The sequence below is a fragment of the Vigna unguiculata genome, chromosome 2, assembly GCF_037176805.1.
Source record: "Vigna unguiculata cultivar grain cowpea cultivar isolate G323 ecotype 2 chromosome 2, ASM3717680v1, whole genome shotgun sequence".
In the NCBI taxonomy this organism is placed as follows: domain Eukaryota; kingdom Viridiplantae; phylum Streptophyta; class Magnoliopsida; order Fabales; family Fabaceae; genus Vigna; species Vigna unguiculata.
The window spans coordinates 1357416-1416814 of record NC_140793.1 but is presented as its reverse complement, the minus strand read 5'-3'; the positions used below and the strand labels follow the sequence as shown (position 1 = coordinate 1416814).

The window sequence follows — 59399 nt, the reverse complement described above, 5'->3', positions numbered from 1 at the left end:
TTTTTAGTTTTGAAATGGTGAGTTTAGCCAAGAAGGGAGGATTGAATTGGCTTTATAAAATTTTTTCGAAAGCTTAAACCTCTTTTCAATTGAATCTAATGGGCTGGAAAGTTTGGATGTAAATGCAACATACCAGTATACTTTCAGTCGATTAAAATATAAAAACAGCAAACTAAATTGTTCTTGATGCTATGAAACAGTCGATTAAAAAGACAAATCAGTCGGCTAAAATACTGGAGAATTATGCAGAATGCAGAATTCGCGAATTCAACTCAAACAACAATCTTTTACATACAAGACTTGTTCCAATCAATATTTATAGCAAGTATAAAACCTTAGATTACACAAGAACGCATTAAATCACACCAAAGATCAAATTACTTGGTTTTCTTGAGTTTTTAAAGAGTTTCAAAAAGAGTGAGATGAGGTAAAGAAGAATGCACAACTGTTTTTATACTGGTTCACTCAATCACAGAGCTACATCTAGTTTACCAGGACAACTTGAGTCTGGTTTCCACTATATTCAAAAGTTTTACAAATCACACACCAAGATTACACCTTTGGACAACAAAACTCACAAGATTTTTGACTCACATAAAAATCTAGACACACACCTTACAAGAATCACACTTGCAGACCTGAAATCACATCAGGAAAACCAGCTAGAGGCATAAGAACATCCAAGCCTGATGGTGGTTGTCCCTAGCCAACCATACATGTGTTCTTCAAGCTACTCACAAGCCAAAATGCCTCCAAGATCAACCAAGATCTTAAAAACACGAGTTGCAGCTATGTATTGCAGAGAGAGAGAGAGAGTTTTCCAGAGAAGAATGACAAAATTTCGTGCTCAAAAACTCATATTCGCACCTTTGCTCGCGAAAACACGGCTTATATAGTCTGATTTAAGTGAAAACAGTCAATTGAATTTTCCGTACAATTAGTTGATTTCACCTAACTTAAGTGAAATCAGTCAATTGAAAAATAATTCAACTGACTGAATGCATTCATACCAGAAACTATATACAATAAGTCTTTTAACCTGTTAAAACCCATTTTAGCATATTAAAAGAGACACACTAAGACACACAAGACATCTAACCTATGTCATATAGCCTATCAACAATGTATAACACTAAAACATTACATTTAACTTGTTATTTTCAGATTCAACACACTAAAAACATAATCTTCAAATGGATCTTCATCAATCTTCATCAAACACTTAAGATCTTCATGCACATGGCTTTATCAATTCTTTGCTTCAAGCTTGCTTGTGCCAACAAAAATGTTAATCATGTCTCATAGTTCCTTGAGAAAGATTTCTTTGTTGTTGCTTTAGTCGAACTTGTTTAAGATATGGCACACCTTGTCATCTATGGTGTTTGTCTCACTAATTCTTGACCGGGAGTGAGAAACGAAAATGAAAATTTTTCCTTAGGTCTCGCGTTAGGGTTTGCTTGTTGGAAGTATTTTGTCCTTTCACTAAGTGGAATGACCCACGACTACTGCTTTGCTGCTTTGAGGCAATACGATGTTTGAAAACTTGGTTGCCATTGAAGATGTAAAAGGGAGGTTGAAGAATTTGTTGTTGACTTCATTGTTGTGTCATGACATGGAAAGTCACTCTTATGATTTGGAAACCCTCCTTTTCAAGGACGACCTTGAAGCATGTGTCTGTTATGGAGAAAAGCACGTGATTCTCTAGGCCCGTGAAAAAAAGTGTCAGATTGTTGTTTCTACAACATTTTGGGACCACTTCCCTTAAGGTAAAAATTCCATCTAAAAGGACATTAGAATATAAAGAATATTTCGATCAATATCAAGCAAAACTTGTCCATTTGGAGCCATTTGGCACCATGTCATCTATATGAGACTTTTTTTCCCAAAAAGCACCATTCACCACTTTTTTTACTTAAATAGCATATTGTACTTTAAATTGACATGGATGGCAAAATTTTCATTTTTAGTTGAGAATTCGGCCCTCTAGCAGCCGAATTCCTACTTGTGATGTTTTATTTTTTCTTTCAATTCCAAGTCAGAATTCGGTCCCCAGGGATCCGAATTCTAAACTTGGTTTTTTTTTAATAAATTAGAATTCATATTTTTAAATTTTTTTAATAAAATATATATAGTCGTTATTTTTTGTTTTCTTTTTTTAAAAAATGTTACATTAAAGGTTAAATTTTTTTAAAAAATAGATGTAGTATTGTGTTTTTAGTTATTTTAAGTATTATTTGAAAGAAAAAAAATAATATTTTTTTTTTGAATTTGTTGATTTAAAAATAGATTTTGTATTGTGTAGTAAGTTTTTTATGTGTAATTTGAAAATATAAACGCCAATTTAATTTAATTTTTTTTATAACTTGTGTAGTATTAATTTTTTAAATAGATGTTTATAAATATTGAAATTACAGTTATCTTTTAATTTTTGATAATTTTAAAAAATTGTATATTATAAACTTTGAAATTTGTAAAAAATATTTTAAAAATGATGGAAATAAGTAAAATAATTTGAAAGCATTTTATTGTATTTTAAATAATTTTGTTATTTGTTTTAGTTTATGTAAAATAAGTAACAATAAAAGATAATAAGAAAAGATGTACCACTGAATTGAATCCAATACAAATTTATTGAACACAATTGAAAGTACAACATAAACTAAGTGGTTTGATGTGGATCATCTAAGTGCAGGGCTATTAGGACAATGATTTCTTGTGTGTCCTTCAGTTCTACAATAGCAACACTTTTTTTACTGTCTTCCTTCCTTAATATCCATCTCAGTCCTAATTCTACTTGATTTAGGATGACCCCTCTCACTCCTTTTTCTGGCAGGATGAGGCCAAACCTATGGCCCTTGGTATGGTGGCCAATATTCTTCATGTCTTAACTCACCAAATAAATTGTCATATACTTTCATGATGACATCCAGCGTATAATGGGGACTTATGTACATGCTGAAGTCGTGATGTGCATGCTTGCAAGCTACAATAACATGTGAACATGGTAGATGTATTTTTTGAAACTTTCCACAATCGCACCACCTTTCATCTAATCTAACTACAAATTTTCCTGCAGGACGTACTTCTCTAGGATTGACTATCTCCTCCACTCTGAATCTTGTGGTATTTCTATCAAATTCAAGGACGTGGTGTGTGTTTGACTTGGAGTCCGCATCTTGTAGGAAGTTGGTCGCATATTCAGAGTACACATGACCATCACTGACCATTGCAATTATTTGCCTACTTCTTTTTGTGAAGTATGTGTTGCACCTGGTGTACGTGGCCAATACTATGGATGAAATTGGCAAATTCTTTGTCTTCTTCAGGACAAAATTTATTTCTTCAGCCAGATTCGTTGTTACGTGACCCCACCTTCTTCCTTGATCATATGCAAGACACTACTGCTCCCTTGGAATTTGGTCTACCCAAGCTGCTGCTTCTGGGTTGTCTTCTCTAATGATGTTGTAGTAGTAGTTACAACGTGGCTACATCAATGCGTATGCTATAAATATAATTATAATAAGAATTTATTTTCTAATAATGAGTGTGAAAATTAACAGCCAAAAAAATGAAAAAAACAAATTTACATGTAATAACTTACCCGTGTTGACGAGGTCCTTTTTCAAAGTTGTATTCTTGAATCTTTTTGTAAAATTTTGTGCAATGTGTCGAATACAAAACACCTGCACGCAATTCCCTTCAGTCCAGCCACTACTGAGTCTGTTGAATATTGCACTGATTGAATTGTGGTGGTCTGACATTAAGCATAAATTTTGTTGAGGCGTAACGTGTGTCCTTAGGTTTTTAAGGAAAAAAAACCAAGCTTCGGCGGTTTCACCCTCTACTATAGCAAATGCAATGGGGAAAATGTTATTTCTCCCATCTTGTGCAACAACTACTAGAAGGGTGCCCTTATACCTTTCGTAAAGGAAGGTTCCGTCCACTTGCACTATTGGTTTGCAAAATGGGAAGCTATCAATGCACGGTTTGAATGTCCAGAACACTCTTTGAAAGTTTTGTTGGTTTTCCAGGACCTCCTCCCCATTTGTAATTGGACTAGTTTTCAACTTGTATACAAACCCAGACAAATAAGTTTGCATGGCTTGTAGTAGGCATGACAATCGGTTGTAAGACTGTTCCCAGTTTCCATACACATCTTCAATTGCTTGCTATTTCGCCAACCATGCCTTTTTGTAGGTTGTGTTATATCCCATAGAGGTCTGGATGGAAGAAATTATTGTTGTAATTGGTATGGATAGGTCTGACTCCACCATTTGTCTTACATGTTGAGATATTATTCTTAAGCCCAGGTGTCTGTGGCCTTGTGTTATGAGTTGTGTGGCACATCTGTGCACACCTTCAACCTTTCTAATTTCCCACACTTGGTCCCTTGTACGTAATATTGCTTGACATTTCCAAGGACACACATGTTGCACACATTGCACCCTCAACCTTGTTGTGTTTGAGTGTGTGGTTTTGTAGGTGCAATGGTTTGTTATGTGGTACCTATTTAAAGCATTTAGAAGTTGTTCCTTTGTTTGGAACCTCATTCCTTGGGTCAGTGTAGCAACATCGTGCTCAAAGTTGTCATGCAACATTGTCTGGTGGTCATATACATTTGAGAATTCCTGGTTGTGGTTGAACTTGACTTTCGATGATTTTTCAGAGTGAAGAGAAATTGCAAGATTAAGATTGAATTTCGAAAGTGATGGTAGTCTTTTATACTAAAATCAAAGTTATCATGTCACTTTCTATTATGTGAACATGTGACTTGCACGATAGTTAATGTTATCATGTGAGTGGCACGAGATTTTGAGTACTCGTGTGATTGACACTTTTTCTTATGTACCCATGTGAGTGGCATGAATTATTATGCAGCCATGTGATTGGCACGAATTATTATGCAGCCATGTGACTGGCACAACCTCTAATGTTAGCATGTGACTTGACTACATTTTATAAGAGATTACCATTTCACCACCCCCCTCCCCATTTTGTAAGTTCAAATTCATTGAAATTAAAAGTTGCATAAACATTTAATTAAGAAGAAGGTCATAAATAAAAATACATACTTTAAATAAGAAAATATAAACCTCAATCTAAGTTGAGGGACATGTTGAAGTTATTAGAAAAATCAAAATAAATTTCGTCAGGGATTGCGTTGTTATGCCTTGCTGTAATAAATGCCATTATCTCAACTGGAAGATGACATGCTTTCGTCGTTCCCATGTAAAAAATGGACTCAACATCGTCATCTCCACACATCGTACAAGATCGGTAGTGTGTAATGTTGCCCGATATGAAGATCGGTAACCTGTAACGTAAGTCTACTTCATAGTCGTCCAATGTTGCACCATTGAATTCCTTGAGGATTGCCTGCTTAAGTTGGGATAACGTCATAGTATTTGTTATGGTCAGCCATGACGTGTTGGAGCTAATGAATTTATCGGAATAGTTATCTTCAACATAGATGCTGCCATTGAAGTACACCAACACAGTGAATGTTGTAGATGTCATTGAGGGGTAGGAGTTCGCACTAACTTGATTAGCTTGATGAATGAATTGATGAAGGGCATTATTTATAGCCTGGATGACTCAGTGTGGGTTATAGCAATGACAATTTTTGTTTGTTTATGTTAACGGTTTAGATTCAAAGTAGAGTAATCGAACGCACACGATTTAGATTCACTTTGCAGAACAACCTTGGATTTTTTGATAGTGGTTTGTGATGTTGTGATTTTTCATATGTGTTGCGGCTTTAATTATTTGGCATGTGATATGTCAGGTTAAAAATAAAAGCATTGCACCTGATGAGTGGTAGGCTTTAGTCAATGTCATCACATGATACCAACATCATTGACACAGTTGATATACACACTGCACGATGAATGCATTCAGGTTTTATCCCACTTTACTTTGTCATGTGAACCCACTTTAATGCAGGGTTCAAGATTTTTTTTTACTATTAAGTAACCAATCCGCTTATAAATTATTAGGTCGTTCAGTTCACAACCATAGCTACTTATTACCAAAACAAGGATGGTGATCCATCACGAGAATAACATTCATAATAGTTTTTTTTGTTGCTGTTAACTACGAAGGTCGTATTAATTGTGCTTTTTATGTGTCGACTACTATGAATTTACAAATGTTGAAAGAAGAAATTGCAAGCTATCGTTGTTGTAGTCAGGGAAGAAGAGTCAAAGATGTATGGTTTCACAAGCCCGTGTTAGGATGATAGGACCATTATGAAACAATTAAGCTCCTCACAGATGATGATGTTCGCGACATAGTTGCCTTCTTCCCTCCACTCCCACATGATCTCCCAATGAAGATTTCAGTGACCTTACATCCTCCTAAAGGTGACAACTTAGATGCAACAAACTCAGCTGCAGCCAATAATGTCGATGACTAAACCTTAGTTCTTTATGTGTTTGTGGAAGTCTGAATAGTGTGTTTAGTAATATTTATGATAAGTAGTTAATTTGCATTAATGACTTTAGTGTGTGCAATGTAACAAAGTATTTGTGTTTATGAAAATGATATTCAAACAAATTTCTTTGACTTGTTTTTTACAATACGGACGTCAGATAACGAAAATTGTATGATGGAAAATTTGTTTAAGAGACTGAATTGTGTGATCACAATACCATATTTAATTCTTTTTTAAATATGCACGTGCAGTCCAGAATTTACAACAGTACTTCTCACATATTAATTCTTTACTACCCACTTACGGATGAGTTGAAGATTTTGACAATTTTGAAGCACTAGAAACATGTTTGATGGTGAATATTCAGTGTTTAGGTTATGGAAACTGTATGAAGGAAAATGTGTCAATCCCTGCATTGTGTGATGACAATACAATATTTGAATTTTTTAAAAAGATGTAGCTCAGAATCTACAACACTACTCCCCACATATTAATGCTTGACTCCCCATGTATGGATGAATTGAGGATTTTGACAATTGTTAAGTACGACAAGAACCCTTGTTAGTGAATGAAAACTGTAGGATGAAAAATTTACGTAATTGACTGAATTGTGTGATCGTAATACCATTTTTATTTATTTTTAAAAATCTGCAACCTCAGAACATAATTTCGAACTTTAATCCCCACATATTAATGGTTGACTCCCCACTTACGGATAACTTGCAAATTTTGATAATTTTAAAGAGCCACAAAGACCCACGATGGTCAATATTCATTGTTTTGGTCATGAAATTTTGAACATATTAAATTTGAGTAATTGACTACATTGTGTGATCACAAGACGATTATTGACTTTTTTAAAAATTTGCAACCTCAGAACATAATTTTCAACTTCACTCCCCACATATTAATGGTTGACTCCCCACTTACGGATGACTTGCGGATTTTGATAATTTGAAAAAGCCACAAACACCCACAATGATGAATATTCAGTGTTTATGTAATGGACATTGTATGATGCAATATTTGTGTAACTGATTGCATTCTATTATCATTCTCCAACCCTTGTAATCTATCCTAGCACCGAAAAATGTAACCTTTGGGTTAAATAAAATTTATCTTCACATGAATAAAATTTATTGGTATTCACGATATTTTTGATCTTTGAGCCCGAATTCTAAAAAGGTGTGTGCACCGTGTAGTCACCTTCATACAAGCTTTAGTCGTCATCATGTTGTGCAAATAACATGTAAGATTAAGTCTGAAAAGGTCTTTGCACATGACAGATTGTCAGATTCACATTAATGACCATTGACATGACAATGCACCAACCTCAATCTAAGGGATGTCATTCGTTTGAGTAATCCAACGACTATGTTTTCCCTCATGAAATTTTGCATTGTCTATAAATGTTTAATGTTATTATTTTTAATTCTTGCTATCGACAAAAACCTACAAAGAGTGAAAAAAATGTTGCTATGGAGACAACAAGAGCATAGGGCTGCATACATTTCTTCTCGGGTATGTCAACTTCATTTCTAATTAACACACCTAAGTTTGTATGTAATCACATATTTTACTTCTTTGTTTAGGACACGGAAGGGAGCATTGTGTCGTCTTACTGTCACTTCATGCCTGAACCTCATCCAAGTATTGTGCCTATAATACAAGAAGCAAGGTTTAGCGGTGTGGCTAAATTGCGACATCTAAAATTTGACCATAGTTTAGTGACTGCTTTGGTAGAAAGGTGGAGGCCTGAAACACACACATTTCATTTTCCAACTGGAGAATGCACCATAACCTTGCAAGATGTCTCACTTCAATTGGGGCTTCCTGTCGATGGACCCCCTATCATTGGTCCAACTATGTTGGATTGGGACGAGATGTGTGAAACCTTATTAGGTATAATACCGGTTAATGGAGAATCGATTGTCGGTTCTATGATCAAACTAAAATGGTTAGGGGATAATTTGTTTCCTATAGATGAAAATTCCAGTATTGAGGTCATTCATGCACATGCTAGAGCTTATATATTAGGACTTATTGGAGGGGTTTTAATGCCCGATAAGACCAGGAATAAAATACATTTAATGTACTTGAATTATTTGACTAATTTTCAAAGAACCAGGAGATCTAGTTGGGGTTCAGCGTGTTTGGCTGTGTTGTATAGGGAGATGTGCAGAGCAACGGATTGACGTGCGAGGACTATGGATGGATGTGCTTCGTTGTTACAATCATGTGCATGGTTTCAGATGCCCTTTATTGCACCAATTTCAAGAGTTCCACCAACTTTCCCCGCTAGTTTGCCAATGGAGCGGCGGTCGAGTACTGAACTATAGAAATGTCCCCCACAATGATTTAGTTGGATACCGGGCAAGGATAGATCACATGCAACAAAATCAGGTAACATTTACCATTTCTATATTGATAAATGGTTGTAAATGAATTACTAACATTTTCAATTTTTGTTGTAGTTTATTTGGGTTCCTTATGAGGGTTTTGGCTCTATTATTGATGTTGAAGCATATCGGGACCAAGCAATATGGACGTCATGCACAACTTTAATTTGTTTTGCCATTGTGGAGTGGCACCAGTCAGACATGGTGAAGTTACAATTTCGGCTATCACAAGAGATCCATGAAGAACCCAACAACCTTGATCATCTACATAAATTAGACATGAGGGTAAGACAAGATAAGAACTGAGTTACTAGACATGCGCAATGGATAGAGGTTTGGAATAACCGGCATGACCTAACATTGAATGGATTACCGATGTTTGGGCCACTTCAACACACAATTGAGTACATGTCATGGTACATTTCAAACTCATTTTTGTATTTGTCTGTTCCACAAATGTTAAATGATCCTAAAATGCATCGTGCATCGACATCAGCAAATGTCCCTCCACCACAACAAACTAGGCATGACTTCAACACTCCAGCTCCACCATTAGGTATGGAGGGAAGAAGGAATTCAATTTCTTCAAACTCAGAACTAGGCATACGAAGTATGTTTGCAACTTATGATGAAACACCACCTTCTGCGCAACCGTGGTTGCGTACATATCCTCAAAGTCCAAATTTCTTAGAAGGATTGGATCAGCCTCAAGAAGACTCAGTTTACTACGTCCACAATCCATATGCAGAAGCATCATCATCTGTTGCGCATGATGATCATGAACCTCAAGAGGAACATGAACCACAACCTTCACACGTAGAAGAACCTAGACCTGAATTGCGTAGGAGGAACCCCACTAGAAACAGGCATCAACCACGATGTGGAACTGGACACCACTATGGTGATTAAAAGGACAAAGATGTAGTTTAAATTTTATTACATATGAAATAGGTCGTGTTTATGTGTTTGTAAGAGTTTACCGTGTTTAACACAATTTCAAAAATCAGCAATGGAAAAACTTAATAATTGCAAATGCTTCATTGCTAAATAGCGAACAATAATTTCTTTAGATAAACTCAACAAGTTCAATGATCTTAAAGACCAATGTTACAACATACAAAAAAAAAACTAAATAGGTACAAAGTTGTCACACTTCTCAACTTTCATGAAGTTGACATAAAAATATATTGTCACCGTAGGGACCATCATTGAGTGCCACTGAATGGCATGTTGAAGATCTTCGTCATTCCTTACAAAAAGGAACTCATCAATGCCTTCCGCAACAAATTCAGGAGGGACATGGTACTACAAATGGCTTAGTGGGGGCTCAGATGGTCCCATCAAATGACTTCTTATGATGATGCGCATATGGTTAAGAGTAACCCCATTTGGAAGTCTACATAGGGAGAACCTTCCATCTTCAAAATCAATAACAACATTAAAGGAATTATATACATTCAACTCCTCAAATAAAACCGTTTTTACTTATTATACTAGAGCACTCCACAACTTTCAAACTAAGGAACCATAACCTTAAATAGAACTGACTATCTTCACCTAGATAGCGTGCCAAGAAAGATATTTACTCTCACCACTATAAAAGCTGGTGCATCTTTGAAATAAAGGGCCTCAGTTGCACCTTCTAATTATGACAAGACCTATCAACTTTATTGGGAGGTGCCAAAGCTGATTTATTATATTACTCTTCTAAAAGGTAATAGATACTTCAATTGGGATAACGTGCCAACTCAGAAATTTACTTTGACCACTGTAAAAGCTGACGCATATTTCAAATAATTGGCCTCACTTGCACCTTCTAATTATGACAAGACTTATCAACTTTATTGGGAGGTGCCAAAGCTGATTTATTATATTACTTTTCTAAAAGGTAATAGATACTTCAATTGGGATAACGTGCCAATTCAGAAATTTACTTTGATCACTGTAAAAGCTGACGCATATTTCAAATAATTGGTCTCACTTGCACCTTCTAATTATGACAAGACTTGTCAACTTTATTGGGAGGTGCCAAAGATGATTTATTATATCACTTTTGTAAAAGGTGAAAGATACTCCAATTGGGATAACGTGCCCATTCAGAAATTTACTTTCACCACTGTAAAAGCTAACGCATATTTGAAATAAATGGCCTCACTTGCACCTTCTAATTAAGACAACACTTGTCAACTTTATTGGGAGGTGCCAAGGCTGATATTTAATTCAAAAATTTACTCTTACCTTGCAATTTGGACAAGACTTGCCAACGTTATTGGGATAGTGTGCGAATAAAGATACATAATTTTACCACTTCATAAAGATACATAATTCAGAAATTTACTCTCACCCTGCAATTTAGCCGTACACATTAGACCAAAATATTCATCACCACTCCCCATTATTCTACTTTATACTCACCACTTATGGAATGATGCATGCATGGTACATTATGTACTTAAAAAATTTAGTAATATGACAACATTCACTACTGGGTTATGTGGACGGTGGACCTTTTTGAAATTGTGCTAATACTAATATTGTTTGTAAGTGGAGAGTACAGAGGTAGTAAGTGGGGAGTTGTGATGACTATTTTGGTCTTCATTATCCAATTTTTATATAAAAATCAAATTTCATTGTGAACATAATATTCTCATACTAACCTTAACATAGTACAAATTCATTTCCATGACCATGACATTAAATGTTGGGTAATGTGGCCACAAGGGGTTTTTTAGAATTTTCGAGTCACACTATCTTCGAAATTGAGGAGTGAAGAACAATTAAGTGGAAAATTATGTTGGATATTTTGGTCATTAGTACCAGTTTTTGTTTCATATTTTCAGTTACTACAACCGATAATAAAAAAATTTACAATAACTCCCCATTTAATCCAACACGGCTCCCCACATACCATTTACGTTACTTATGGGACAATTTGTAATGTTCACCATCCAAATAAGCTACTATTCAATTTGGTCGTCATGGAAATAATTTACTTTTGTTGTTCATAACTCAAGATCAAAATGTCCATCGTAACTCCCCACTTAATCCATCATTAGTCCCTACCTACCTCATTCATTAGTTATGAGACCTTTTTCCATTATCCCCATCTAATTAACATTTAGTAGTCTTAGAAATATTATTGTGCTATCATATGATTACAATGAACATTTTTCTCTTGACTCTCAAGTTTTATATTTTCCATTTTTATACTTTCCATTAAATCAACAAATTCAAAAAAAAAATTATTTCAAATAATACCTAAAATAACTAAAAACACAATACTACATCTATTTTAAAAAAATATATATTTAACCTTTAATGTAACATTTTTTACAAAAAGAAAACAAAAAATAACTCTTATATATATTTTATTAAAAAAATTTAAAAATATTAATTCTAATTTATTTAAAAAAAAAACCAAGTTCAAAATTCCAATCTTGGGGACCGAATTCTGACTTGAAATTGAAAAAAAATAATAAAACATTAACTATTGGAATTCGGCTCCCGGAGGACCGAATTCCCAACTACAAAAAAAACAATGCTATCCATGTAAATTTAAGGCACAGTGTGCTATGCTGGTAAATAAAGGAGTCAATGCTCCTTTGGAAAAAAAATACATCTATATGAAGGACACCCTATCATCCATGATCATACACCTCTCAACAAGGGCATGCCTCATGCAAATAGCATGGGCCTCAAGATTGCTCTCTTCGTTGAGGGAACAAGGCTCGAAATATGTGATGATGTCAATACAAAATTGGATGTCCTTTCCTAGTCACTCCTTGTCGAAGTTCTTTCAGGAGAAGCCTGAATAACCGTGTTATGAAATCCGAAAAATGATTTCTTTGTGTCCGTCCTAAGATAGCTAAACATAATTTCGACAATCGTGTAAAAAGGGTGTTGATGGTGAAAAATTTTACAAAAAAAGATCGTGAGGTGGTAATTGTGAGCTGAAACATAATCCTCACCTGAGTTGATAACCTCGATGACCTTGTTGTCAGATATCTTATTGGTTAGGATGTAGGCCTTCCATTGGTCACAGTCAAAGCGTACCCCGCTAAACAACATGGGCAACATGTAATGGAAGAAAGGTTACATGTAATGCTGTAGAAATCATGGTAAATTTGTTCTTTAAGAGAATTGTTCTTTCTCAACTTTGTTAAACTTTTGATATAATCTTGGAGCTCCAAGTGATGTCGAGTTCAAAACAAGTCTAAGTAAGTGCCGGTGATATTGAACTGAGAATTGTTGATTATGTTGGATGATCATTTCTACATAGTTCTTAATAATATTAATGATCACCTCGCAAGATAAATATATTAAAGAGATTTTGTACTTTATATATTAAAAATATTAAAAATATTAGATAATCAATTATCATAATATAATGAAAATATTAAACAATAAACTATATATTATAATATTTTAAAAATATTCTATTAAAATATGATAATAAATTATTATATATCACGATAAATATTTTTGAAATATTTTATAATATTTAGAAATATGGAGAAGATTTAATACAAAACTATATTTCTAAAACTCAAAATAAATAATATAAATATATAAAATAAAAACTCAAAATCACGTATCCAATAATTAAAAAACACCCGAAACTAAAATTTAAGATAAGAAAAAAAGTTTCTTGCTTCCCGTTAATTAATTCCATGAGCATAAATTGATTGAGAAAGGAAAGGGACTAACCAGAAAGAAAGAGAGAGAATATGTGTTCAAAGTGTTGAACACATAAATTAATAAAATCAAAGTGTTGGGTCAGCACTTACAAACCTGTTCGATCTATTAATCGTTTGTTTCAATTAGGGCTTCCCAAACCCTGCCCCAGACAGAATTCAATCGCAGATTCAAAATCAGTAAAATCAAACCAATCAATCAGCAAAATCGAAGGAACCGATTCCTGATCGGAGCATGGCGGAGCACCTGGCATCAATCTTCGGGACGGAGAAGGATCGCGTCAATTGTCCGTTCTACTTCAAGATTGGAGCGTGCCGGCACGGCGACCGGTGCTCGCGGCTGCACAACCGGCCGAGCATCTCGCCAACGCTGCTGCTGTCCAACATGTACCAGCGTCCCGACATGATCACGCCTGGCGTGGATCCGCAGGGTCAGCCGTTGGACCCGCGCAAGATCCAGCAGCACTTCGAGGACTTCTACGAGGACATCTTCACGGAGCTCGCAAAGTTTGGCGAGATCGAGAGCCTCAATGTCTGCGACAATCTCGCCGACCACATGATCGGCAACGTCTACGTCCAGTTCCGCGAGGAGGACCAGGCTGCCAAGGCCCTCCAATCGCTCCACGGACGGTTCTACAACGCCCGCCCCATTATCGCCGACTTCTCCCCTGTCACTGACTTCCGCGAGGCCACGTGTCGGCAGTTTGAGGAGAACAGCTGCAACCGCGGCGGATATTGCAACTTCATGCACGTCAAGCTCATCGGAAGGGACCTCCGCCGGAGGCTCTTCGGCCGCCACCACCACCGCGGCGGGGGACGCTACCACAACACCAGCCGGAGCCGCAGTCGCAGCCGCAGCAGGAGTCCAAGGCACCGCCGGGAGGGACGGGAGAGGGACTCCCGCAGCGGCGGGAGGCGGGAGTATAGAGAGAGGGACGGCGGTGGACGACGGAGACACGCCGAGAGTCCCGCCAGAGAGGGGAGCGAGGAACGCCGCGCGAGGATCGAGCAATGGAATCGGGAGAGGGAGGAGAAGGAGTGACTTTGTCGATGCTGGTTTTCGAGAATAGAACATCAATTTCGTTCTCAGAGTATTTACCCTGTCTCCTGAGTAGTTCCTATAGTAATGAAATTATTTAAGTGATCCCTGAAGTATTGAATATCTAATGCCTTAATGTGTGTTTGGATAGATGCTTGAAAAGTACTTTTGAGTGTTAAACATACTTTTGTTTCTTTTAGTTTGAAAGTACTTCTAAAATGGGACCAGTGGTAATCTAAACATGCTTTGCTATTATTTGAATTTAAATTAAAAGATTTTCTAACATTTGAAGGATTGTTTGTCTTGATTTCTGGTACTTTAATAGTTTTTATTATATTTTAGGGACTCTTTAGGAAAAATGGTAATGCTATAAGGATGAAATTGATGGTTTACTTGCATGTGAATGTGTGCTGTGGCGCCGGGGCGAATAATGAGCCCTCTCAGTGCTGTGTTGTACTTACGATAATTGATTTGTCTTTCTCTTGTGGTGTTTTGGTCGTCAGAGATTGGAATGGAGCATTTTAGTTTTCTGAGAGTGTAGGATTTGATTAATTTGGGGCTGTGACGTACTGTATTTATTGTGCTGTTTCAGCTTTTGAATATACTTTAATTAAATTGAATACGCTAGCTTGTGAGTGTTTCTGGTGAATAATATTGATATGGCTTTGGTTTAACGTTTATGATAGTTATTTTTGGTGAAGGGGAAGGGAACGGGCTTAATGGTTTGAAGAATAACGTTCCTTTTATTTATTGTGCCATAGATTGTCATTTTCAGTCACAAATGCGAGTGGTTAGTTCTTTTCTGGTGTGGTGGTGATCTCGTACTTCTCTGCATGGGACAATTTTTTTTTTTTTAAATCATAAAATGTTTTGATTGTATAAGTAATTGAAGGTATCCTGGTAGAGTCAAGTCTGTTGATTGGTTAAGTAATTTTGATAATATAGATCTAAGTTAGAGCTTTTGTTAGAGGCCTCTATGGATTGTTTTTACTAGTTTTGTTTTGTCTATTTCTGCTTGAGTTATGAATCGAAGGGTTTCAATTCTTCTGATTGATAAATTTTGAGTAGAGTTGTGACCCTGCCAACATTGTCTTTTGCTTTTGTTGTTGCCCTTGTTGTGGTGGATGCAAGCTAAGTACGATGGAAGGTATCCATGTGTTTTGATGGCAAGTTAAGGCAAGCTTTGCGGCTGTGGGCTATGGGCTATTGGGCAATCATAATTGTAATAAATAGTTGTATCACTTCCACGATATGATAGTAAATTAGGACATCCTATAGACTTGAATTTAAGTTTGTAGTTGGTTTGCTTTTATGCAGTCATAACATTTGGCCATTTTGAAGTGTGGCCGTGATTGTGACTTTGGGGCTGCGGTGGTATTGTTTGTTGTCTGTTTGCCCTTTCTGTTTTTCAACAAGTACATGTTGATTATTCTTCCATATCTCAACTTTCTACTGCATATATCCTAGTGAACAAGAAATATCAATGATTGATTTTTCTACTTTGTTAATGCGTCTTCTTCCTTGGTTGGTAATTCTTCCAGGTTGTTTGTAGATTCAAATTTCAATTGTTTATCTCTTTTCATGCTTAAAAGGAGTTAAAATCAAGTGCTCAAAACCAAAACATTCTCATTATACTTTGATGGCGTGATTTGTGATGCTCTGTTCTCTTTCTGACTCTACATTGATTCTTCTCCTCTTCCTCCCCAGTTCCCAGGTTTTCTCTTTCCTGTTTCTTTAACAATATTTTTATTGTTTTTTTTGTCCATTTTATAATACGATTTTTTTTATTTTATTTTTATTTCGAACAGTATTTTCTATAACCCTGGAAGCCACCAATGAGTTGCAACCCAGTGTGCTAGTGGCACTGGCAGCTATATGTTAAATGTTTTGTGTTAACATATGGTCAATGATTGTTGTTAAGACATCGAAATATGCAAACATTAAGTGAAAAAAGTAAGCATGTAATATGTTTGGAACTTAAAAGAAAACACTACCATTAATTTAGTTTTTCATTCTTTATTCTTAAAAATTGTCTTTGGTGCTTTTTAGCCAAACATGTCTTTAATACTTATTGTGTGTGTTTTCGTTATTGTCGGAATTTTATCTCTCTGTTTGGCTTGAAGGATATTGAGTGTTTACAAGCATGTTTTTCGCCATGTAGGCTAGGTGCAATAGGGGGATTGGTTGTGCAGCGGATGTTCTTGAGATGTAGGAATTGCTTTTCAAAGACTAACGAAGTTGGGGTTTGAATTGCCTCTTGTAAGACTGCACGTTTCTATTATCAGTATTTTTTGTTTAAACTTTTGCATGTGAGATTGGAATCCTTTTCTTCACATGCCATTTCTAGCTGGTCCTCCTGCGAATTTATAACGTGCTTTCTTTCTTGTCTTTACAGCACTATAGGTATATAAAAGCATGTTTCGGAGAAATGTTTTTGATGAATCCAAGTGCTAAATACTGTACAAAAATGAGACAACTAAGATGGGCAACTTCTGCTTTGTTATCCTGGGATTTTTGCCACTTGGGCTTTGGTGGTATTTGAGCTCTCCAAACCTAGGTTGACATCAAGGCTTAGTGGATGTTTGGGTTTATAACTTATTTAGGAGAAATGATCGGTCATTTCTTTTGGCTTCTTGAGAGAGAGTTTGCTAAATAAGCTAATATTTCTCTAAATTTAAGTTGAGCCAAGCCATTAGTTTGTGCTCACTCCAATTGCTTTAGGATATGTTTGGGAATTTGGATTTCGAAAGGAAGGGACGGGAGGCAAATTTTTTAATTTACAATTTTAGATTAGTGAGAAATTAACCTATATATCTCCGATATAATTTTTATTAGCTTGTATGTTTGCCCTCCTCACAGTTCTCCTTCAAAACCCATGGAACAATTTAGCCATAGGCACCACTAGGCAGTGTGACTCAGGTTTTCTAGGGGGTTTTCCAACGAAAGTTTTTATTATGTAAGACAAAAAGCTTGTTCTTCACGCATCAGTTAGGAAGGAACTGGAATTATCATCATCCGATACATATAAAGTGCAAGCAGTTTAGGTTTCTGAAACCAGGATGAGGCCGGACAGGTGTACAGAGCAGTATGTTCCCATTTTTGGTTAGATTACCTACCTTACCTCCTATAACACTTGAATTTTCTATCATCTTACCATGCTTGAGTTGTTCATTTTTTAAAGGGGGAGAGGGGTCTTTGACTCTGGTATGTTTGGTTGAGCGGAAAGAAAATAATGATCGGGATATTTTTTTTCTGTTTGATTACAGCAAAAATGAAAGGAGAAGAATGAACTGGATTTGTAAAATTTAGTTTCAAAATTTTCCTTTCTTTCACGTTCCCTTTAAATCAATTTTCACACCATTCTCTCGATTCCTTTTTACTGTACTAAATAGGTCCTTGTGTGATCTCTTTTATACGATAAACAAAATTAAGGGAAAGTGAAACTTGTTTTCTTCTTTGAATTTTAGCTGTTAGAAATAATATTTTCTTCCTCATTTTTGTCACTTTCACTTATACGTGGTTCTTTTATATTTTAATTTCTTCCTATTTTTGTCCGTACTTCCAAACACACCATTAGTATCAAATCTGAATAATATTGATCATCTTCCGTCAAATTTAGCTTCAATTGATGGAGTAGTGGAATTTTGGAACATACTGCGGTGGGCTTTTTGAGGTCGTAACGGGTAAACACTGAACTATCATGTCCCAAGACAGTTTGAATAAACAACCAGCATAACTGGTTTTCCCGGCCCCTTCGCTTCAGATTTTCCCAAACGATGGCACGGTGAATTCAGAAAGAGAATAACAGATCTTGTTCACGTTTTAGCGTTTGAGGTAGAAATTATTCTTTTCATTCCCTTTTGTAGCATGATGATGTCTCTGGTATAAGATATTTTAACTAAGCTTTCATTGATGTGAATGAAATTTAACATGTATGTTTTGCGCAAGATATAGGACTTCAAATCAAACTATTCTGGTGTTGATACTAGTGCACTGACAACAAAACTGTTATCTGCTGTTTGTGTTCAAATTCCTTTCAGTGTGCTCTTATTTTCATATACTTTGTCAAATATGGAACTTTGTTAGTTGTTTATAGATCTATACTAACATGTTTAGCAAAATGATCTAAGCTTCCTAGAAAGGAGTGAAAAATACGGTGTAACAATACAATGATTTGTATTCAGTTTTAGTACTGTGAATGTATAACTTTGCTATAAAAATGTATCAGTATATTTCGTCTTTCAGTTTTCAAGAGAAAGTAATTTGGTCTAATTATACTTTTTTGCAGTTTTTTATGATAAAGTAATTTGATGAAATTACAATTTTTCATCTGATTTTTAAGCGAGAGTATGTGTATGATTTTAATGGTAATAGACAGATGTTAAAGTCTATTATTAAAAAGTGTTATTACCATTCTACAATTGACATTCTTATATTGCAACAACATATTTAATTTTCGATAATTGTGGCATTTAAACGTATAGTTATATTTTCATTGGCATTAAAATTGTATATTCGTAAAATTACGAGGATTTAAAATAGATTAAAGTTTAGACAGTCGTTCAGAGTGCAGAAACTAAACTGCGTGTCGTTACACTTAGCCTTGCGTTCAATGTTGTTTCGAACGAATTTCCAAAATGGTAGGATGCTTTAATATATTCTAAAAATGATTTTGACAATATAAACGTTTTAAAATAAATGTCATTTGAATGAGTAAAGGTTACATTTTGCGTAATTAGTAAGAAAAGGTATGGAAGGTTAAATTTTGCGTGATTAGTAAGAAAAGGTATGGGTTCAATAATACAATTTTACTTGTTTTTTGTGTTTTTAGAAAGCTACCTTAAAATAAACTGGAGGAATGTCGTGAGAGGTTAAATATTATTTGTTAAAATTACAAAGGTGGTGACTGTATATTTATATATTAGGAAAACGCGAATGTTAATAAAAAAAGATAATTATTTTAAAACTGAAAAAAAATATAAATGTGTTTTTAACGTGGTTTCATAGAAATAACTATATTTTCCTTTTAATATTATAAAGTCCTTAATAGGTTCAAGTGGCTGTTTATTCACACAATTGTCCTTGGTTTAAAATTGATTATTAGAACCAAAAATAAATATTTGTTAAAGGAAGGTGCCACCATGCAAAAACATATGTTGTAACTAGATAACAAAAATTAGAATGAATGAGTTCATATAAATTGAAAACAATTCATCATACAACTTTATCTCTATTTTCACAACACAGTGTTATATATATATATATATATATATATATATATATATATATATATATATATATATAATATAATATAATATAATATGTGTGTGTGTGTTTTTTTTCTATTGAAAAATTATCTTTGGTGGTCAAGTAGTATCCACTAGCAAGATGTAATTTTCGGAATTAATAGTATCTTGTTGACAATATCTTGATAATATGTTCATGTATTTTAATACACTCGATAAGAGAAGAAAATGAGAAAGAAATTCAGATATAATTAAAGAGAAGCACAAGAAAGATATTTAAGAGAAAATATTAAAAGAGAATGTAAATTCTTATTTTAAATAACCTATGTTAAAATTCTTAAAACTCTGAATAAATCTACTATAAATATAAGAAACTAAATTGGTAGAGATATTATTACCATACCCATATTTAAATTGTCTACAGGTGCTCACTACATTGGTTTGTTCGACCTTTTATAGTTTCATCTTTGTAAGATCTACTTTATTTTTGTCCTAAATGTTTAAGGGCCTAACCTATTCTATTGGGCCTAAGGCTAGCCTTTAGGGTGCCCAAAACCCTTTTCCAGCCTTAACTCCCTCACTCTGTCCCATTCTAAGAAAACAGGAACCCTTTCCCTTTCCACTACTGAAGTAAAGAGCTCTACTAGGGTTTCAGTGAACTCCTACCTTCCTCCAAGCTTGTAGTGCGTCTTCCCTCTGCGTAAGTAGAGCTCTAAACCCTTGAAACTAATTTTTTGTTCCATTTGAAATCTTTGGTTCCACTTTAATCTCTATTAGGATCTCAGTTTCGTTTTTCTTGTTCTTTCGTGCCAGCTCCGTAAGTTACAATGGAACTATGGTGTTCTCCCTTGTGTGTTGTCATTGATTTTGCAACTGTTCAGGTAAGGGAAGCTAAGATTTTTGTGTTTTCTTCATAGCTACCTATTTTAAGTTTTGTTTCGTGTTTATGATGCTTGTGGGCTGTTGTGGTTGCCTGGAATAATGATAAATGTTGTTTGGTTTCGAATGCCTGGCTGTTGCACACGTGAATAGTGGTAAGAATTGGTATTCTTGCACAAGCGAGCACGTCTCGCCTAGGCGAGACTAGCAGAAGCTTGCCCAGGTTCCTACTCGAACTATCGCTCAGGCAACGAGCCTTTGTTTTGAACGATGAGCAATCTCACTCAGGCGAGGAGGTCTCGCCTAAGCGAGAAATCACAGAAGCCACTATTCCACTACTCGAGCTCATGCCTAGGCGAAAAGGGCTTGCCTGAGCGAGAGAACCTCTCTCGCTTGAGCGAGGACTTCTAGCCTGAGCGAGACTGGGACAAGTTTCGTGTTCTAGTTATGATTTATTCTCTAATGTGGTTGCTTGCCTGCTTGATAGAGTGTTATACCATGAATTCATGAAGTATGAGCCATGTATGTTGTATGAGATTAAATGAGAATGAGATTTTGTTATGTTGAGTATGAAATAGAAAACATGAATTATTGGTTGGTTGGTTGGATATTGGCATGAGATTGTTATGCATGATAAATCTGTGGTTGGTTGGAGAGACATAGCTATGATATGAGATTGACGTAATTCCATGAAACTCTTGGTGAGATTTCATGGTGGTGTTGGATGTGATGGACGTAATTCCATGAACCTCTTGGTGAGATCTCATGGTGGTGTCGTATATGATGGACGTAATTTCATGAACCTCTTGGTAATGTTTCATGGTGGTGCCGTAGTGTATATAATTAGGTAAGGATTCAAGTAAGGATTGCATCCTAAAACTCTAAAGAGTCAGTTAGTCTCACGTAGAGCGGACTGACTCGAGCGGTGAGAGTAGCAGGAGGCCCTAGTCTTTGGCAGGATAATGACCTTAGATGTTTGAAGGCTAACCTTGTCCGTGGTAGGGTGAAACCCATTGGCAATGGCTCTACATAACAGTAGAGGCCACCACAAGTGCAAGCATCCAGTGAATTTGACTGATTATATGTATCCGGATAAATCGAGTCTTAGAGTCTTGCTTGTTTGCTATCACATGCTTCGATGATTGATGTGTACTAGCTTTTAAATTGCATGCTAAATTGTATGATAAACATATTTTTACTCTAGCTTGCCCTTCTTCTTATGTCTGTCTTCTTGTATGGTTTTTCCTTTTTGCAATGATCACTAATTCCTTGGTGTGAGCAAATATGGAAACCCCTAGTGATCATAGTGACAATGGGGATGATGTAGCTTAGATGGTCATGGCTTGATGTTGGACTCATGTTTTGAAGGACCTTTGTTATATTGTAATCTCTTACTCTATGAGCAAGCTTTTCGTCATCTGTTGAGACTGTTATTCTTTTTGTTCTAGCATTGTGTGTCTCTGTTTTGATGTGAGTATATTTGGATGATTGTAAAATCCTTTATACTTTAAATATCATGCCCTTTGGATATTATAATTTATACGATGTTTTATTTAATTAGATTTATCTATTAAATGGGACGTTATAATCTTTCATTTGGATTTTCATATATCGGCTTGCAATGGCGCCAAACACATACCACCTTGCAATGACACCAAACACTATAGCTAATGTGATAACTTTCTATTCAAATTCAGAAAAGTTGTTAAAAAAGGTTCTATTCACACACCACTGAAATGTTATATTTTGTTTTGGTTTTGTGGGATGAAGTTCTTTTTTCCCCTGCATTCTCTCCCGGTTGACTTTCTCAAACTCTAGGTTTCTATTTTGTCATTTTCATTTTGCTATTAAGGTTGTCTTCGACTTCATCAGGTAATTTCTTTGTTTTCATCTTCCTTTCGGCATTGTTTTGGTGTGATGGATGGTCTGCTTTTTCTTAAAATTTCTCAAAGTTCAGCTTTATCTTTTTTTTTTTTTTATTATTTTGGCTTTTGTGGTTAAGGTTCTATTTTTTTCTGGAACAATTTTTTTTTTTTGTTTTCATTTATCTGGGTCATTTTTTTACGGTTGTTGTGGTTTGACGTTTTATCTTTGATCATCTTTCTTAAAGTTTAGGTTTTGTTTTTGTTTGGCTTTTTCTTATAAGGTTTTATTCAGCTTCAAAAACTGATTTCTTTGTTTTGATTTTGGTTCTTCCTTTGTTCGTATTATTATCTCTTTTTTATTTTGCTTTTGTTGTTAAGGTTTTATTTTAGTTGATCATATATTTATTTGTATTTATTTGTCTGTTCTAATTTTTTTAGTGTTTATGGTCGTTTTGGTTTTCTTATAATGTTGTTGTGTTACCGTATTTTCATGTTATCTTTGAAATGTGTTTATGTTTTGTTTTCATTTATTTTTATTTGTATTTTTCATTGTTGGTTGTTTGGTTTGCGGTTTTTACTGTTTAAGTTTTGTATCCTTCGTGACGTAATCATTTGTTTATTTTTTGCTTGACCATTGTTTTTGTTTGATTGTTTTTGTGTTTTAATGTTTTTTATGGTACGGGTATGTTAAAATGTTTTTGTGGTACCGTATTTTCTTTTATATTTGAATGGCTATATGGTTTGGTTTACTATTTATTTTTCTTTGTTACAGTATTCTATCAATAGATGATGTTGTTTATACTTTTGTGATTTTTCGAAGGTTATAATAGTGAAGTTAGATATGATTAAAGATATTGATGATAAAAAGGAGATTCTAAAATTTGGTGTGAGAGTAGTTGATCACTGACATATCCATAATCATGATTCAAATGTGTACTTTGAGATAATTTTGATTGATCAGAAGGTGAATAATAACAAAGTTGTGTTTTATCCTTTTTTGTTTATTGAAGTTGTTTATTTATAAATTTTTGGGATATCTAATATCCTTTATTAAGGAACACTATGCATTATATAGTTAAAAAAAAATTTGATATGTAAGATGACAAGTTGATAAGAAGGGAAACATATATCATGCACAATCATTATTTCCAATAATGAATAATAAAAAAATATCTTCTGTAAAATAAATATCTGCAAAAGGAAAAACGTGCGTACGAATCAAAATCTAGTTATAAATAAAAAACTGAAGTTGAAAGCCTCCATCATGGAACTAGATGAAGTACACCATCGAAACTCTGACCACTGCCTTTGAAGAAATTTAGAACATTGGAACTGATGTTGAAGATACAGCGATGAGTTTGTTACTACTTAGCAACCCAAAACAAGAAGTTTTAATTAGAAGCAAAGACCATGTATTAATATTTTACCTCAATTTATAAAATATGAATATGGATATGATTAGAAATAATATAAATAAGTGCGTGTGGAAATACATAGATATATTAATCTAAAATTACAAAACATGACGATGTATATATGTATATTACGTCTTAAAAAAAAGTTTAATTTATTGCATAAAAAATAAAATTCAAATTTCAATGATAGGACTAACAATTTTGTCTTCAAATGAAAATAAGAAAAACATATTTAAATTAAAAAGAAAGGAACTTAATATAATTCGAAGTAAAAAGAAAATAACCTTATTTAAATTGAGAAGAAAGACATAATATAATTAAAATGTTTGATACGGTATAAACAAAAACACATTCATTTTATATTCTATTTTAAAATAATATTTTAATTAAAAGTTAAATGTTTGCTAAAATATATCCTAGATTGCAAAAGTAAATAAAAATCTCTTATTAAAGGCTTGAAAAGTTCCAAGCCCAAATTTATTTTCCACAACTTATTCTAAGTTTAGATTGACAAAAAATGCCATATTTGGAGAGAATAGAAGTGAGAGGGAACCGAGAAGTAGTGAATCCAGAGAGAAAATTTGAGTGTTGAAAGGGAATAGAAGTGGAAGCTTTGAATATAAGAAGAATCCATTAGGATTTGCTTTTAGAAGTGAGGAAACCAGGTAATGAGAGTTATCCTTACATGTTTATTTTTGTTTAATTTTGTATTGGATGATGATTGACATGAATGGTTGAGTCCCCTTTCAATTCGCACTATTTTCATAAAAGTCTAGGTTTCTGCTCGAAAATCGCTTGGCGGCTAAGAAGGTCCCACCAGGCGACACAACCATTTTTACATGGTTTTCTGGGTTATGTGATGAACCGCCTGGCGGCAATGAAGGACCGCTAGGCGATATGCACTAAAATCGCATAGTTCGAAGTGTTTTTGATGTTTTTGTGATGTGTTTGGCATTCTGCAATTGTATGATCTTGGTAACATGTTTGTTGGCATAATTGGATGATAATGTACGCTGTTGGGGGAGATTTGATAAATTGGGGTTTGTGGGCAAATACGGGATTAATATGGGTTTAGGTTTGAGTGTAAATTTATAATGAGTAGAAGTTGGAAAATTGATAGTTGTAATGTTGGTTTGGATGAATCAAAATTTGAATGCATGATTGGATGTGTGAATATTGTGGTTTAGTTGCATCTGGAATGTTGATTGCAAATTGAGTTTTTGGGTTTTTCCAGTAGGTGCAAGGAAATCTGGAATATCTAGAATCCTGATGCACCGCCTGGCCATAGATAGGTGCCGCCAGGCGATGAAGGTTGGCCAACGCTCAGTTTTCGGTTGGCTCAATGGGAAAATGAACTTGGGAATTATTGGGTATGTTGTTGATTTGAATAATGCATGATTGTATGATGTATAGGTGTTCAATTAGTGGCATTTATGTAATGGGTTAAAGTTACATATTTAAATGTGGAACTTGTATTGGTTGAGTCATGGATTGTGAAAAAGAGTAGAAGGAACACTGTTAATATTGATAAACTGAGTTTATATCTTAAGAGTCTAGAAAATGGCAAATTGGAGGCTTTTCACTTATAAATATGTGAACTACTAAATGAATAAAATAATTGTTGAGATAGTATATGTGTGTGGGATGTCCATAGGGCTATATGAATTGTGAAATGAGGTATGAGCTATATGCGTGCATGAGTATTATCAATTATTGATGGTGAGATTGTATGACTGATGGACTTAAGATCTTATGGTTCAATACATGTTTAACTACTTCAATTGATGCATAATTTTAAGTGGAATTGCTTGAGTATTTATAGTTCATTGTCCTTAAGGAATTGTGATGATGGGATCTGTAGCATGAGAACTGTAATATTATGAGTTTAGTATTCTGGTTGTGTGATTGATAGGCTTGGGTGTGCTAGAAAACGTGTTGTTGTGCCTAAATCAATAGAAATCTGATTTACTGGTGTGGTGCCTGGTGGCAGGGGATGCTCTACCAGGCGATAAGCCACCAACAAAGGAATCACTGAGAGCGTGGCGCCTGGCGGCAAGGAATTATTGCCAGGCGGTTTGGAGCATGTTTTCGCTTGGCGGTGCTTAGGCAGCGCCAAGCAATAGTGTAGGGGCAAGGGTCTATTGCAGATCGATTTTCATGGAGGATCTTGATGGCTTTCTCAAGGATATGTTGGATTAGTTACGAGCGGGGAGGTTCGTAACAGAGATGTGAGATGCATGATTGATGCGGGCTGGGAGGTCCGTATCTTCTGTACTCTTGTGTGGGGATACGAGCAGGGAGGTTCGTATGTTCTGTGCTCACACTTAAGGTTGCTATGAGCGTGGAGATTCATAGTAGGTGTTCACGGATGTTGAACTACAGGCAGGTTCGTAGAGCTGGACAAAAGGCGGGGAGGTCTGTAGGGTTGGACCACGGTAGGTTCATGGGAGCATGATAATTCCTAATGACCAATGTTGTAAATGGATCTTTCTCATATAGGTTATGAGATTGTGGTGGGAACTAATATAGAGAAGTCAATAAATTAAAATTGGCTAAGATAGATTGGGTGAGGGGTAATTATTATTATTCATTGAGTATATTATATTTTATATTCTCAGCTCACCCTTTTTGTTTGTGTTCGGCAATGATCGCGTGACTTGTCATGCGGGAGCAAATGTGAATCCAAGTGAGCATGCTGATGCGTAGGGACTGAGCGGGAAAAACTATGGGATGATTTACTCTATGTTCAATTTCAGACATTTGTAATAAACTTTATGAGGCTTTTCTCTACTATGAGCTGTAATAATGATGTCATAGCGTAATATAACTATAGCCATATAAGTTTTAAATTTTCTCGCGTTTGGAAACCTTATCTATTATCTTGAATTTCAATAAAATTATATTTATCAAGTAATATCCATTTAGAGTGTTACAACATGTATTAAGGAAGAATCATTTAAAATAAGACATCAAAGCTAATCGATGGTTTTTGGAATATAAAAAATGGATAAGAATTAAGGGTTTTGGAGACAGGGAAAAAAAGGAGACCTAGGGGTATCAATGAAAAGAGAGTGCTTTAGCTAATCAAAATTATTATCTCTTTTTGCTAGACCATGTATGAATCAACTGAAATAAGTACTAAGAGATAAAAATAGAGACAATGGAAAGGGAGAAATGTGGTAGAGTTCAGGTTATGACAATAGTACTAGCTTGTTACGAAGTCATGAAGATGTTTTTGTTATAAAATCAGTATGGGACTAGAGGAAGAGATACAAATAGGTTTAATTATTCGGATGGTACCCACTTTGGCAAATGTGTGTCAATCTGGTACCCGCTTTTTAAAAAGTGTCACTTGCATCACAATTTTTGGAAAAGTGCTTCTATTAGGTCCCTTTCCGACGAAAATGACTAACGCCGTTAACAATGTGACATGTGTTAGTCTCTGATTTTTTTCATTTATTATTATTTTTTTTCTAAAATTTTAAGTTTTTTTTTTGCAAAAAAGAAAAGAAAATGCTAGGTGTCTGATCTCTAGTGTGACATGTGGCATTGTCAGTGGCACATGTTAGTGTCACTATCAAATGTCATTGTCTTGATTTCAATTTAGTTCCCATATATGTCCCAATGCTTCAATTTAGTCCTTACTTATGTGTCTCTGATTCAATTTTCACCCAATTTTTTTTAATAATTAAAATCCATTTTTATAAAATTAAAACTAATTAAGTATAAATATTTTTACAAACATTAAGTATTGATATTTAGATTAAAATTTAGTGGTAAAAGTCATTTTTAATAAAACCAACATTAGTATAACATTCATACAAATAAAAAATTTGGTTTAAAATTAGTGAGATACAATATTTTTCTATTTTAAAAAAAAGTAATAATTAACAAAAGATGAGTTAATAATATACAATAAAGTAATATACTAAAATGTCATTTTTAATAAAAACATATTAGTATAGCATTTATACAAATAATAAATTTTGTTTGAAATGGGAGAGAAACAATATAAATATCAGTACTTAATTTTGTAAAAATATTTATACTTAATTAGTTTTAATCTTATAAAAAATGGATTACAAAAATTATTTAATTATTAAAAAAAATTGGAACAAAATTGAATGAGATACACATAAGTAGGGACTAAATTAAATCAAGAAGACATATATGAGGACTACATTGAAATTAACACAATGACATTTGATAGTGACACTTACACGTGACATTGCATTGCCATGTGGCATTATCGGTGCCACGTGTCACACCAGATGATGTGACCCCAACAAGGCTTATAGCATTGGGCCAACGCTTAGGCTCATTCCTTTTAATTTCTCTTATTTTTCTTTATTTCTTTTATTAAATAAATGTTTGTCTAATGGAAGGCTACAGTAGAAGAACATACATATATGGGAAATGGCAATGGTACATTGACACAATGCCATTCATTTGACATCATTTTTTATAATGGAAAGTAAAGAATATCGTGTCAAATGAGTGTATAATTGTGTCAGAGTATTTTTTTCCTATGGGAAAGGGGAAATAAGGAAGGTCAATGTCTTAGGGGTAGGAAACAAGGGAATGGAGTATGTATAGTCGTAGGTTTATGGTATTTAATGGGGTTCCAAGATGCAATCGTATAATTTTTGTCTATAACATTCCTATTCTACAAACTTAAGCAAAAACAAGTTTTGTAATGGTAATGATGTTTGATGACTTGTTCAACACAACAATAGACTTATATGCTTGTAGTTAGATCCTTATAAGCAAACTGAGATATCTTACATGTTCTGGAATGTTCTACTATTATCATATGGTGTCATATATAACATAAACATGTGATGTCTGACATTTATAAGTGATTTGATTGGGAAATGGATTCAGTGACTTGGAAGAAGTCATGTAACTTTAGTTAATTTTACTCAATTTTTAACTATTTTTTTAATATATTTTTATGACACTAGTATTTTGACACCATTCTTTTTTACTACCATTTGACACTACCCCTTATTACTATTTACTTTCTCTTTCTTCTAAAAATATAAAAGTTAACTTTTGTTAATACTATTTTACCCTTATACAAGCTATCAAATGGTCGTCAAATGATGTCAAACAACTTTCTTTTTTCTTTTTTGAAAAATTGAAGTTGGTTAGGTTCAACATATGAAAATTAATTAAAGTTATATGACTTTTCCTTAGAAAAAGTCAATGAATTCATCTCCATTTGATTGTGACTTAATAGTGCGTGATAAGTACCAACAAATTTATGATATATTATGTTATTATACTAAAAAGTGGTCTTTAAGACTAACTCAACCTTATAAAAGTGACTTTTAGGATAAATTTGCATATATTAATATATTATAATTTAACATTTTCTCTAGCAAACATAAGATATTCAATAATAACAAAGTCATATATTCATATTATCCCTCGATAATATTCCCTCTTTCCTTCTTTTAGAAATACAAAAATTAATTTTTGTTTAGACCATTTTTTCCCTGTAAAAATTGTTAAATGATAGTTAAATGATGTCAAATAACTTTTTTGTATAAAAGGGGGTTAAAGGAAGGACGTAGATTTTTCTAACTAAAAAATGAATTAATAGTGAATCTCTCTTGCAAAGTCTTTTAAATTTTCATTAAAGTTGGATAAATACTAAACTGAATTAAAATTTTATAAATTAAATTGGACTGTAATTTATTTTCAAATTTGATTGAATTATAATTTTAGTTTAGTTTTAAAAACTAACTATTACTATAATGAAACTAATCTAAACCTTAACTTATTTTCCTCAAAAGGACCTATTAGAGAAATTAACAACCATATCCTGTAACAACCAAACTAACATGTTTAAACATGAAAGAGTACTATGAGATTGGTTAGTCCGTTGTCAAGTTTCTTCACTGTTAATTACACTTAAATTACATTTAGACAAGCTAATAATAATGATAATAGTAATTTATACAATAGTTTATTTTTAGAAAATTTTATTGGATTCTGAACTTACACGGAGAGTCAATTAACAATTTTTTTCAAAAGCTCTATACATATATATGATTATAGAGATTTTAAATATATTAAATTTGTTTACTTTTATAATTTTATTATGAAATTTGTTCGTGTCTCAAAGTCTGTGGAAGTTCCAATATTTTTGTTTCATAATCTTTATTAAAAAAAGGGTTAAATATATTTTTGGTCCCTCAAGTTTTAGTGAATTTTGGAATTAGTCCCTTATCAAAACTTTATACCAATTTAGTCCTTCATCTTTCAAAATGCGTGAATTTAGTCCTTTTAACCAAATTTTGTTAAGTTTATCTAACGTTTCAAGCACATTTCATGATAGTATTTAAGTTAACATTGAAGGAAAAATGTGTCAAACAATGTAAATAATTTAAATACTATCATGAAATGCGCTTGAAACGTCAGATAAACTTAATAAAATTTGGTTAAAAGGACTAAATTCACGCATTTTGAAAGATAAAAGACTAAATTGGTCAAAAATTTTGATGAGGGACTAATTCCAAATTTTCCTGAAACTTGTGGGACCAAAGACATATTTAGCCCTTAAAAAGAATAACCGACTGGTACAAATCTACAGACAAACGAACAATTGTTTTTATTGATTTTAGTATACGAAGACTTGATTGAAAGAACTCAGTAACAAGAGTTTAGCATATATTATAACTCCAACTGGTACTTATTTTTTCTCTCTAAAGCAAACCACGTTTCGATCCTAAAAACAAATGAACAAAATGCATTTTCACAATATAAAACAATCTTCATAGTATCATGCAACCACAGATAACGATGAAAGATAAAGATGTTGACTTTTAATAATAATAATAATCAAACCGTCATCAGTTCAATATCAAATAATTAACCAATTATGAAGCCCTTCAATTTTGATTCCACAGCAAAAAAAACAAAAATAGCCAACTATGTTGCGTCAAAGCTACACTGAAAAGTCAACCTCTAACTCAATACATTCAAAGAAAGTGGGTGAGCTCTGAGTCATGAAAATCAATTAAGAATTCAATAATTCAAGCAAAGAACATAAACTGTTATATTATAGGTTTGGTGAAGTCAAGCATAGTTCTAACTACTCATTTTCTCGAAAATTTTGGTAGAGAAAAGTATGTGCAACTTGCCAAATATAAAATATAACAAGAATCATCCAAACACTGAAGCAACAGTGAAACAAAGAACATAAACTGTTATATTATAGGTTTGAGAATTATTTTCCAATTCTCACTCTCTAAGCATCTTCAATTATCACTGTCTATGCAAGAAGCAACACCTTACAATTTGTTTCCATTTCCATGGATCTTCAGATCTTTGATATGTTAGCTCCTATCTCCCTTTTCCTGCTCATGATAGTGGCACTGAAATTGGGGAGGAATCTCACCAAAACCAAGGCAAATCCAAACCCACCTCCAGGACCATGGAAGCTACCTATCATAGGAAACATACCCCATCTTGTTACTCCAACACCACACAGAAAACTAAGAGACTTGGCCAAAAAATATGGACCCTTGATGCATCTCCAACTTGGAGAGGTCTTCACTGTGGTTGTTTCCTCAGCAGAATGTGCCAAAGAGGTAATGAAAACTCATGATCTTGTCTTTGCATCAAGGCCTCTGATTCTAGCCTCAAAGATAATCGGTTATGATGCCACAAACATATCTTTTTCCCCTTACGGAAATTATTGGAGACAGCTGAGGAAAATTTGCACAGCTGAGCTTTTCACTCCAAAACGTCTCAGTTCATTTAAGCCTATAAGAGAAGAAGAGCTCTCAAGTCTCATCAACATGATTGCTTCAGAAGATGGATCACCATTCAATCTCTCTGAGGCACTGCTCACATCCAACTATGCAATAATTTCAAGAGCAGCTTTTGGCAAGACGTGCAGAGAGCAAGAAGAATACATATCAGTGCAAAAAGAAGTGCTTAAGGCTGCAGGAGGATTTGACATTGGAGATTTTTTTCCTTCTGCCACATGGCTTCAGAATTTTACTGGTTTGAGGCCTACCCTTGAGAGATTGCACAGAAAAAGTGATCAAATACTTGAAAACATCATGAGGGAGCACAAAGATAAAAAGTCAAAAGCCAAAGAAGGTCTGGTTGAAGCAGAAGAGGACCTTGTAGATGTCCTTCTAAAGTTTCAGGATGATAGTGGTGAAGATCAGGATATTTGCTTGACTGATGACAACATCAAGGCCATAATTGATGTGAGGATAATGAAAATCTTTGTGATCAGGATATTTTTTTCTTTTTACTTTTGTGTAGTGTAGGTAGAGTTATTAGATGAATTGAAGTTGAATTGATACTCACTTGTTTTTGCAGAATATCTTTGCTGCTGGAGGTGAGACATCAGCAACTACCATAGATTGGACAATGGCAGAGATGATAAGGAATCCAAGGGTGATGAAGAGAGCACAAGCTGAAGTGAGAGAGGTGTTCAAGATGAATGGAAGGGTTGATGAAACTTGCATCAATGAAATGAAATATTTGAAGTTGGTTATCAAAGAGACCCTGAGGTTACACCCACCAGCACCTCTTTTACTTCCAAGAGAATGTGGAGAAGCATGTGAGATTGATGGGTATCATATACCAGTGAAAAGCAAGGTAATTGTGAATGCTTGGGCAATTGGAAGAGATCCAAACAGTTGGAGTGACCCAGAGAGGTTTTATCCTGAGAGATTTAGTAATAGCTCTCTTGACTACAAAGGGAATAATTTTGAGTTCATTCCATTTGGTGCTGGAAGAAGAATATGTCCAGGTATCACATTTGGTTTGATGAATGTTGAGCTCACGCTTGCACTTTTGTTGCATCACTTTGATTGGAAGCTTCCCAATGGAATGAAAGCTGAGGAATTGGACATGACTGAGCAATTTGCCCTAACAGTTAGAAGAAAAGATGGTCTGTTTTTGATTCCCTCCACTGCAACACAATGCTCATAAACCAATGTTATATCCATGGTTTGTTAAGTTCACTACTGAACAAAGTGTTTGCCTTTTATCTTTTGTTGATTTCAGTAGAACTGAAAAGTTTTTAATAATGTCTCAATGATTATGGAATACTTGTAATATTGAATGATACAGATAAGTTTTCATTTCAGTGACTTGAATATTAATCAATGACTGGGAGTGCAGGATTTTTCGTCTTTCAGTTTTCAAAATTAAGTAATCTGGTCTAACTATACTTTATCATCTAATTGTTAAGAGAAAATATAAATACCATTTTTCACCTCATTATAATTTTCCGTCTGATTGATTGTTAAGCGAGAGTATATGTATGATTTTATTGGTAATAGATAATGTTAAAGTCTATTTCTAAAAAGTGTTATTACCATTCTACAAATGGAATTTCTATATTGCAACAACAATGAACCAAATTATTTAATTTTCGATAATTGTAGCATTTAAACGTATAATTATATTTTCACCGTCATTAAAATTGTATATTAATAAAAATATTAAATATGTTTTTAATCCTCAAATCCTATCACTGTTTACATTCCATTAATCAACTATCAACTGTAAGAAACGTAGCCCAGAAGAAGGTGAATTGGTATTGTGTTGATGGAGAAGATGTTAAGAGAGGATGTGGAAGATGAAATTGAAAGGTATTAGAAGGGTTTAGGGTTTAGAGTTAGGGAGTGAAAAACGAAAACGGTGGGTATGGATGTTAAAAATGTGGGTTGGGCTTCTATCGCATTTAACAAAAATGTATTAAAAGAAAAAAGGGTCTTTCTTCCTGCACCTCCAAAATTTCTTCTACACCTCCAAATTTTTTTTAAATTCCCAAAAAACCCTTTGACCATTTAAGAAAATCCGCAAACACCACACCCCCAAAATTATGTCGACTTCCGGAAGTCAAAATATATCACCGAAAGTCGATTTTCGGAAGTCAATAATGACCTCCGGAAGTCAAAATGTATCACCGGAAGTCGACTTCCGAAAATCAAAAAAAAATTTCGGAAATTTCGGAAGTCGACTTCCGGAAGTTAAAAAATATTTGACTTCCGAGAAGTCAAAGAAAAATTCTTCGACTTCCGTAAGGTAACAAATTTTTTTTTTTTAACATTTTTAATTTATTTTAGAATTTGTATTTTTTAACTTTAAATAATATTAAATAAATATAAATATAAAAATAAAAATATAAACATTAAATAAATATAAATATAAAAATAAAAATAAGTAAAATTAAAATAATATTAAACTTTAAATTACAAAAACAAAAAAATAAAAAAAATTCTGCTTCATTTAATTTTATTTAATATTTAAATTCATTTTAAAATAATAAAACTTTAAATTAAAAACAATATAATTTTTTTAATTCTTTTTTATTTTTATTAAATTTTTAATAAATTATATAAAAATAAATTTAAATTTAAAAATATAAAAAGATATATAATTGAAAAAGTTTTAAAATGTTTAAAATAACAAAACTTTAAAATTAAAAAAAATGAAAAAAAAATATATATATATATATACACGGAAGTCGACTTCCGGTATATATATATAAACGGATTTTGACTTCCGTTTATATATATATACGGAAGTCCGATCCGTATATATATATTTTATTTTTTATTTTTTTTTATTTTTTTTATTTTTTTAGAAATTTTGAAATAATATAAATAAATAATATATAGATAATCAAATTTAAAATAAAAATAAATAGAAATATTTTTGAAAATCGAATTCTAGTGATATATAATTTATTTTAAATTTGATTATTAATATATGTTATTTTAAATATAATTTTTTTAATCTTTTTTTATTTTTATTAAATTTTTAATAAATTATATAAAAATAAATTTAAATTTAAAAATATAAAAAAATATATAATTGAAAAAGTTTTAAAATGTTTATAATAACAAAACTTTAAAATTAAAAAAAATGAAAAAAAAATATATATATATACACGGAAGTCGACTTCCGGTATATATATATAAACGGATTTTGACTTCCGTTTATATATATATATATATATATATATATATATATATATATATATATTTTATTTTATTTTTTTTAAAATTTTTTTTTAATTTTTTTAGAAATTTTGAAATAATATAAATAAATAATATATAAATAATCAAATTTAAAATCAAAATAAATAGAAATATTCTTGAAAATGATATATAATTTATTTTAAATTTGATTATTAATATATGTTATTTCAAATATAATTTTTTTAATTCTTTTTTATTTTTATTAAATTTTTAATAAATTATATAAAAATAAATTTAAATTTAAAAATATAAAAAATGTATAACTGAAAAAATTTTAAAAATTTGATTAAAATTAAATATTTAAATTTTAAGAAAATTAAAAAATTCAAATAAAATATAAAATAATATACATGAAATATATAAATAAAATATTAATAATAATATCAATAAAATAAGTAAAAGTAAAAATAAAATTCAAAAATAATTTAAATTATAATAATAAAACTTTATAAAATATATATGTTTTATAATTTTTAATACCGGAAGTCGACTTCCGTTTGTATATATATATACGGAAGTCCGACTTCCGTTTTATATATATATATATATATATATATATATATATATATATATTTTTTTTTTTTTTCATTTTTAAATTATTTAAAGTTTTATTATTTGAATTTAAATTATTTTTCAATTTTGTTTTTTAATTTTTTATTTAGTAATTTTATTATTTATTATTTTTTTATTTTTTAAAGTAATCTTTTTTAAATTTAAATGTTTTATAATTTTGTATACGTATTTTAAAAAATTAAATAAAATAAAATATATTTTTTTTTATATACGGAAGTCGACTTCCGTAATTTTTTTTGACTTCCGAAAGTCGACTTTCGGTGATGATTTTTGATTTCCGGAAGTCGACTTCCGGTGATGATTTTTGACTTCCGGAAGTCGACTTCCGGTGATAATTTTTGACTTTCGGAAGTCATATATTTTGACTTCCGGAAGTCGACATCTGAAAGTATTTTTGGGGGTGTGATGTTCGTGCGTTTCTTTAAATGGTCAAAGGATATTTTGGGAATTTTAAGATTTTTTGGAGGTGCAGAAGAAATGCTTGGAGGTGTAGGAAGAAAGACCCAAGAAAAAAAAAGGGTGAAGGAGTTAAAAAAACTTGGACTATTATGCTAGGATATAAAAAATAAAAATCACTACAGCAAAATGTAATTTTAGCAGGGGATTAAGTGGGGTTTTAATAACCTTTATTCAAAACATAAGTTAGCGGAAGGTTTTAATAAACCTCGATAAGTATCATGGGTTTCTTAAGAAACCCAGTAAAATTTGAATCTTTTCTTATTTTTTTTTTTTCATTTTTTTTTATAATTTTTTAAAATTAGACAGAGTTTCGTCATGCCAACCCTAGAAGGAAGACATCTTCTCCGCCGTTCTCTCTCGATGTTCCACCATTCTTCACCGTTCTCCGCCGTTCTCTCTTAATCTTTCACCATTCTTCTTTGATGCTTCACCATACTCCGTCGTTCTCTCTTGATGTTCCACCATTCTCCCTTGATGCTCCACCGTTCTCCCTCGATGTTTGAAGTTCAAGGTAATGAAGATTTTTCTCTCTGTTTCCAATTTCGTTTCTCTGCTTCTTATCACTCTTTGTCTTTCGATTTCATCTTTGTACTTTTAATTTCGTTTTCATTTTCATTTTCCTCGTTCGATTTTGATTTTCCTACGTTCGATTTCGATTTTACTGTGTTCGATTTCGATTCCGATTTCACTACTTTCTATTTCGATTCCTTGCTTTCGATTTCATTTCTCTACTTTTGATTTCATTTCCCTGAAACTCTGTTAGGTTATATCTCCTTTATATTTATATTTTTTTTTCTATTGATTTACTGCAATTAAACTCGTTGTCATTTTTTTCTTTCATGGACTTCTGTTCTGATGCTTGGAAATGACTAGGTTGAAGCTGCTAGATTCCTTGATTTATTTGCTGCATGTCTAAGCCATAATTCAGTGTTTTCTGGTTCGCTCAGAAAACTCACTTCAACAGAAAGATCATCTGCCCTGGGATATCTTCCCTCCATTGCGGAGTTGAAATCTGGAGCTAATTTCTTCAATTATAGCCCCTCTCTTGTAAGTTCTGGCTTATCTGAACTCCCTAAATGCAGGCTTATTGAGGAAAAGAGTATAGAAAAACCTGTGAAAGGTGCTCAAAATAACTATGAGCTTCTTCTCATGCCCCATTGGTTTAGTTATGTTGGTAGTCTTAAGTTATACCAACCTCTTGCCGGGATTCTCCGATTTGTGGGTTTATCTTTAGTGGTAGGTGATTTTCAATTCAATGTTCTTTTTGTCATATCCCTTACAGTGTTTATCTTTAACCTGGATTTACTTGTATTACCTTTGTTTGTCGCTGGCAGTCTTGGTATGACAGGCATGGTTCTGGACAGTTATTGAGGCAAGCTAGCACAGCTGCATGCATGCTAAATGAGATAATATTTGGTATATCGGAACGAGCAAGTAATGATTTTGCTAGTATATTTCATAATTGTGCATTTCATACTTCTTTCTGGAAGATGCCCAAGGATAAAGGTGTAAGGAGTTATTTAGTTGAGTGCATTGGTGGGATCTTACATGAGTATTTAGCTGCTGAGGTATGGAATGTTCCAATTGATCGTGGAACTGCTGACTTGTGAATTGACTTTAAAGACAAATAAATAATTTATTACCATTTTCACCCATGCTTGAACACACCCTACGTACACTTGTTTATATGTATATACTTCAAATCAAATAGTAATATTTTTTTTCTTGTTTTTAGTAAATACATTATATATAACCAAATATTTGGAATGATATTATAAATATTATTTAAATAATACTTTAGTTTTCCCATGCATAAACATATACGAAGGTTTGAGATTCAAGCATAAATGGTTTTTACGTTATAACTTATTTGGACATGTTTACTTCTTTTTTCCTCTAATTAAAAATATCAAAATAAGAATTATTTTTATCAAGATATCTTTATTAGTTAGATTGACAAGAAAAAGCAGAGACAAATTTGCGAGTAAAATAAAATAATTCCGTTACATAATATTTATGTGTTTTACATGCAGTTCCTAATGTCTACCCGATGGATTTGTTTGAACACACATGGATCTTCGACAGACTTGATCGTCTTGGAATTTCAAGATATTTTCAGTCAGGAATCAAAGACTGCGTGACCTATGTTTCAAGGTGTGTGAGATGTTAATGAGTACCATTATAATTAAGAAATTAAAATTAAATGGTATGTTAAAATAGAAAATATTTGGTTTACCTGTTACACTTTATATTAAAATCAATTAATAGTTGGAGCTATTTCACCACACTTATGTAATTATGTAATGAGATGAATTCTTTGGTCAATACTATGTTTTATTAACTGTCAAAGGTGGCGGCTTATAAAACCATCCACTCAGAAAAAAACTGTCAAATATTATATTATATATATTATCAATGTGTTATGAGCTTTGACTTTACATATTACGTGATACTAACATATGTGTTTGTCTTATTTTTTAAAGACCACCAGAAGATGAAGAAAACATCAACCAAATGGAGAAACAAATGACTCAGATCAAGATTGATACAGAAGAATCTTATTAGACTTTCATTTTATTTGACTTTATAACAAGTATAACAAAGATATTATAATATTTCAGTAGTTTGAATGTTTAAACTTTATTATTTATTTTGAACTTATAGACTATGTTCCTTGTTTTTATGAATGTTATATCTAGTTATAAACAAATATCTAAATGTTAGAATTTTTTCATATCATATGTTGTATGAATTATAGGCACTCAAAAAGTATAATAAATAAAATTAAGGGAATTTAAAAAGTAAAAACATCAATAAATAATGAATTGCATTGTAGGGGTAAAGAATGAACTTTCAATACTATTATACAGTATAAAAGATTTAAAACTACATACAAGAAATAGGTACTAAGGGTTTTAAAATATTAGATAAATACCAGGGATTACCAGGGGTTTCGAAACCGTCGGTAATTATCAAGGGTTTCGAAACCGCCTATAATTACCAGGGTTTCGAAATTGCCGGTAATTACCAGGGGTTTCAAAATCGCCGGTAATTACTAGGGGTTTCAAAACTGCCTGTAATTACCAAAGGTTTTGAAACCGCAAGTAATTACCAGGGGTTTGAAACCGCCGATAATTACCAAGGGTTTCAAAACTGCCGGTAAGTGCTGCTTTACCAAGGGTTAGTGAAAACTGTCGGTAATCTGTTAACGACGCTGATTTTTCTAGGGAAAAAACAAACCGTCGGAAACTCCTTTAACAGGGGTTAAAACCCCCGGAAATGCCATAAATAACCTTTAATAAAAATTGTTTTTGTTGTAGTGAATAATGGTCTAATTAGGTAAGAATTGAGGCCAAAAAAGAAAAAAACAAGTATAAAAATGAAAGTTATCTCTCTTATTTTAGAAAAGTTTGAACCAAACAAAACAATCCATTTTTGTTTGTTTTATTTATTTTAATTTAAAATTATTATTTTCCCCCTTATTTCTTAGTACATAATTTTAGATCTTTTAAAATAAATTTTATTTATCCGAATAAAAATAATACAAACACGTCTATATACTTTGTAACTACCTAGTAATAACTAAACCAACATGAAAGAATAGTAAGAGATTAGTTCATTGTCAAGTTTTTTAACGGTTAATTACACTTAGATAAATTAATAATAATAATAATAATAATAATATTAATAATTATTTCTAATAATAATAATAGTTTAAATTGACATTTTTATATTGCAAAAACAATGAACTAAAATTATTTGATTTTGATAATTGTAATATTTAAACACAATTATATTTTCATTGACACTAAAATTGTATATTAATAAAAATATTAAATATGTCTTTAGCCTCTCTACTTACATGTAAAATTGGAATTCATTTATTTTAAAAAGGTCATATAAAATTGATCTTCATACCTTATTAATTAATGCATGGAGTAAATCATGTAGAGATAACAATGTTAACTTTTAGTTGACGTGTCTAACAACCATGCTAAGTGGATTAAAAGATTTGAACATTTGATTGACACCTGGCTAACATGTGTCTATGGGTTAAAGTAAGCTCCTTGGACATGGAATTATTACATTGACACTTGCTTCAAGGAGATAAGATATGACTAATGTCCATATGAACATGTCGTATATAATAATTGACATTATCATGTTTTTATTTTATTTTATTTTATATTTTATTGTTATTTTATTTTTTGGTTTTTATTTAATATTTTACGTTTTATTCAATAAAAGTGCTCTATTATGTTTTATCGTGTGAGAATCCTAAATTCTAAAGAACCTTAATTGTTTTACATGTGGTATCAGAGTAGTGTTGTAGGATTTATGATTCTCCTATTATGTGATGTTTCTCCTTTATGATGTTTTCCCCTAATGTTATAAACCCTAATTTAAGTTTGTTCCCAAATTTTTTGATGAACCCTAATTATAGAATTTAGGGGTTTTAATATTTTTCAGCTTCGTTTATGTAAAAAAGAACCGCTTCTCTTTTGATTGGAAGCCGCGTGTTAAAAAACATTCTCAATGGCATGAAATTGGTTTTGGTGAAAACTTTGATGCGTGGTTTAATTGCAAATTGGAAAAGCTTTCCCATGATTTGAACAATGCATGCATGATGAAGTTCACATGATCCGTTTTTATGTGAATGCATGAGCTTTTAATTTAGAATGAAATGTAACGAATGAAAATGTTATGTGAATGTGTGCCAATTGGAAGTTCCAATTCCTTTTCTCCTTACGCTATTTTATTTATTTGAAATTAAAGGAATGTACGTGCCATTCAATTACGGGGTTACTGGTTTTAGTTTTTTTTTTACATATAACCATATAATGATATATTGGCATATAATGTTTTTATTATATCTTAGCTTTAATAAGTTTTGATTACTGTCGGTTATAAGTATTTTATCCATGTATAAATACTTTTTTTTTACTTTTGTGCAACAGTAACACAATTAGTAAAGTTTTTCTTCTCGCAGCTTCTCATTGCCTTTTTTTTCCCTATTCTCTGTTTTGCTTCTGTATTCACACATTTCCTCTCCCGAGACATCAATTGTTGATCATTACCATGAAGATGAAATTCTGATATGGTATCAGAGCTCTTCGTAGGAAGAGCTCTGCTGCGCCATCTTTGATTGATTCTTTCTCTTCTGGATTCTTCGTCTTTTTCTTCGATTCTTGCCCTAGATTCTTGTCGAAGAGCTTTGCTTCTCCTTTATCTTCTTTCATCGATGGCAGAAGAAAAGATTCAAGCCACATCTGTGGATAGTTACTTGTACATTCACCCTAGCGAAAATCCAGCCACTTGTCTCGTTTCTCCAATTCTTGATGGTAACAATTACCATTCTTGGAGCAGAGCGATGGAGACTGCGTTAAGCGCAAAGAATAAGCTGGAGTTTGTGGACGGGACATTGTCTGAACCAAAAAGGGAAGATAAAGATTATGCTTCTTGGAGAAGATGCAACAAGATGGTGGTTTCTTGGATTATTCACTCGGTTTCTGAACAAATTCGTCAAAGTGTGTTGTGGATGGAAAATGCGGAGGACATCTGGAATGATTTAAGGTCCAGATACTTCCAAGGAAATTTGTTTCGCATCTCTGAATTGAAGGCTAACGCTGCTGCCCTTAAACAGGGCGACCTTACTATCACAGAGTACTTTACCAAGCTACGTATCATGTGGGACAAGTTGGACAATTTTTGCCCCGACCCTGTGTGTTCCTGCAAGGAGAAGTGTCCATGTGGAGTTCTTTCCCTAATTTGTCAACGAAAGAGAGAGGACCAGGCTATGCAGTTTCTGAACGGGTTGAATGATCAATACTCTAATGTGAAGTCTCATGTTCTGTTAATGGAGCCCATACCTACCATAGCCAAGATTTTCTCTTATGTGTTGCAGCAGGAGAGGCAACTCAATGGAGACGCTGTCCAGAATGAGTCCAAAGTTAACAATGTTAGCTCCATAAATTCTGTCAATTCCAATGCTTGTCATTTTTGTGGGCGTCCAGGACACGCAGAGGCTGTATGCTATAGAAAACATGGGTTTCCTAGTCAAGAAAACAAAAATAAGGGCAAGAAGATGTGTGTGCATTGTGGAAGAACAGGTCATACTGTGGATAATTGTTACAGGAAACACGGGTTTCCTCCTGGGTTCAAATCCAATAATTCAAGGGTAGCTGTTGGGAATAGTGCGAATAGCATTGAAGCTGTACGAGAAAATGCCAATGAGAATGCAGGAAATGGTTTTGGAGTGCCACACAATTCTGACAGTACTGGTGATCTGAAACTTTCACAACAGCAATATCGAACCCTTTTGAAGATGATACAGAAGTCTGAGACTGATGGTAACATTGAACCCACAAATAATCAAGTTAGCTCCATCAACACTTGTGTGAATGGTAAGCTTGGAGGTAAAGTCTTTACGGTTAACAGCTTTAATAGAGATAAAAGTTGTTGGATCCTTGACTCTGGTGCAACAGATCATGTATCCTGTTGCATAGATAATTTTCTGTCTTACTATCCTGTCATTCCTGTCATGGTTAAACTGCCTAATGGAAGGAATGTTAGGGCTACTCACAAAGGAGTTGTTAAAATTAGTGAAAAACTTTTTCTTCAAGATGTTTTATACATTCCAGACTTTAACTACAACCTTATTTCTGTATCACGGTTGGTTTCCAACCACAATTTTGAACTAATTTTCTTTTCAAAATATTATATAATTCAGGACATAAAGACCAAAGAGAGGATTGGTATAGTTGATGTTGACGCTGGATTATATGTTGTTAGTTTGGAAAATACTGATTCTTGCTGCCTGAATGTTACTTCTCTTTATGATGATGCTGATATATGGCATTTAAGGATGGGACATTTGTCTGCTGGCAGACTTGAAATAATGAAGAGGCAATATCGTTTTATTAGTAGTAGAAATGATTTTGTTTGTAACACTTGCCATCTGGCAAAACAGAGAAAACTTCCCTTTGTTAATAGCAAATCTAGGGTTGAGTGCCAATTTGACTTGATTCATGTGGATATATGGGGACCTTGTCCCAGTGTTTCAATGAATGGAAATAGGTATTTTTTGACCATTGTTGACGACTACACACGTTATACTTGGGTAATTCTCTTGAAAAATAAATCTGAAGTTAGGAATTGCTTGATTAATTTTATCGAACTTGTGATGACTCAATTTGAGAAAGTAGTTAAATGCATAAGATCTGATAACGGTATGGAATTTAAAATGGATAGTTTTTATGCTTCCCGTGGCATCATTCATCAAACCACTTGTGTTGAGACACCCGAGCAAAATGCCATAGCTGAAAGAAAGCATCAACACATTCTTAATGTGGCTAGATCTTTACTCTTTCAAGGAAACTTATGTGAACAGTTTTGGTGTTTTGCTGTGAAACATGCTGTTTATCTCATAAATAGAATTCCCACTCCATATCTTAATAATGTTTCACCTTATGAAAAATTGTATGATAAGTTGAGTGACATTTCTGATATTAAAGTGTTTGGTTGTTTATGTTATACCGGTACTCTTACTGCACAGAGGAAGAAACTTGATCCTAGAGCCAGTCCTGGATTGTTTTTGGGATATAAGCCCAACACAAAGGGATATTTAGTTTTTAATTTGAAAAATCACAGTGTCACTATATCCAGAAATGTGCTTTTCTATGAAACTGTTTTTCCCTATAGGAAACGTGATGATGACAATGAGGATAGACAACAACTTCCCTTACCTATGTACAACAGTTTTGATTACTGTGGTGACAGTGAAGCTCCTTTGTCAGATGGAGACCAATCAGCTGCTGATAAAGATCCAAGCACCAGTTCAGACTTTATTCAGGAAGACACTCACACCACACGGGTTAGAAATCTGCCTTCCTATCTTAAGGATTATGAGGTAACTATCAACTCTGCTAGCAATAAAAACGTTTTAAGTAGCAAGTATCCTATCTCCTCTTTCATGCGTTATGACAAACTGTCTTTGAGTTTTAAAAATGTTGTTAATTCCATTGATGCTGACCGTGAACCAGGAAGCTATAATGAAGCCTGTAAACATTCTTATTGGATAGAAGCCATGCATAATGAGATTAGTGCTTTAGAAAGTAATAATACCTGGACTGTCACTACTTTGCCACAAAGTAAGATTGCTATAGGGTGTAGGTGGGTTTATAAAATCAAAAGGAAGGCTGATGGGAGCATAGATAGATACAAGGCTAGGCTTGTTGCTAAGGGTTATACCCAGTTAGAGGGTCTAGATTTTCTTGACACCTTTTCCCTTGTAGCCAAACTTACCACTATTAGACTTTTACTTTCTATTGCTGCTGTGAATGACTGGCACCTTAAGCAGTTAGATGTGAATAATGCATTCTTGCATGGAGAATTGCATGAGGAAATTTATATGCAGGTTCCACCAGGTATGGACAGCAGTGCTGGACAGGTTTGCAAATTAAATAAGTCTCTTTATGGGCTAAGACAAGCCAGCAGACAATGGTATGAAAAACTGTCTTCTTTCCTTATCTTGCAAGGTTATGCTAGATCTAATGCTGATCACTCATTGTTTCTTAGACGTACTGACAATAGTATAACTATTGCATTAGTTTATGTGGATGACATAATTTTGGTTGGAAATGATGCAGTTGAGATAGAAAAGCTGACACACCTCCTTAATGAAACTTTCAAAATTAAAAACCTTGGAGATTTAACATATTTTCTTGGATTAGAGGTTGCTAGAAATAAAATAGGAATTCATTTGTGTCAAAGAAAATATGTTTTAGATCTTCTTGAAGATGCAGGAATGATGAACTGCGCTCCAGCCATCACTCCTATGAATCACAAGCTTGCTGCTGATATGGGAGACATCCTTCCTGATCCTTCTTCTTATAGAAGACTGATAGGGAAGCTTATATACCTGACAAATACACGACCCGATATCACCCATGCTGTCCAACATCTAAGCCAATTTGTTTCTGCACCAACTAGTATACATTAACAAGCTGCCATGAGAATCCTAAGGTATTTGAAGAAAACTCCAGGAAATGGTATCTTCCTTGCTGCCAACAGTGAAGCTCAATTGAAGGGGTATAGTGACTCAGACTGGGCTGGATGTGTAGAGACAAGAAAGTCTGTGACAGGTTACATTATATACTTTGGGAATTCTCCTGTTTCATGGCGTTCAAAGAAGCAGCCTACTGTTTCTAGAAGTTCAACTGAGGCTGAATATAGGGCCCTTGCTGCCACAACTTGTGAGATTCAATGGTTAAAATACCTACTTGATGATATTGGAATTAATCATAGGAGTCCTGCTGTCCTTTACTGCGATAATCAATCGGCTATCCAAATTGCATCTAATCAAGTCATGCACGAGAGAACTAAGCACATAGAGATAGATTGTCATATTGTGAGGGAAAAGATAAACAATGGATTGCTGAAGCTTCTGCCTGTGTCAAGCAAATCACAACTTGCTGACATTCTTACTAAGCCTTTGCCTCCTGTTGATTTCAATAGTATATGTTTCAAGCTGGGAATGTTAAACTTGTACTCCCAGCTTGAGGGGGGCTCTTAGCTTTAATAAGTTTTGATTACTGTCGGTTATAAGTATTTTATCCATGTATAAATACTTTTTTTTTACTTTTGTGCAACAGTAACACAATTAGTAAAGTTTTTCTTCTCGCAGCTTCTCATTGCCTTTTTTTTCCCTATTCTCTGTTTTGCTTCTGTATTCACACATTTCCTCTCCCGAGACATCAATTGTTGATCATTACCATGAAGATGAAATTCTGATATTATATGAATAATTTTATTTTAATTTACAATAATATGTATGTTTGTTATTGTTAAATTAAAATTAATGAGAATGCTATATAAAGTTTACAGCAATTAAATGTGTAATTATTTATTTGAAATCAAGTATGATAAATTTTGTTAGTCACCAAAGTGGCCAAAATTTTAAAGTTTTTGTGATTTCAAATTATTAAAGATTTTATTTCAATTACCCATACTATAGATGCTAATTTATGAATAATTAAATCCTAAACCCTAATTCATTAATTATAAGGCATTTCAGGATCGCCCAAAGGTTGATTAATTGTTCTCATAATTAATGAACATGATAGTAGATAATTTTGTATGTGTCACTAGTTTTATTTATATACCCAAAGGTAGTAGGTGATTTTAGTTGATGCATATTTTAAGTATCAATTATGTTATAATATGATTAACATCATTATGTTTATGTTTGTGTATTATTGGATCTCCCAAAGGAGAACATTAGTATGCATAAAATGATTATTTATGTCTGAATCTGTTTTTACATTTAGTTTTATGACTCAAAGCATTAATGTTAGGCATGTGTTAATTGCAGTCTCTGTTCCGGTATCTTTACACTCGCATGCTACGTCTGTTCCAGTCTTTAATGGGTTGAATTTTCTTGACTAGAGTGAACAAGTCCAATTTGACTTAAGTGTGTTGGATCTTGATCTAGCTTTTCAAGTTAAAAAGTCGGCTGCTATCACAGATACCAATAGCAATGAAGAGAAATCCCATTACAAAGCTTGGGAAAGGTCAGACGGACTTAGCTTAATATTTATGAGAATGAGCATAGCAAACAATATTAAGTCAACTCTCCCCAAAATCGATAACACAAAAGAATTTATGAAATTTGTGGAAGAGCGCTCACAAACTGCTGATAAATATCTCCCTGGGACACTGATGAGTACGTTGACCACCATGAAGTTTGACGGTTCGCGTACTATGCATGAGCATGTGATCGAGATGACAAATATCGTAACAAGACTTAAGTTCTAGGAATGGCAGTGGATGAAGGTTTTCTCATGCAGTTCATTCTAAACTCATTACCGTCTGAGTATGGTCCGTTCCAGATGAACTACAACACCATGAAAGACAAGTGGAATATGCATGAATTGCATAATATGGTAGTTCAAGAGGAGACCCGACTGAAGAACTTAGGAAGCCACTCTATTTAATATGTGAAGAATCAAGGAGCTGTTCGAAAGAAAGTTACTAAGAAACATGGAAAGGGTAAAGGACCACTGAAGATTGACGAGTCCTCAACTAAAATCTAGAAGAAAAATGACAAATGTCATTTCTGCGAGAAGTCTGGACATTTCCAGAAGGACTGCATAAAGCGTAGAGCTTGGTTCGAAAAGAAAGGTGAACATAATGCTTACGTATGTTTTGAATCAACCTTAACTAAAGTTCCCCATAATACGTGGTGGATTGATTCTAGTTGTACGACTTATATTTCTAATGTGATGCAGGGATTTCTTACAACCCGAACCATAAACCTAAATGAGAAGTTCATCTTCATGGGCAATAAAGAGAAAGTTCCAGTTCCAGTGGTCAGGACTTATTGTCTAATCCTCGACACTAGATATCACTTAGACCTTATGGATAATTTTTATGTACCTAATATCACTAGGAATTTAATTTCTTTGTTTAAGCTTGATGTTGCTGGATACTCTTTTAAGTTTAGGAATGGTTGTTTCAGTTTGTTTAAGCGTACTTTTATGATTGGATCTGATACACTTTATGATGGTTTATATAAATTGAATTTGCATAATTTATATGCTGAAACTCTTATGACTTTGCATCCCAATGTTGGCACTAAACGTAGTTTAATGAATGAACGATCTACTTACTTGTGGCATAAGCGTTTGGGACATATTTCCAAAGAAAGAATACAAAGATTAGTAAAGAATGAAATCCTTCCGGATTTAGATTTTATTGATCTAAATGTGTGTGTGGATTGTATTAAAGGAAAACAAACAAAACACACAAAGAAAGGAGTCACGAGAAGCACTAAGCTTCTTGAAATTATATACACTGATATATGTGGTCCCTTTGATGTAAACTATTTCAATAAAGAGAAGTACTTCATCACCTTTATTGATGATTTTTCGCGTTATGGACATGTCTATCTACTGCATGAGAAATCTCAATTAGTGAATACCTTGGAAGTTTATATAAATGAAGTGGAAAGACAATTAGACAGAAAGGTGAAAATCATAAGGTTTGATAGAGGTGGTGAGTATTATGGAAGATATGATGAAAGTGGACAACATCCTGGTCCATTCGCTAATTTCCTTGGGAAACGTGATATTTGTGCTAAATACACAATGTTAGGCACACCACAACAAAATGATGTATGAGAAAGACGTAATCGAACCTTATTGGATGTGGTTAGGAGTATGTTAAGTAATTCATGTTTACCTATATCATTGTGGATGTATGCTTTAAAGACTACCATGTATTTGTTGAACATGGTTCTTGGTAAAGCTGTTCAAAAGACTCCTTTTGAGTTGTGTACGAGTAGGAAACTCAGTTTGAGACACCTGCATGTTTGGGGTTGTCAAGCAGAAGTAAGAATATACAATCCGCAAGAAAAGAAATTGGACGAAAGAACAATCAATGACTATTTCATTGGTTATCCAGAAAAATCAAAAGGGTATATATTTTACTGTCCTACCCATAGTACAAGAATCGTTGAAACTAGAAATGCTCGGTTCATTGAGAATGGTGAAACCAGGAGATTAAGGAAGTTAGAGTACAAGTTCCTGTAGCTAGTACTTCTTTATCAAGAGTTGTTGTTCCACATGTTTTAGAAACTCACAACAATCAAGAAGAACAACAAATTAATGATCCTGAGGTTAACAATGAACTGGTAGTAGAATAACCACAATAAATAGTATTAAGAAGATCTTATAGAGATAGAAAGTCTGCTATTTCGAATGACTATGTGGTTTATCTATAAGAGTCAGAAAATGACTTAAGTATTGATAATGATCTAGTTTCCTTTTCAAAAGCCATTAATGGTGATAATTCTGATAAGTGGTTAGATGCCATGAAGGATGAACTTAAATCAATGGCACATAATGACATATGGGACCTTGTAGAATTGCCAGAAGGATGGAAGAGAGTTGGGTGTAAATGGGTCTTTAAGACTAAGCGTGACTCTCAAGGCAATATTGAATGTTACAAGGCCCCACTTGTTGCCGAAGGTTTTACTCAAAAAGATGGCATTGATTATAAGGAAACATTTTCGCCTATTTCTAATAAAGATTCTTTTAGAATTATCATGGCATTAGTAGTTCATTATGATCCTGAGTTGCATTAAATGGATGTTAAAACTACTTTTCTGAATGGGGATTTAGAAGAGGATGTCTATATGGACCAACCGGCAAGGTTCACTGAAGAAGGAAAGGAGCACATGGTGTGTAAACTTAAGAGATCGATATATGGACTTAAGCAAGCTTCTTGGCAATGGTATCTTAAGTTCAATGATACTATTATGTCCTTTGGATTTAAGGAAAACATCATTGATCGGTGTATATATATGAAGGTCAATGGGAGTAAGTTTATATTTTTGATTCTGTATGTTGATGGTATCTTGCTTGCGACTAATGATCTTGGTCTATTAAGTGAGATTAAGAGGTTTCTCTCTAATAACTTTAAAATGAAAGATATGGGTGAGGCATACCATGTGATAGGAATAAAAATATTCTATACAGATCACAAGGATTGTTAGGTTTGTCTCAGAATGCATATATTAATAAAGTTTTTGAGAGATTCAGAATGGATATATGTTCAACATCTCTCGTTCCAATATAGAAAGAAGACAAGTTTAGTCTCATGCAACATCCAAAGAATGATTTGGAACGACAACAAATGGAAAATATCCCTTATGCATTTATTGTTGGGAGTTTGATGTATGCTCAAACCTAGACGAGGCCAAATATTAGCTTTGCAGTTGATATGCTTAGTAGATACCAAAGTAATCTAGGACTGGACCATTGGAAAACTGTAAAGAAAGTTTTAAGATACCTACAAGGAACACAGAATCACATGCTTACTTATAGAAAATTTGATCACCTTGAGGTGATAGGTTATACAAATTCAGACTTTGTCGGCTGTGTGGATACAAGAAAGTCTACATTTGGTTATGTGTATCTATTAGCCGTAGGAGCGATTTCATGGAAAAGTACGAAACAGTCTGTCATTGCTGTATCCACCATGGAAGCTGAATTTGTGGCATGCTTTGAGGCCACGATTCACGCTAATTGGTTGCGAAACTTTATTTTAGGACTTGGAGTAGTCAACAATATTTCCAAGTCATTAAAAAATTATTGTGATAATTCTGTAGCAGTTTTCTTTTCTAAAAATGACAAGTATTCCAAAGGTCCTAAGCATATGGAGTTGAAATACTTTGCTGTTAAAGAAGAAGTTTAGAAACGTAGAGTGTCAATAGAACATATTAGCATAGATCTTATGATTGCTGACCCTTTAACAAAAAGGTTACCGCCCAAATTGTATGCTGGTCATGTAAAGAATTTGGGCATTATGTCTACTAGTGAATGTTAAATGTTGATTGTTAATATTATTAATGTTTATGTGACACTTTGAGCTCCCCAATGTATAAATTTCTAAAATCTGTGTTTTCTTCTTTATGTTTATGCATGCAAATTATGATGAAGTAAAAAAATTATGTTATATTATTGCTTTGTAAATGACATTATGTTTGAACCCATTATGGACTTCTCGTTTTAAGGTCATATTAAGGAGAAATGGATGATATAGTAGTACATGAAAGGGATCTTGTCGACCGAATGATGTGTGACCGCCATGACTCTTATTATTTCTGTATCTTTAATTATGAATAATGATGGAACCAATTTATGCAAGGTCTTTTAATGAGCATTATGTTTATGTATTAAATCATATAATGTTATGACATCATATGAGTCTAGTGGAAGAATGTTAGAATTAATTGACGAATTAATTCTATTAGTGACTCATTTGAAATTTTATGATGGGCCCAATTGTGATTTAATAAAATTTAAAGACCTATTGGTTATTATTATGGGAAGTGATAATAAACTAAAATAAAGATAAATAAAAACCAATTTGATGGACGTTGATTTATAAAAGGGATTGGGGTTCTATCTCTGGCCATAAGGTTCTTTTCACATTAACCCATCAAGAATGTGTGTAAAGAGAAAACAAAGGCAAAGAGATAGATTGAGAAACGGTGGTTGAAGAACACACAAAAGAATACAAATTGAAGAATGCATATTCACATGATCTCTTATGGATCAAGGTTAGTGCTCTATTATGTTTTATCATGTGAGAATCCTAAATTCTAAAGACCCTTAATTATTTTACATTATATTGAATGAAAAAATCATAGAGAAATAAGAATATATTACACCCAACCCTTGTGAATAAGGGAGTTAGCAACTCGTAGACATACTGAATACTAGACTGATGTCGAAATTGAATGTCTCCATGCTTCATAATGCCTTTCTACCTTCAAATGTAGAGATATCAAGTTTCTTTCTCTCCAAGTGTGTATGTTTTTACCTATTTCAGACCTTCTATTTATAGACTTTCATAATTGGACTAGGCCTAAAATTTGGACTTGATTTGGTACTTGAATAAATTGTAAGAGATAATCCTTGAGATGTATCTTTTAATCTTTAGAGATTACATATCTTTGAATTATTCTTAAATTATTCTGACTTATAATTTGAGTAACCAACTTTGTGGATATCTGATATTGTTGATAATCTTTGACTATTCAATATTCCACTTATTCTGTTGATAATCTTCCCAAATCTCTAAGAGTTCCACTTATTTGCAAAATATAATCCACACATTTATTCCATAAATTTATTCCACGCATTCAGTGATTGTTTACTATTTAGGTTTTGTTTTTATTTATTTCAAACAGAAAAAAAAAGTTTTGTCTTTATTATCTATACTATTCAACGTGCTCCTTCTAGTTTCTTTACAATATGGCCAGAGTAGGTGAAAGACAACGTACTTTGGGAGACTATGGCACATTCATGGGCCCACTCAATTTTAAGAGCATTACCAAGCCAACCATAACTGCACCAAATATGGAGATGAAGTTTGTCCTTATACATTTAGTGTAAAGTAATAAGTTCCATGTTATCACATGAAAACCCATATAATCACTTGGCCACGTTCCTAGAAATTTGCAACACAGTGAAAATCAACCAGGTACCTGACAATGTTATTCGCTTGAGTTTGTTTCCTTTTTCTTACGCAGGGAATGCAAAGGTATGGCTGCATCATTTTTCACGAAAAATAGCCTGATTGAATGGGATGATTTAGTCCAAAAATTTATTAAAAAATTTATTCAAATTTTCCCCTCAGTCTAAGGTTAATTAGGGAAGGCATGAGATAACATCATTCCAACAAGACTATGAATAATCCTTGAGTCAAACATGGGAACGATTCAAAGGGGTTTTGAGGAAGACACTAATGCATGGATTTGATGATCCAACACAAATCCACATCTTTTTTAAGGGACTTAAAGCTCAAACCAAGTTGATGTTGGATGCTTCAGTTGGAGGCATGATCAAGTCTAAGATGTAAGACCCGGGAAAATTAATTAACTAAATAATTAATTAATTAATAAATGCGGGTAGAAGCCGCCTTTATGGCATTAATTGTTGTTTAATGTGACGTGGAAAAGTACTAGCTCATGCGGTTGAGAGTACTTTGATTGTGTGAGAGGACTTGGGTTCGAGTCCTATGTATGCCAATTATGTGTGATTGTTTTTGTTGATTTTTAAGGATATGTATGAGTATGTGATTAGTATTGTAAGATATTGTTGATTTGTGAGTATCATCAAATGTGATTTGGTATGGTGGTTATGCTTTGGCCTTATGAGTGGAAGGTCATGGGTTCAAACCTTGGTGGGCAAAGAATAAGCTTTATTTTTGTTAACTAATAGTTGTGGTATGAATGTGAAGGGGTAAAGAAAAGCCTAGCAGAATGGGGCAGCCAAGGGGGCTGGGAACCAATTAAGTAACATTGAAGAGGAATTAAAAGCCCAAACTCGTTTTATTTTTAATACCCACCTTAAAGGCACCTATAAAAGCCAAAATTTAGGTAAAGGGAAGGGTTTTGGCAGTGTTGGGAATTTGTTTTCGAGAGGAGCACGAGTTTGAGAGAGCGAACTGAGTTTGAGGGCAAGAGCTTAAGCAAGAGGAGATTGTTGAATCAAGGGATCCTATCTGCACAATTTTGATCACACACTCCAGGTTAGGGGAGCTGAATCCGAATTTACATGCTTTAGGTCAAACATGTTGAGTGTACTGATTTTTGTGTGATGAATTTCGTGTTGAGAGTGAGATGAATTTTGGGGTTTATGGGTTTGGTGCTGCTGTATTGGGGTTTTGACCCAAATGTGTGAATACCATGGAATTATGCATTGGATATGATGTAACTGTGTGTGCTTGGTGTTTTGGGAACCAAATGTGGTCTAAATTGTGCATAAATGTGGTTGAAATGTGTGTAAACTAACCTGGTATGAATTGGAGTGCAAATTGGTATTTGGTTGCTGTTGTTGCGTGCATAATCAGCGTAAGGACCTACAATTCTCGCCCAAACGAGCCAGGCTCGCCTAGGCGAGGTTATCAGAGACGCAAACCCTGTTGCCACCAGAATGTCTTGCTCAGGCGACGTGGATTGGGTTTGATCGACACGTACTCTCGCTCAGGCGAAAGATGTTCGCCTAGGCGAGATGGTGTTGAGGTTGCGCATGTTGAGCGCGACTTCTCGTCCAAGCGAGGAGTTTATGGGTTTTGAGCGAACCAGAGTCTCGCTCAGGCGAGATGGCCTCGCCTAAGCGAAATGTCTTGGTCATGTTTGGTGCTTCGCGTGTATTTCAGCCCAGGCGAGTTTGAATTGTGTTTTTGGGCAAGAGATGGACTCGCCTAAGTGAGAGGATCTCGCCAAAGTGAGATAACTTGGTGTTGTTGCTGTTTTAAGCTCGCTCGGGCAAAGTGAGCTAGCCTAAGCGAGACTGAGGGCTTAGCTTGGGCGAGAGGTCCCTAGCTTAAGCAAATTTATACAAGTTACTATGGTTCATGTGGTTGTGAGTGTGTGTTTTGGTTGTTTATCATGATTAGATTGTATATGCATGTGTTGTGGTGTGTGGGCTTGAAGGACTAAGTCCATTAGGGGTCTGGGATGTGCTCGGTGGTTGGACACATGATGGGCATGGAACTGGTTGAGTTCCCGTCAGCTACTAATGGGTGAGGAGTCCTTAGTATGGTGATTGCATGTCTCGAGCGCACGATGGGCAAGGAACTGTGATGTTCCCATCGGCTACTATTGGGCGAGGAGTCCATAGTATGGTGATTGCGTGCGTGCCAGGGTCCAAGTGTGAGACTTGGATGTTGATACTACAAGCGAGGAGTCTGTAGGGCAGGACTATGAGCGGGATAGGCTCATAGGGTTGGACCACAAATGAGTTAGTTTCGTGGGAGCACAGGAAAGTCCCAAGACCTAGTTCATGCATATGACTCATGAAGGACTATGAGGTCATGGTTGGGTAATTTGAAAATTATGAACTTAGTTATGTTATTTTGGGTTGGGAAACATATTTATACTCATGTTTCTTTATATATATGTTGTGCATAGCTCACCCTTTCTGTGTGTGTGTGTGGCGATGATCGGGTAACTTGTTTTCCGGGAGCAGATGATGTGACAGGTGGGCCAGGAGATGCTTAAACTCGGAGCGAGGGCTAGCATGGGATATTATGTAGATACATATGTATTATGTTTATTATTTTATCCTTGTGAAGATTATGTAAACTTGGCAGGAGCCATTGACTTTTATTTCAGTTTTGTGAATTATGGACTCCTGGTTTTATAACTCGTATATTTAAAGTTTTAAATTTCCCGTGTTTTTGGGAAATGATGTATTATTAAATGCAATGCAATTATTTTACTTTGATTTATTTTATTAAATTCGTAATATCCTGACGGGATGTTACACAAGACACATACAAAAGCCAAAGCATTAATAGAAAATATGGTTTCAAATGATTACGAAGTGCAAAATGAGTGCAATCAACTTCAAAAGAAGGGAGTATTGGATTTGTAGACTCACAATATGTTGTTAGCTCAAAACAAACTAATGACACAATAGATGGAGGCACTTATGAAGAAGTTGTTAGCATTGCCACAAGAGATTCAAAATGCTTCCCAAGTACAACACCAACCAATAGTTCAAAGTTGTGTGTTGTGCGGAGGAGATCACACAACGGGCAATGTGTCGTGCAAAGTCAACTGTAGGAGGAGGCCAACTACATGGGAAATCAAGATCGCCAAGGAAATTATGGCAATTTCAATCAAGGATGGAATTCTCATCCTAGCATGGGACAAGCTGGACCGCCCAACAAGTAGCAACAACAACAACCCTTCTTGCATAAGAGGCAAATGAAATTGGAGGAGACACTTCAACAATTTATGCAACTGTCTATTTAAAATCACAAAAGCATAGAAGCTTTAATTTGTAATCTGGAAACACAATTAGGTTAATTGGCAAAGAATGTAGAAGAAAAATTTGAATTTTTTTACAACTAACACAAAAGTGAACCCAAAAAAGCATTGCAATGTTATTATAACCCGAGTGGGAATGTGTATGAAAAAAGAGAGGAAGAAAAGAATAGTGGAAATAATGAGGATGGAAAGAAAAAATAGAAAATAGAAAAGAAGAGGAGAAATGTCAGACAAGAAAAAGAAGAAAACGTGGAGAAAATCCTCCCCTATCCTCTAGTAACATCTAAGAAAGATAAGGAGAAACAATTTGACAAATTCATCGAGATCTTCAAGCAGTTGGAAATAAAAATTCTTTTTTCTGAAGCGATACAATAGATGCCGACATATGCTCAAATTTTGAAAAAGTTGCTGATGAAGAAGAAATACATAGGAGTAGACACCATTGAAGTCTAGGGCAACTGTAGTGCAATAATTCAGAAGACTCTCCCTCCAAAGTTCAAAGGTCTTGGTAGCTTTATTGTTCCTTGCACAATTGAAAATTTAGCTATTGGGAAAGCATTGATCGACTTGGGAGCGAGCATTAATTTGATGCCCTTATCTATGCTCAAGAAAATTGAGGGCCTTGAAGTCAAACCAACAATGATGACTTTACAACTCGTAGATCGATCAATCAAAATCCCAAAGGGATTCGTTGAGGATGTACTTGTGCAAGTAGATAAGTTCACTTTTCCAGTGGATTTCGTCATACTTGATATGGAGGAAGATATTGAGGTTCCTCTCATTCTTGGAAGATCATTCATGAAAACCGCTAAAGTTATCATAGATGTTGATGGTGGCAAGCTCAAAATCAGAGATCAAAAGGAGGAGGTAAACTTCAAAATGTCCGAAGGAATTTGCAATTTGGAACTAAGGGATTTTGATGATGCAAAGGAAGTCTTGTTTGTAACGAGTAAGCTAGAACAAGTTTTCAGTTGCTTTTCTCCACAACAAATGAAGGAAGAAGAAAAGGGCCCTCCTTCGGAGAAGAATAAGGGTCGAGCTATCAAATGTTAAACTAGCGCTTATTGGGAGACAACCCGACATTTTAAATTTTGCATTTAATTTTTAGTCCATAAAAAAAAGCAACAGTCCTATTCGCTAGGCAAACACAGTTGTTAGGCGTACACATTCACTTAGCAAACACTTATCCCCTATTTTATCATTCATCCAACGAGCACTTGCTCTTTGTATTTTTCTTGTATAATGAATCAATTCGCCCAACGAGCAGGCCCGACTTGACCAACGAAGGTCATGGCCCTACCCTACGAAAAAAGAGGAAAGATAACAATTTTATGTGATAGAAAAATGTTGCATGAAGTACATGAAAAAGTGGAGCATATTCATAATAACATTCACATGTGATTGTTCTCGTAGGCTTAATGGTGCTTTTGAATTCTTGGAAAAACCAAATTTTTAAATGCTAGCCAAGCCTCATTACAAGCCTATGAAAAATCGTTTGATCTTACCAATGATGTGAATTTTTATAACTAAGATGATGGACAAAAATTGATGAAGTGGTTTTATAACATGCTGAGTGTGAATGATTATTATTAGTATACACATGTGTGTTGAGTGAAACACTACAATGTTGTGTGTTATTTCAATAAGTTTGGTTATTAACTCTTATCATGATTGAGGATTGAAATGGATACATGATTATACTATTATGTCTCAAACTTTTGAGCAACAAGGAAAATTCTTCAATGTGGCACAATCAAGATTGGAAAGCCAATTGCTTTTGAAATGTTTTAATTAGTTGATGAAAAGTTGTCAAAATCCAAAAATTTTAAGCTTTCATAAGGACATGAAAATGTTTTAAGTTTGAGGTATTTTGATAATTGGCATTATCATGTTTTTATTTTATTTATTTTTATATCTTATTGTTATTTTATTTTTGGATTTTATTTGACATTTTAGGTTTTATTCAATGCTATACATAAAGAAAAATGAAGGTAATGTGATATTTGTTGTCTTTTAAGTTGATGACCTCGTAATCATGGGAATAATGTCCAGGAGTTTAAGGGCATGATGACAAGAGATTTTAAGATGATAGACTTGGGATCGATGAAATACTTCTTCGATTTGGAAGTTAAACAAAGTGAGAGACATTTTTGTGTCCTAAGAAAGGTATGCTGGAAGATCTTGAACAAGTTCAAGATGAAAACTTGCAACCTAGTTTTGACCCCATTGGAAGGTGTTGAAGCACATATTGAGGTATAATTAAGGAACGATATCACTCGACCTATACTATACTAGATTGGACAACTACTGACTAGTAGGGTATTCACACAATGATTGGTGTGAAGATGTAGAAGACCAAAAAAACATGTGTAGGTATTTCATAGGCATGACAACATTCACCTTTCTTTCAAAGAAACAACCTATAGTAACACTACCAATGTGTGAAGTCGAGTATTTTGTAGTATCTTCTAAGAAAACTAGAGCTGAAATAGGAAGGTGGGACTGTGATTTGAATGGATAATGAGTTGGCTATTCAATTGGCAAAGAACTCGATCAACCATGAAAGGAGCAAGATATTGATTTTTGGTTTCATTTCACCCGTGAACAAGTGAGGGAGGAAATGTGGAGCTAATGCATGTGGAAAGCCGATATCAAGTTTCATGTCTTTTCAAGGCCATTGTTGTGTTGTTCAATAAATGTAAGAAGCTGATTGGCATGAAGGATAGAAGAAGCATTTAAGTTTATAGGAGAGTTTTACTAGAATAAACTTACATGGGCAACATAATTGGGTAATAAATATGTTTAGCTATTTTGTCTGGTTAATTGTAATGTTAATAATTAGTGTCATGTTTTGTTTTTAATTAGTAGTTAGTAGGACTTGGACATGAAAAGTCAAATGTGAGTCTATAAGTTGTATTCTTCATTGTATGAATAATACAAAAAAGGTAAATCAATTTATTCACAAAGAAATTATGTTGTCAATAGAGAGTGAGTGAAACATGGTAGATATGATGAAGTCGTTGGCATTGCTTATGGTTGAAACTCGTCACAACTTCCTATAGTTTAGAGATTGGAGATGGAAGTGGAAAATGATGTGATTTCAGTGATGGGTGTGTGAGGTGGAGAAAAAAAGGATAAATTTTTTAGGGAGGGAGAATCAGTTTGTGATGGAGGTGGAGCGAAATTGTGTGTTTTGGTGACAAAGGTGACGATGGGGAATGGAGGTTCAATGATGGCAATGAAGAAGGAAGAAGAAGAAAAGGTACTGATGAGTCATTATTTTCTTCCATTCCACTAGTCTTTGTGTACCCTTTAGACAGTTGTTCAGTGCTTAATTGTTCATCTTTAGAGTGTTTTTCATCTGTTGGGCTTTATTGGGCCACTATTCCGAATTTGGACTAATTTCACATTATTTGGCCTAATTTTTGTTTTTAATTATTTTTAGGTACTTGGGTGAAGCATTTTTGGAGCTTGGACATCAATATTCAATTGAAGAGAGTCGCCATATCATTTCCATGTCATTTCCACGTCAGCAGAGTGAATGAGTCAACATTAGAGGCCCAGGAGTGGCATTTTTGTAATTCTGAGTGGCAATTTTGTAAATAAGAGTGGCAGGGGTGAAGTGACCAAGGTTTTAGGTTTCTTTTCCATGCACCAGCCGCTTTTTCCCTATCCACTCTCTCAAACCTCCATTTTTTATGTTTTTAAGCTTTGGATGGTGACCCATGGTGGCACAAGCTATTTTTTCATGTTTTCCACTCGTTAGTGACATTTTATGAGTCTTGGACAGCAGTTATTGCTTGTATTCACGTTTTCTACACTTTGGGTAACATTTATATTGAAGCATTTTCGTTTTTGGTGGCTGTTTTCGTTGTTCTTCTATTATCCCTTGCTCATTTTCGTTTGCTGCACCATTTTAAGCTTTTAGTATCAATTTGAAGTCATTTGAATGGTTGAATTGCAAATTCTGTTGAGAACCCTAATTCTGATTCCATGAGGAACTAAGTTTATGTGTTGATTCTTTG

The 59399-nt window shown here is 33.8% G+C and overlaps 3 protein-coding genes and 2 pseudogenes across 7 annotated transcripts; 4 read left to right on the top strand and 1 right to left on the bottom strand.

Annotated features, from left to right (window-relative positions):
* Positions 1 to 2750: 2750 nt before the first annotated feature.
* On the bottom strand, positions 2751 to 5517 carry LOC146888191 (uncharacterized; annotated as a pseudogene).
* A 2547-nt stretch (positions 5518 to 8064) lies between these two features.
* Positions 8065 to 9741, top strand: LOC114173569 (serine/threonine-protein phosphatase 7 long form homolog; annotated as a pseudogene).
* Positions 9742 to 13521: 3780 nt separating this feature from the next.
* On the top strand, positions 13522 to 18512 carry LOC114173314 (splicing factor U2af small subunit A-like). Of its 4 annotated transcripts, XR_014992967.1 has the most exons (4): positions 13522 to 14617; positions 16727 to 16824; positions 16961 to 17667; positions 18185 to 18512. XR_014992967.1 is itself a non-coding variant. In XM_028057611.2 (2 exons), exon 1 carries the CDS (start codon positions 13762 to 13764, stop codon positions 14566 to 14568), a length of 807 nt encoding a protein of 268 aa, XP_027913412.1. In that variant the 5' UTR covers positions 13522 to 13761; the 3' UTR covers positions 14569 to 14617; positions 16727 to 18512. The 4 variants fall into 4 exon arrangements, 2 of the variants coding, with proteins under 2 accessions (XP_027913412.1, XP_027913413.1); XR_003602486.2 differs by having other exon boundaries at positions 16961 to 18512; XM_028057611.2 differs by having other exon boundaries at positions 16727 to 18512.
* Positions 18513 to 31149: 12637 nt separating this feature from the next.
* LOC114173766 (cytochrome P450 71D11-like) lies at positions 31150 to 33091 on the top strand. The gene is made up of 2 exons (XM_028058353.2): positions 31150 to 32201; positions 32317 to 33091. Exons 1-2 carry the CDS (start codon positions 31293 to 31295, stop codon positions 32932 to 32934), a joined length of 1527 nt encoding a protein of 508 aa, XP_027914154.1. The 5' UTR covers positions 31150 to 31292; the 3' UTR covers positions 32935 to 33091.
* A 3174-nt stretch (positions 33092 to 36265) lies between these two features.
* Positions 36266 to 38713, top strand: LOC114173767 (uncharacterized). Of its 2 annotated transcripts, none has more exons than XM_085669640.1 (5): positions 36266 to 36537; positions 36974 to 37262; positions 37361 to 37594; positions 38060 to 38180; positions 38510 to 38713. In XM_085669640.1, the coding sequence occupies exons 2-4, from the start codon at positions 37176 to 37178 to the stop codon at positions 38165 to 38167; spliced, it is 429 nt and encodes a 142-aa protein (XP_085525766.1). In that variant the 5' UTR covers positions 36266 to 36537; positions 36974 to 37175; the 3' UTR covers positions 38168 to 38180; positions 38510 to 38713. The 2 variants fall into 2 exon arrangements, with proteins under 2 accessions (XP_085525766.1, XP_027914155.1); XM_028058354.2 differs by having other exon boundaries at positions 36900 to 37262.
* Positions 38714 to 59399: the final 20686 nt, after the last annotated feature.

What these genes read in the sequence shown, in the direction of transcription:
- LOC114173314 (XM_028057611.2), top strand. Translation starts at nt 13,762, where the DNA reads ATGGCGGAGCACCTGGCATCAATCTTCGGGACGGAGAAGGATCGCGTC.
- LOC114173766 (XM_028058353.2), top strand. Translation starts at nt 31,293, where the DNA reads ATGGATCTTCAGATCTTTGATATGTTAGCTCCTATCTCCCTTTTCCTG. An exon ending in ACATCAAGGCCATAATTGAT is followed by an intron (nt 32,202 to 32,316) that starts GTGAGGATAATG and finishes TTGTTTTTGCAG; the next exon opens with AATATCTTTGCTGCTGGAGG.
- LOC114173767 (XM_085669640.1), top strand. Translation starts at nt 37,176, where the DNA reads ATGCCCCATTGGTTTAGTTATGTTGGTAGTCTTAAGTTATACCAACCT. An exon ending in TTGTGGGTTTATCTTTAGTG is followed by an intron (nt 37,263 to 37,360) that starts GTAGGTGATTTT and finishes TGTCGCTGGCAG; the next exon opens with TCTTGGTATGACAGGCATGG. An exon ending in ATGAGTATTTAGCTGCTGAG is followed by an intron (nt 37,595 to 38,059) that starts GTATGGAATGTT and finishes TTTTACATGCAG; the next exon opens with TTCCTAATGTCTACCCGATG.